Here is a 72,089-nt window from a genome sequence, read left to right as displayed (position 1 = left end):
TACTACAGTACATTTTCACATTCTTCTGACTTAAAAAAACTAAAGCTCACATGATGTGTTTGGCAGGGGGAGGAGTGGAAGTGTTAGTTAATGACATGTGACAGCAGACAGAGCTGACTGTGACTGTGGGGTCCAGATAGGAGCAAATAGATTCCTTCTAAACCTGACTGTTTCCTTCCCTAGTTCAATGGCCTTTGGAACTCAGGGTTGTGTAAAAAATTAATTTGCCCCACCTGCAGGGGGAAAACTTCATAAGTGGTGAAGCAGGGTTGTAAGTGTCTCTCTGTCTCTCTCCCTTTCTGTTTTCCCCTCTCAATTCTTCTCTGTCTCTATCCAATAATAAATAAAGAAAAAAAGAAAAAAAAATAATCTGATCAGGTTGCCTAAGATAATGTATTAACTACCATAGGAGGCTTCTAGTAATTTTAAAAACTTGCCTTAAAAACAGGTAATCAAATGACAATGCTGAACACAGAGACAAGTCAAGACTTCTTTGAGTAAATGTTCTTGAACACTCACATTATCTTATAAATCATTAGTAAGTCGCCAATAAACATTTTTTAAAATGATGCCAGTTTTAAAAGAAATCTTTAGTGTTTCATTTGCTTAAGTGAGAATTTTAAAAAATTATCTTTATTTATTGAGTAGAGACAGCCAGAAATACAGAGGGAAGAGGGTAATGCAGAGAGAGACAGAGAGACAGAGAGACAGAGAGACACCTGCATCCCTGCTTCGCAACTCACAAAGCCTTCTCCCTGCAGGTGGGGACTCAAGGCTCAAACTTGCGTCCTTGCATATAACGTGGGTGCTTAACCAGGTGCACTACCACCTGGTCTCCTTAAGTGAGAAAGTTAATATAAGAATTGCTTGTAACTCATAAGGAATATCTGCCTACCCAACAAGCATTTCCTTTGATAGATAAAAGTGCTGGCATGGCCTCAGTCGTCTTCATAACTTAAATCTGAAGAGGTCAAGATTGGTCATAGGAGTGAGAGGTGAGAGGTGAGAGACAGTGACACTAGAAAGGTGTGATCAGGGGTCAAGATTGTTCAAATACAAAGCTTAAGTTGTGGGTCCAGGTAGAGGTGTGAGCTGGCTGAGTAGGCTCACAAGAACTGAGGCTCTGAAATATGTATCACTGGTTTCTTCCCAGGCAAGAATGCAAGGCAGCTTAAAGAACTCCAGCTTTATGACTTCTGTCCCACTTGGGAACAGACTGTCGTATGTCTAACAGATTGTTAACTGGCAACCATGGCTGTTCCTTGAGTTCCTTGAGGAAGAGTTTTTTAGAAAACTCTTGAAAACTGTTTTACTCAGACAGGGAAAATAGTTCACCTAGATGGTGTGCTTGCTTTGTTTGCCATGTGCAGATATGAACACAGCTTCCCTGCACTGGTGGAAGCTTCAGTTCTGAGGTATCGTTCCCTCTCTCCTTCTGTCTCTTGTCTCTTTCTATCTGAAAGAGTTGACAAAGAGTAATGAAGTCCCCCCTTCCAAAAATGATTTAACTCATCTTGGAGGCACATCATTTTTTACCCTTGTCGATATCTCCTTCTTGTTGCTGGAATAGTAACAATATGGGCTGCAACTGACCAAGTTGTGACTTTAAAGCAGTTTGTAACGGCAGCTAGTTTCTAAGGAAAAGTGAAAAGGGACTGGGTCTCTGATGCCCTATGGAGCTATTTTATCACAGCAGCCTAAAATCTACATTTCTGGATTATTTTCTTTATCAAAGATATAATTTCCAAGGTTCCTGATTATTAAACAAATTGTTCAGCTCTACATCTTAATGCTTTTTCAGCCACCAAGTTGCAGATGCTACCATGACTTCCCTGGGCAGATGACCTCACCAGTGTGTCCTGGAACCCCACCTCCCCAGAGCCTGGCCCCAATAGGGAAAGATAGAAACAGGCTGGGGGTATGGATCAACCTGCCATCACCCATGTCCAGTGGAGAAGCAATTACTGAAGCCAGACCTTCCACCTTCTGCATCCCATAATGATCTTTGGTCTATACTCCTAGACAGATAAAGAATAGGGAAGCTTCTAATGGAGGGAATGGAATGTAGCACTCTGGTGGTGGGAACTGTATGGAATTGTGCCCCTTTTATCTCACAATCTTGTCCACCTTATTAAATCACCATTAGGGTGCTGGGTGATAGCCCAGTGGGTTAAGCTCACAGGGTACGAAGTGCAAGGACTGGTGTAAGGATCCCGGTTCGAGTCCCCGGCCCCCCACCTGCAGGGGAGTCGCTTCACAGGCGGTGAAGCAGGTCTGCAGGTGTCTGTCTTTCTCTCCCCCTCTCTGTCTTTCCCTCATCTCTCCATTTTTCTCTGTCCTATCCAACAACAACGATATCATCAACAATAATAATAATAACTACAACAACAATAAAAAACCAAGGGCAACAAAAGGGAATAATAATAATAATAATAAAAAATGTTAAATGATCATATCACCTTAGAGCTTAAAGGGATATACAAGGAAAACCTGGTTGAGAATGAAGCCCAAAATTAGGAGGTAGGGGAAGGAGATACCTGAATCTTGTGGACCCAGCTTTATGCCACCAGGCAATTGCAGCTCTGGGCTCCCCAGTTACTTGAACCAGTATATTTTCTGCTTCAGTAAATTTATGCTCACTAATACGAGTAAGTTTCTGGGCTCTAAATAATGAGTTTCTTTCTTTCTTTATTTTATTGCCACCAGTGTTATCTCTGGGGCTCAGCGCCAGCACTACGATTCCACTGCTCCCAGCAGCCATTTTTCCTGTTTTCTTTCCTCCTCCTTCTTCTCCCCTTTCCCCTTCTTTTAATTTTATTATCTTTATTTATTGATTGAATAGAGATAGCAGAAATTGAGAGGGAAGATGGTGGTAATGAGAGGGAGAGACAGAGAGACCCCTGCAGCACTACTTCACCACTTGCAAAGCTTTCCTTCTGCAGGTGGGAGACTGGGGGCTTGAACCCAGGTCTTTGTGCATTATAACATGTGCGCCATCACCCAGCCCAGTTTCTTTCTTCTTCTCCTATTATTTTTTTATCTGATAGGACAGAGAGAAATTGAGAGAGGAGGGGGAGAAAGAGAGGGTGAAAGAAAGATAGACATCTGCAGACCTACTTTACTGTTCATAAAGTGTCATCCCCACCCCCACCCCACAGGTTGGGAGCAGGGGCTTGAGACAGGGTCCTTGAGCTGGGTAATATGTGTGTTTAACCAGGTGCACCTGCTCCAAATAGTGAGTCTCTTGCTATTGTCTGTTACTGCTTCCTGCTGCATATAGGAATTGAGATGGAACGCCTCTCTCTCATCAGACTCTTAAACTGGCATAAAGAAGGCTCTCAGTTTTCTGGAAGTCGTTTTACTTAAATTAATGAGTTAAGGACCAACTCATAGTCATTTTCCTTATTCCTGAAACCCCAGAGCCTACCAAGCAGAACTCCCAAAAGATTTGAAAAGGTTGTCTTTTCATAGTTTGTCTCGTTATAGAAACAGAACAGAGTGATAAAAAGATACCAACCCCCTCAGGGAGGCAAAGTCAGCAGACCATTGGAGTTTTGCCTTCCAAGGGAGGCGTATTCAAAGGAATTGGTGATGACAACCACTTGCCCTGGATTTTCTCTTTGGGCCAGGTGATCTCAGACAGAAAAAAAGAAAAACAATGAATATTCGCACTTTATTCCATAGTAGGAGTTCAATATGACTCCATGTTTGTCACACAGGGTAAGAAACTTTTTTTTTTCCAGTTGGGAAAACAATTTTCTTTTTCTTTTTTCCTCTCTCTCTCTATCTCTCTCCTTAATTTTTATTTTTTTATTGCCACCAGGGTTATTACTGGGGCTCAGTGCCAGCATTATGTATAAACACACTGCTCCAGGTGGCTATTTTTTTTAATTTGCTAGGACAGAGAGAAATTGAGAGAGGACGGGGAGATAGAAAAGGAGGAAGAAATACAGACACTTGCAGACCTGCTTCACGATTGAGGCGAACCCCCTGCAGATGGGGAGCGGGGGCTTGAACCACTCCAGTCCTTGGGCTTGGTTATAAGTGCACTTAACCAAGTGTGCCACCACTGGGCCCCCCAAACTAATTTTTTCTACATGTGACATTTACTCTGTGGAGCTGTTAGTATTTAGCCGTAACAAGTTTGCTGGGCCTAATTTCTGCAAAGGCCAAAAAATATCGTCAGATATTTCTGTTTGGCTAGTGATATTGGAAATCTCAAACTCTAAATCATGTGAGTCAGTTTCCCAAAGAGCAGTAGAGATGACACAGCCACAGAGGTAATGCTTCGTTTGAGGGCAAATAAACTCATTAGAAACCAGTGTAAGAAAGCCTCCAATCTCTAATCAGAATCCCTGGGGCATAGTAGCCAGGTTATAATATTGATGTTTGCAGCATCGATGCCTAATATCCTGAAAGCTAATTACAGTGCGAGTAATAACTTAGAGATTATTTGCTTTCCAAGGTTTGAAACCGATTAGCAGTGTCTGTAAACGTGAAACTGCAGCAGTGCCTCGTAGTGATTTCCTCTCTCTCCCTCTTTTATTTCCCTTTTCATTTCCTCCCTGACTCTTAGGTTACTTGATTTTGCTTATTTCATTTAGATATACTCAAGGGAATTCTTTGTGGGAATGATATTTACAAATGACATTAACGTTCTTAATTAATGAGGCAGGGATTTTAGTCTTCTTGGATTAATAGCGTTATTATTTCCATAATATAGGGCAAGAGTCTTAAACTCAAATGTCTATAGGCCCAGGCCAGTAGAGTTAATGAATGAAGTAGATTGCATAATCAATCACTTGGGAATGGAGATGCTATCACACACCAGATTTAACAATTTTAAAAACAGTATTTGGGAGTCGGGCTTAGCTCACTGGGTTAAGTGCAGGGGGCACAAAGCATAAGGACCGGCATAAGGATCCCAGTTCAAGCCCCAGGATCCCCTCCTGCAGGGGAGTCGCTTCACAAGTGGTGAAGCAGGTGTCTTCAGGTCTGTAGGTGTCTATCTTTCTCTCCCCCTCTGTCTTCCCTTCCTCTCTCCATTTCTCTCAGTACTATCCAACAACAACAATAATAACTACAACAATAAAACAAGGGCAACAAAAGGGAATAAAATAAATATTTAAAAAATATTTTTAAAAAACAGTATTCAACCAAAGGCAATGTTTGAATCTACCCTATGAGTCACCCATTTTCTGACTGTGATAAGACAGAAAAACACATTTTTACTATGCTCATTGTACTGTCTTTATTGCGTATGTGTCTGTAAAAACAACTACTGAGTACTAAATGTATCCTGTGTTCCAGGTACTATACTAAAATCTCTCCACATGAAAACCAATTAAATGGCACAACCTGCTGTCAGCTACTGCCAGCCCTGTTTTTAACAGAGGAGGAACCTGAAATTGGGGTAATGAAAAGAACCAAAATTCACATGGCTAAGCATATAGCAGAGCTGGAGAGTGTCATGTCTGGCTGTTCTGAGTGCTGAGCTCCTGAGGGATCTCAGCTGGGAAACTGGTAATGGCAAGTATCTCACGGAGGGAAGCAGTCTCAACAGAGCATTGAAGAAAACACCACCTCCCAAACGCTAGTTACAGGCAGAGAATACATATATATATATATATATATATATATATATATATATATATATATATATCCTTTTTCCTGTGACTCATCTACTCTAACCTACCCTGGGAAAATAAAATAAGGGTGTTAAGTAGTAAATAACAGGCTGGCTCAAAGACAACTCATAAATGGGAGCAAGGAGAACTAGCTCCTCTGTTATAATGAGCCCCTCTAGGATACTGTCCTAGGTTATACTGTTGGTTGAGTTTTCAAAGCAGATTGGTAGCTAATCAATCATGCTCACTGTGTAGGCAACATCTGACTTGGAAGGAATGGCTGCTGACCCAGAATCCACAGTCTTTGATGAATGGGGCTTCATCTAAGAGGTGGTTTCAAACATGTAACTAAGATACAACCACATGGTAACAATCCACTTCTCCACACACTAGAAACGTTGTCTGGTAAATTCTGCCTGACAGATTTTTACAGAAACATATAAAATATATCTGAAAAGTTAAATGTGTAAAAGGACTATTTAACTTTAGGTTGTTGAGGTGTGATCACTCATTTGCTATACTTCTTCAAAGTGGTTTGCAGAACGCTTGAATCCTAGAGTTCTTCAAACATGCCTGTGAGAGACCGGGATGGACACAGAAAATTCTAATTGCATGATGTGTAAATGAATGGTGTTCGGAGTAAGGTATTATGGGACCCCCAAAACTGTATTCTATAAATATTGATGGAGGCATTAATATTTGCTTTTCTACTTTTTTCCCCCTAACATTTGAGGGTTATGAACCCAGTGGTGCTGGGCATGAGAACTACCTTTAAATTGGATGATCATCAGAGCTGCATGGTACTCATGATACAGTTCACTAGCACAAATAATTAATCATTTGACTTATTTGGTACCCTCAAATGTTCATAACTGAGACTGGAAGGAACTTTCAAAGCACATGTTTTCGATACTTCAGATTTAGAGGAGACCAGACCTAGAGCCTCCGTGGGAAATACTTTGGTTTTTAGGTAAAGACCCTTGGGGACAAAAATACCCTATTGTTTTGGTAGTTTCTTTCCACGTGCTAAGGAAATATCTTCTTTCCTTAATTTTATAACACAATAAAGCCAGATTTTAGAAAGAGTAGGAAGGGGGAAGCAATTACAGAAGCCAGACCTTCTACCTTCTGCAACCCTCAACGACCCTGGGTCCATGCTCCCAGAGGGATAGAGAATGGGAAAGCTACCATGGGAGGGGGTGGGTTATGGGGATCGGGTGTTGGGAATTGTGTGGAGTTGTACCCCTCCTACCTTATGCTTTTGTTCACTAATCCTTTCTTAAATAAAAAATTTAAAAAAAAAAAGAGTAGGAAGACAAAAGGGGGAATATTGTACAAGTACTATGTGTCTATGAGGAAGATATTCTCATAGCTGGCTTCCTCTTTGTCCAGTCTGTCCAGTTTAAGACCAGGTGGAGGGTGTGACTTTGTAGATTCTTTAATTCAATTAGTTGTCCCCTAAAAGTTAAGCTATGGGACAAGGTTGTGCACATGGACAGTAGTACTAAATATCCTAAATATATTTTATTCCAGTTTGAAGTACAGTTTTAAAATGGGAATATTAAAAATTTTAATGAAAAATTCCTAATGAGGAACATTAAAAAAAATCTTTCCAATATGGGCAAGTTTTATGTTAGTTTTTTGAGCTTTGGCTTCATACATAAACACTTTCATAGCTTCCAGACCATTTTTTTTTCCGAGATATGGAGAAAGTGCTTCTCCCATGCTGTGGCACTCCCAATAGTAGGGTTTGAACCTGGGTCATATGTATGGCAAGACACGCAGCTTTCCAGTGAGCTATCTCCTGGGCTCAGTATTAACTCAAACATCAGCCATATAAAATCAAATGAGCATCCACATAAAAAGCCCAGCTAGATTTGTTCTGGGAATAAAATTCTAAAGCTTGTGTAGAAAAATAAATGAGACTATCTAAAAATACTGAAAGAGCAATAAGGATAGTGAAACTAAGCTTCTCACTGAAAAATGATCCCCCGTGATACTGATTAGTTTGATGAGGTGTACAAATCAGTAGAATAAAGACTAAACACAGCATTAAGTTGATGAGAATTTTAGAAAGGAGATCTTCACTTATTTATCAGCATCATCGAGGAAATGCTGTTTCATAAGATTGTTGTACAATTTCACAACTCTCTATACACCTCATCCACCACCAAATTGTCCTTTCTCACTCAAAGGAGACCTTTTAAATAATAAGGAAACAGATTATTCAAGAATTGATGGGCAAACTAAGTAACCATATGATTAATCAAAGTTGGATTCTGACCTCACATATTATACCTAACAAAACAAAGTTAACACCAGGTTGGTCAAAGATAAGTGTGAAAACAAAACTATGCAATAAATAACAAATAAAAATATAAAATACTGAAAAGTTTTGAGTCACATTTCTAAAAATCTGCAATAGGAAAATCATTCTATGTATGATGTCAAGTTCCAGAAACCATAAAAGTTATGAATCTGACAACATAAAATTAATGTGCTTCTGTATATAACAAACAAAGTGAAAAGATAAGTGATAGTTCAGGAAGAATATTTATCAGTTTTGCTATTGATGAAGATCTACTTTGGGGCCAGGTGGTGGTGCATCTGGTTGAGTGCACATGTTACAATGGGCAAGGATCAGGGTTCTAGTACCCTGTCCCCACCTATAAGGGGAAAGCTTCACGAGTGGTTAAGTAGTGCTGCAGGTTCTCTTAGTCTCTCTCCCTCTATATCTCCCTGTACCCTCTCAATTTCTGGCTGTCTCTATCAAATAAATAAAGATAATAAAAAACAATGAAAAAGATCTATTTCTAAAATATATAGTGAGTGCCTACAAATCAATATGATTAGCAGTGCACAATAGGAGAGTGAGTAAACAGCTATTTAAAATGGTGAATTCACTTTCTTCACCCCATCGTGGATGAAGCTTAAAGAAATCATGTTAAGTGAGATAAGTCAGAAACAAAAGAATGGGAAGTCAGGCAGTAGCGCAGCGGGTTAAGTGTAAGGATCCCGGTTGGAGCCCCCAGCTCCCCACCTGCAGGGGAGTCGCTTCACAGGTGGTGAAGCAAGTCTGCAGGTGTCTATCTTTCTCTCCCCCCTCTGTCTTCCCCTCCTCTCTCCATTTCTCTCTGTCTTATCCAACAATGACAATAATAATAATAATAACAGTAATAATCACAACAAGAAAACAGCAAGGGCAACAAAAGGGAATAAATAAATAAATGTTTTTAAAAAGTCTAAGAAAAAAAAGAAACAAAAGGATGAATATGGGATGATCTCACTCATAGACAGAAGTTTTAAAACAAGATCAGAAGGGAAAACACAAAGCAGAACTCGGACCGGAGTTGGTGTACTGCACCAAAGTAAGACTCCAGGGTTGGGGGGGTGGTGGAGAGTATAGATCCAAAAAGGATGACAGAGGACCTAGTGGGGGTTGTATTGTTATGTGGAAAACTGGGAAATGTTATGCATGTACAAACTATTGTATTTACTGTCGAATGTAAACATTAATCCCCCAATAAAGAAACAAACAAAAAAGACTCTGGGGTTGGGGTGGGGAATAGGGGCTCAGGTCCTGAAACATGACGGCAGAGGAGGACCTAGAGGGGGTTGAATTGTTATGTGAAAAACTGAGAAATGTTATGCATGTACAAACTATTGTATTTTACTGTCAACTGTAAACCACTAATCCCCCAAAAAAGAAATCAAAAAATAAATAACCAGGGGGAAATAAAAAAGAAAAAAATGAGTAAAAACAGTTTATAGACAAAACATGCAAAGGTATATTAAGTAGATAAATATGTACTAGAGCATGCCTAGACTCATTCATAATATTGAAAAATACAAATTAAAACTACAATGAGACCGATTTTACATCTGTCATTTCGGTGACATCACAGGTACTTAACAGCACATTGTATTGGCAAGGATGTGGAGAAACAGGCATCTCAGACACTGCCAGCAGGAATTTAAATTGGTTCAGATTCTACAGAAACTTGAAGATACCTACTGAGATTTCAAATGTCCACACAGTAAATGCTGAGTAATTCTACTTCTGGGTATTTAACTTACAAATAAAGTATAAATGGATTTACATAACTGCACATGACTTATAGTAACTAATAATTAGGAACAGCATCAGTATCTACAAAATAAATAATTAACCACCGTCTAAATAATTTATTTTTCACCTTTAAAAATCTAATACCCTGAAGCTATCAAATAGTTGCTGTATAGGCACTAAAATGGAATAATCCCGAAGACATATTAAGTGTAAGAAATAAGAGCTGGAGAATGATATACACTACGCATATATATATATGTATATATATATATATACACATACAGGAATATGTGCACACATGCATAAATATGTATAAACACATTGTATAATCCATATATACTATACATGTCTATGTGTAAAACGCAGTGGCTAAACATATATAAAGACACTGTAAAAACACACTGTATGCTTTTGTATTGACTGACTTTAAACATACGCACAAGAAACTGGTTAAGGGTTAATTTGCCCTGAGGGAAAGAAACTGAAGGACGCAACAAGAGCAACAAAAGAGAATAAATAAATAAAATAAATATTTAAAAAAAAAAGAAAGAAACTGAAGGACTGTAGAACAGGAGTGTGAGAGATCACTTTTTTTGTAATTCATTTGTGCTCTTTTTAAAAAAATACTTTATTTATTCCCTTTTGTTGCCTTTGTTTTATTGTTGTAGTTATTATTGTTGTTGTCATTGTTGTTGGATAGGACAGAGAGAAATGGAGAAAGGAGGGGAAGACAGACAGGGGGAAAGAAAGACACCTGCAGACCTGCTTCAACTACCTGTGAAGCGACTCCCCTGCAGGTGGGGAGCCAGGGGCTCGAACCAGGATCCTTACGCCAGTCCTTGTGCTTTGCACCACCTGTGCTTAACCTGCTGTGCTACCGCCCGACTCCCCCTCATTTGTGCTTTTTGAACTTTGTCTACTGGGTGTGTATAAATTATTTAACAGTAAGATATTTAAAGGTTTAACATGAACTGATAAAGGATCTTGCAATCTTGTGCCAGAATTATTTAATAATACATCATCTGATTGCCAAAGATGTGTAAGCTTACAAGGATGAGAGAAACCTTTGTTTCATAAAGGTTAGCATACTTTAGTGTTTTACTACCATAATTAAAAAAATTATTTTAGAACCTAAAGCTATGTTATGGTAATGTTATGTATAAATACTCTTCCTCCACTCACCCACATCACAAATAAGGGCCAACTAACTCATTGATCCTAAACAATTCCTCTGAAAAGCGATCAATGTCCCCTGCCTAGCCAGTAAATAGATTGTGAAAAACTCTCAATCCGTATCAGTCTCATATCCTTATTTAGTTCCTCAGATTTGCCCTCAGTTGGGAATCGGGCCGGCAACCGTGATTCTGTTGTGTTCACCACTCATTTGAAGGGCCCCATCCATCATCATTTCTAGGCCTTTTCTGATGCAATGTAGCTTGTTCTTTGTCTTTCTTAAAAACTGAATGGCTGTTAAATTATCCATTTATCTTCCTTCGAATTTTCTGTTCAGTTTCTCAGGCCCTCTCAGGGCTGTCTTTTCTACCTTGTTTGCTGACTTTTCATTCCATTTCCCTCATTCTTGGAGGCATCTTGGTTCGCCATGCTGTCTTTTAAAACAAACTCCCTGGTTCAATTTGCTTTCTGCCTGTTTGAAATCTGTATCACTACTCATGTAGATTTCCGTTAAAAAACATTGTCCTTTCTGGATCACTTTGTAAAACAAACCCTTGAGATATGTGCTGTAAATCTTTCATGTAGATGGCAGAGCACGCTGGGAAACTCTAGGTTGAAAGTCAAAGGGTCGAGTTCTGTGTAGCTTTGCCACTATCAAGTCACACTGACTTTTCAGGGGGCTCCATTCCACTACCTCCAGCGATCTGTGAGCGCAATGCCAGGCACACAGTTTAGTCTCACAAAGCATGTTGCTTCTATTAAAAGTGTATCAATAAGGACATGAGTTGTTATTAATCTGTCTATTAAAGTATTTTTGAAGATAAAGACAGAGAGCACAGCACCAAAGCTACCTTCAATGTGTCTGGGGCCAGGCTCTAATTTGGGTTGTGCAAAGCAGCACACTAAGTGAACTATTTCATTAGTCCAGAATATGAAGTTTGTATAATGTTAAATCAATCCTGTACATACAGAAGGCAAGAGAGCATATTGGTTAGGAATCCAGATCTGAAGGCAGAAAGTATCTCAACTCTGTCACTTAATATCTCTGTACTTTTGAACAAGTTACAGAAATTCTCTAGCCTCCCTCTCCTCTTCACAAAGAGGGATGGAAGCAGTATCAAAGCTGATATTGCTAGGAGAATTAAATCACATTATTCTTGGTGCTTGGGACATTTCAAGTGCTCAAAAAAATTGTTTTTGTTAGAGACTCAAGGAAGCTTAGGTTTTATTATCCATATAAGCATGAGGCAGGTTTGATTAGAGAAAAAAACACAGAGAAAATATTTTAATGACACATCTAACTCCTGTGCACATGGGAAAGACCAAGAAAATTGAGTATGCTCAACAATTTGTTTGGCTTCGTACGTTAACTCTCTTTTCAGTCACCAGGTTCCAGGTGTCATCAGGATGCCGGCCAGGCTTCCCTGGACTGAAGACCCCACCAATGTGTCCTGGAGCTCCGCTTCCCCAGAGCCCCACCCTACTAGGGAGAGAGAGAGGCAGACTGGGAGTATGGACCGACCAGTCCACGCCCATGTTCAGCGGGGAAGCAATGACAGAAGCCAGACCTTCCACCTTCTGCAACCCACAATGACCCTGGGTCCATGCTCCCAGAGGGCTGGAGAATGGGAAAGCTATCAGGGGAGGGGGTGGGAAATGGAGATGGGGTGGTGGGAATTGTGTGGAATTGTACCCCTCCTACCCTATGGTTTTGTTCATTAATCCTTTCTTAAATAAAAAGAAAGAAAATAAATAAATAAATAAATAAATAAATAAATAAATAACACAAAAAATTGAGTAACTCATTGTGTGAGCCTAGACATGACCTTGGAAAAGCTAAAGAAGAGCAAACTTTGGCAAGAAGTCAGGGAGGCCAGTTCGGAAAGTTGATAAAGGTGAACTATCTCCTGGTGCCTAGCTATATTTTTAAAGGATTATTTAATTTATTTTATCTGAGATAGAGAGTTTCACATAAGAAAGAGAAAGAGAGAAGTAACAAGAGAAGCCAGGCCACCCCTTGTCACACGTGACATGGATGAGTGACCCAGGAGCCTCAGACATGCAAGTCCTGAGTCCTACAAGTTCGAGCCATTTTCCTGGCTGTTAAAAATTTCCTTACTGATTACATTTATGCAATTCTCAGAAGGACGAAGAGATAAACTAGTGCAGCAGTCTGTGAGGAACTGACCATAATAGCTCCTGAAATTTCAAAAAGAAAAAAAAAAGACATTAAGCCACAAAAACAAAACACTTCCTGTTGCACCAACCTCCCTGATCCCCCCCCCAACCACCCTTCACCTGATATTCAAAACTTGCTGGTTTGTGGGAGGCAGGGCCATGCAGTAACAGGGAATAGAAAGGCTCCTTCCCCAAACAACAAATACCTACAATGATAAACTTCCTCAAAGCCAGCAATTACAACTAAGACATCTGCAGCCACAGCAAACCAAGCCCAAATCAGCATTTTCTTCTCACATAGTGATTCTCTTGAAGAAGGAGAAAGAAGTGAGCAATGAAGAGGAGAGATGGCAGTTCCTTTGGGACAGATCTGAGAGGTTTTCGCTATCTGCCACAAGTTTAAGGGCGTGGTTTTAAAGGACCCTGGGAAATGACCACCACGTTGCAGATGCCACCATGATACCAATGTAAATTCCCTGGGCAGATGGTCCCACCAATGTGTCCTGGAGCTCTGCTTCCCCAGAGCCCTGCCCCACTAGGGAAAGACAGAGACAGGCTGGGGGTATGGATTCATCTGCCGGCACCCATGTCCGGTGGAGAAACAATCACAGAGGCCAGACCTTCCACCTTCTGCACCCCATAATGATCCTGGGTCCATACTCCCAGAAGTATAAAGAATAGAGAAGCCGCCAATGAAGGGGATGGGATGCAGAACTCTGGTGGTGGGAATTGTGTGGAATTGTACCCCTCTTATTCAACAGACTTGCCAATCATAATTAAATCAATAAAGCAAACCAACAAACAACCTGCAGGTCTGTGGGATATAGAGCCAGCCTGAACTCTTGTCTGCTGATCCCCAGGTGACTTCCTTGTCTATGCGTGATGTCACCCCCAGATGTTTTCCAATAAACATGCCATGGCTCACAAAGATGCATGTCTCTCTGTCTCTCTTCTTCTGTGTCTTGACCTTCAGAACCTTCTTCTCTCAATCTACTGTCTTTATATTGGCAACATCAGCTTAATGTTAGGTTAAGAACAACTTGACATGATATTTCTGAGAAAAAATTTCTGTAATAACAAGTTAAACAGAACCTATTAACATATCGGAATCTATGCTCAGGTCCCTCTGAAGGATTTGGTTTTTATTTTGTAAATGGAAGGTTTACAAAATTCTGACGTGGCTGTGCAGTAACCGCTTCACTCAGATGAAGTCTATTAACTTCTTCAGGCTGCAGCGTCCTTGCACATAAAGCTTAGGCCATTAGACATTATAGGATCCAGAATGAAACATTTTACTTCTTCACAGAGTAAGGATCAAACTAAATTATGTATGTAAAAGCACTTTATAAGCTTTAAAATTTAAGCCCTTATCTGGCGGCCAATACAGCAGTATTCAACAAATGTCCACTTACTGAAAAGTATGTGTAAAAATTGTTTCAGATCAGTAGGCAGCTTGATGACTGACCCTTTCCTCTCCTCTCCTCTCCTCTCCTCTCCTCTCCTCTCCTCTCCTCTCCTCTCCTCTCCTCTCCTCTCCTCTCCTCTCCTCTCCTCTCCTCTCCTCTCCTCTCCCCTCCCCTCCCCTCCCCTCCCCTCCCCTCCCCTCCCCTCCCCTCCCCTCCCCTCCCCTCCCCTCCCCTCCCCTCCCCTCCCCTCTCCTCTCCTCTGCCCTCCCCTCCCCTCCCCTCTCCTCTCCTCTCCTCTCCTCCCCTTCCCTTTCTTTCTCTGCCCCCCCCCAATCTTTGATAGAAATCACTAACCTCATTTTGGACTCTAGTAGACTCAGCAACAGGACTACCACGTGAGTCGGCACAGGAGATTGGGAGCTTGGCTTTCCCCAACCACACTACCACACAGCATCTTTTTGCTAATGTGAAACAATGTTTTCTTTCATGATTTTTTTTAACCATCTTCATAACATAATTATCATAAGTGATAATTGCAGATCCAGATAGTGCTTCCTTGAATTCTCAGAGGAAATATTTAGAATGGTACAGAAAATTCCATTTTATGTTTGTCTTAGGCCTGACTTTCTAAGAGCTCAAGCAATTTTGATGCTCCAGATGAACATTAAACTGTAGATTATTTGAACAGGCACTTACAGTGGAAAAAAAAGTGCAACCTTTACAAATGGCCTTGATTCATGTTATGGTGAAAAACTGCAAATGTCCCCTTCTTTTTTCCCTTCCCTTTCTTCCTTCCAAGGAGAGTAAAAAAAAAAAAATAAAAATAAAAAAAGGTCATGAAGAAGAGGCAGACCAACTATTAAAACACACATTCTAGGGGGAATAGGCAGCGGTGTACCCAGCTGAGTGCTCACAATACTATGCAGAAAGACCCAAGTTCGAGCCCCAGTTTCCTACCTGTAGGGGATGCTTCACAAGCAGTGAAGCAGGTATGCAGGTGTTTATCTTTCTCTCTTCCTCTGTACCTCCCACTCCCCTCTCAGTTTCTCTGTCCTATCAGATAAAGTAGGAAAAAAAAAGAAAAAAAAAAAGAAAAAATGGCCACAGGATATGAGCAGTGGATTCATAACACTAGTGCCAAACTCCCTGGTGACCATTAAAAATATAATAAAATATACACTTTAGACTGGGGAGTGGTGACCCAGAAGAGCACATGTTCTCCTGCTTGAGAATCTGGGTCAACATTTATAGTTCCCACCTCCAGGGGTAGCTTCATAAGTGGTGGAGCGTTGTTGCAGGTCTCTCTCACACCCCCCCTTTTCTTGCCCTCTCGCCCTCTCCCTTTCTCTGCCTCCAGCTTTATCGCTGAGGCTTGGTGCCAGCATTACAAATTCACTGCTCTTGGTGGCCATTTTTCCCATTTTTTTCTTTCTAATATATATATACTTGACAGGACAGAGAGAAATTGAAGGAAGGGTAGATAGAGAGGGAGAGAGAAAGACACCCGCAGACCTGCTTCACTGCTTATGAAGCATCCTTCCTGCAGGTGGGGTATGGGGCTCGAACCCGGATCTTTACAGATAGTGATATGTGTGCTTAACTGAGTGCCCAGCCCCCACAGGTATCTCTGTATCCTCATTTATTTTTTCTGTCTCTATAAGAAAAATAAAAAGAGAAGAAAAATAATTAGCTGCCTGGCACAGTGGAGCTGTCATGCAGGCATGAGCCCCAGCAATAACCTTGGTGGATAAAATGCTTTCTAGTGTAATTAGAAAATAATTTAAGCAAAGGCAGCATTCCAGGCTGGGGCTACATGAGTTTTAACTTCGCAGAAAGAGTTACTTGTGCTTGTGCTGGCCAGCTGGCTGAGCAGAATTAGTCTTATCTTAAGTTCCATTCTCAGATGTCTTATTATAGAGCATAATTTCCCCCAGATTCCATTTAGCATAGATACACGGTGGCGGTTTTGAGCTCATAAAATATATACGAATAGGAATAGATTAAGTACTACAGTGCATTAAAAAAAAAAGTTGCACGAAATGACACCAATTAAAGTCCATTTTATTATTTATTTATTTATTTAAACTGATAAACTTTTATCAATGACTTAATATTTATTTACAAAATTGTAAAATAGGGGTATAATTCTATACAGTTCCCGCCACCAGAGTTGTATTGCCACCCCTACTGGAAGCTGCAGTAGTTCTCCTAATGCCATCGATATGGGCTGATTCTATAACTCACTCTCTCTCTCTCTATCTATATCCCCCATTTTTCAAGACTGTCTTCACTTCCTTTCCAAGTCACCCCTACACCTATTACTATTTCTGGGTGTCTTTCCTGTTTCTCCTCTTCTCTCTCAGATAAAAGAGAAAATGTATCTGGCTTCCTCTGGTGTTTTCCAAATTCACTTCTGTGAAAGTCCACTTTACTTACAAAAAATATGCAATCTTTGAATTGCTTTATCAATTCAAAATTATTTTTGAAGGTTAAAAATATCTCTACAAAATCAAACTTCATGGCATGCCAAGTGTTTAGGAAGAACTCTGAAATGTAGCCAAGGGTATGAGATCCCTTTTCTTACTGAGTACCACGCTTGCTGTAGGGAGTGACATCTTCTGTTAAAGACTCCTCAGCATTCCAGCCTATACAGCACATTATTATTTGATGTTTGCTCTAATAACTATTAGGCACTGAAGGATCTGAAAAGTTTTCTAAGGGAGAAAGAAAAAAAGAAGATGAAGGGCTTAGTCAAGGTGAGTGAGTTGTGTTTTATTACACTATAGTTTCTTGAAGTCATGTCTATAGTAACACATGACACAGCTTAAAAGCTATGCATATGTGCTAGCTCTATGAAGTCAAAAATGAAAATCACTAGAAGACTTTTTCTGGTAGCATTGAGTAAAAGAAAAATTCAAGTCTTCCCTGGTTGAAAAGCTAAAGTTCTGAAAAATCCACAGCTATAAAATCATCTTTTACATCAGAATTAAGGGCCGTTTTAACCATGATAAAAACTAAACCGTTTTCTACACAGCTCTCATAGACCATATACTTCAGATTATGGGCAGGAATAGAACAGTACCTATGATGATGAAAGATTTTATGTATTTGTAGATGATAATTTAATATGACATAACCTTACTTGATACATTCTGCTGCTTATAATTAAGTCTGTGGTACTGCATGTCATCATTCACTCTTCAGTTTCTTCATGTTCAACAAACATTTGATGAGCAGCTGGCATGAGCTAGGTACTATGCTAGGTACCAAGAAACTGGCCCAGTGGGGAAGAAAGACAGACAGACAGAAAGATAATCGCAGTACAGAGCATTACATGTGATTATGAAGTGATGCGCAGAGTGTTAGAGCAATGTTGTAGGAAAGTAAAGGTTGTGCAGAGAAGGTGGAAGTTTGGACAGAAAGTAGAGAGAACAAGGCCAAGGAAACTGGACAGAAGGGCTAGATTCTGTGTTTGGGACAAAAAGTGAGGAAATGTACATGGGACTAAAAGATGGGGCCAAGACCTGATGGAGAGAGAGAACCTAAAATACCACTCCATCATATGCAATGCTGGCGATCAAACCCAGGCTTCACATAAGTGAGGCAAGCTACCTGTTGGGTACCTCCCTGAGGTTTTTAAAGCAGGGATATGATGTGAATGGATATATCTTTTAAAGAAGAGAATTTTGGCAAAAGCTTGGAAGACAAATTATAGTGGAGGTGTCTATAAACATAAAGCTTAATCTTTAAAAAAAATATTTATTCCCCTTTGTTGCCCTTGTTGTTTTATTGTTGTAGTTATTATTGTTGTTGTTATTAATGTCATTGTTGTTGGATAGGACAGAAAGAAATGGAGAGAGGAGGGGAAGATAGACACCTGCAGACCTGCTTCACCACTGGTGAAGTGACCTCCCTGCAGGTGGGGAGCTGGAGACTCAAACTGGGATCCTTAAGCCGGTCCTTGTGCTTTGCACCATGTGCACATAACCCGCTGTGCTACCGCCCGACTCCCAAAATCTTAATCTTTTATATGGTGCCATAAGAGGTGGACCTCTCACTTCTCTACCCCAATTTATTTTTTTTATAAGAGAGGGAGAAGGATGGAGGGGGGGTGTTTGTGGTTGCAGGGGGTTGGGGGGTAGATGATAAAGCACTGACACACCATTTATGATATTCCACTTGCTTTGTAAAGACATATACCTTCCCATCATGCACTTCAGGCACACAACACCAGCACTCTTTCTTTTCTGCTAAGTCAATCCCCTAGCTCCCAAATTGATACTTTCAAATATTTCAAATTGATCTTGATTAACAAACATTTGATAGAACTGCTTTGTCCTTTAATTCCCTCCCTTATTTGCTTTGTTGTTCTTTCTTATTTTTTGTGTTCCTAGTCTAGTCTATTGCTGTTCATCTTGCTTAGGGTGTTTATTCCCTTACTTCTTTCTTTCTTGTGGGACTCCATTCAGTAATTCTTATAAGGTATGGCTGATTGTGGCAAATTCCTTTAGTTTTTTGATTGAGAAGACCTTTATTTCTCCTTCATATTTGAAGAATAATTTTGGAGGACACAAAATTCGTGCTGGAATTCCCTCTCTTTTAGTACTTTGAAAGAGAGGAAATCTCTTCTTGCCTCTAGGGTTTTTCAAGAGAAGTCTATTGAAAGCCTAATAGCTCTACCTTTGTATGTAATTTCTTTCCTTTCCCTAGCAGCCTGCAATTTTTTCCCATCATTGAAATTTGATAGTTTATAATAATGTGCCTTGCTGTGGCATTTACCTTGAATAAGTATGTTCTCTGTCAGCTGAGGTAAAGAACAAACACCTCATCACAGACCCCTGCAAGCGTCAACCCGGCTTTGACCTAGCACGTTATGATTGGGCCCTCCTCAATCGCTATTGAACAGGCCATAGCCGGTGCGCCGCTATGTTCCATCGCTGGGGAGCCAGAGACGACCCGAACTGCCCCTGCAGCTCCAGACAGACTATGACCCACAGAGTCAATGACTGCCACCTCTCCAGATTCAAAGGTGGTCTCGAAACTTTACATCAGGCTCAACCTGACGCTGTTGACTGGCTACGGAAGAAGGACAAACGCTAGAAGAAGAAGAAGTATGTTCTAAGGATTGCCTAAGTGAGGAGAATTCTCAGCTAAAATTTCTCTGAAAATGGTCTCTGGTCCTTTGACCCTGTCGTTAGTTTCAGATATGCCTATCAGTCTTGCATTTAACCTTTTGATGGAGTTTGCGATTTCACAGATAGCTGTTTCATTCACTCTAAACCTTTACTCTCATACTTAAATTGAAAGAGTGGATTAACCGTATCTTCTGGATTGGAAATTCTTTCTTCTGCATGAATGAATCTACTTCCTAAACCTTTTACTTGAGCTTGCACTGCACTCAGAGTGTCTTTCACTCCCTGCGGTTCTGTCTGAAGTTTTTCTTTCATGCTTCCTAACTGCTTAGTGATTTCTGATTGAAGTTCCTGCTTCATGCTTTTTAGCTTCTTGGAGAATGTTGTTCTGAGATGTTCTTTTGTATTTAAAAAAATATTTATTTATTTATTCCCTTTTGTTGCCCCCTTTTTTATTGTTGTAGTTATTATTGTCGTCGCTGTTGGATAGGACAGAGAGAAATGGAGAGAGGAGGCAAAGACAGAGAGGGGGAGAGAAAGATAGACACCTGCAGATCTGTTTTATTGCCTGTCAAGTGACTCCCCTACAGTGGGGAGCCGGGGCTTGAACTGGGATCCTTCTGCTGGTCCCTGCACTTTGCACCACGTGCGCTTAACCCGCTGTGCTACCGCCTGACTCTCTTCTTTTGTATTTTTTAATTCCTTAGTGAAAAATTCCTTCAACTCTTGAGTATGTTTCTTGATAACATGTTTAGATTCTTGGAGAGTCTTCATAATGAGCTTTCCGTGGTCTTTCTCTGATACTCTCCCTACATCTGTAATTTCTTGGAGTCCCACTGTTTCATTTCTATCTGATTGACAAGGCATGGTTAACTGTTTAGTTTTGCTATTTTGCTTACACATTTAATGTGCTAGTTATTGCTGGCCAGCAGGTGGTGCAATTATTGTGATCCCTAGAGTTCTCTTTAAATATTTCACAATGGAGGGGTGGGGACTGGGTTTGGGCTATTTTATGGCTGCAAAGGCTCCCTGTTTTTTGGTGTGCCCTTGCCTGAAATTCAGAAGGCTAAAATCCCTGAATCAGAGATTGAGAGGTCAGAGGCTTCCTTCTCTTTCTCCAGCACTGGGAGCTACCTTCACTGATTGCTGCACATTGAGGCAGAATGTACCGTGCTGCCCAGAGCTCTAATTTCCTGTGTTCAACTTTAATCTGTGCAATTTTCTCACCCCAACCTTTTGCAAGCACCCATCTGAGGCTGTGATAAATCAGCTGTAGTTGGTATATTCTGTGTAGGTCTATTTATTTGTTCTTTTGGGAAGATATCTGATCCAATCCCTGTTACTTCATGGCCACACCTCCCAGAGGTCCTGATTTCAAATATTATTTCACCTTTATTCTTATTTTAGGATAGTACACAGAAAATTTTGATGTGAACAAGTTATAATATCATCAGTCAAATTTTGTAGTGTCTAATAAGAAGAATACTATGAAAAGATAAATATTAAGCCAGTGAATTTTGATTCTATTTGAATCCTGAGGTCCATGGCTTGTGTCTCACCCATTAATTCAGCAGACATCCCACTTTCAGGCAAGTGATGGTTCCCAGCTACTTATCATGCAATTTGGGAGAGAAAAGTCCACCATACCAGCTTCATGTGCTGAAATAGGGGATGTTTACATTCTTTAACATTACTCTGCCTACTAAGAGCCAGACCTGGCAGACCATCAAGTTTCACTACAGTGATCTAACACAAAGAACACAGGGGAATCCATTGAGGTGTGGTAAAATTATTCCACTATGGGTATTAGGAAACAGGTGTGAGAGAGAAGAGATTGAGAGAGAGAGAGAGAGAGAGAGAGATTGAGAAAGAAGGAGATATAAGGGCTCTGGCTCCATGTTTCTGGATGGAGGTTAAACTCTTTGGATGAGGATGAGATTTTTTTTCAAATATCAAGTTCAACTGAGGAGAATGACTAGATTTTACTAGAATACATTGGTATTACCCAGACAGCACATTAGAAAAGATCAAGGAAATTGTGTGGACAACAGGGTGAAGGGGCAGTGACTGGGAACTCATATCCCATGGGCTGAACAAAAACAAGAGATTAAACTGTTGAGAAGTGACCATGCATCTGGGGCGTGATGATGGGGCTGCTAGAGGGGTGTTACACAGACCACGGACTTCAGCATCTGGGGCTAACTCATGACAGCCACACAAGACCCAACTTCTTATGGAAGTCAATAAAACCCAACAAGGAGGATAAGGATGTTTATTGAGTCCTTATCACCCACAGTCATCAGAGACAGGCCACAAGGACAGGAGGGCTCCTCAGGCATTTATGTGACAGCAAGGGAGAGGAAATAGCTCAGTTATATAACAGTTCACACTTCAGTGCCTTGCAAGAAGGTTTTCACAAGAAAAAAAAAAACTGAGCTATTTTAGTTGTCCAGTTCCAGTCTAGCCACCTAATACATACCCTGCCTCCCCTCTCACCCAACTGCCAACCTAATTACCAGGAAAAGGTGGGACCAGATAGGTAAACTATAGAGAATATAGAAAGTAACTTCTTCCCTGACTACTTCCTTTTGTCTCTCTCCACAGAGTTTTTGTATGTTTGTTTGAGTTATATAGTTCCCCTTGTAGAGGACTGATGGGTGATATTCTGTCACCACCAGTAATAGTTGACAAAAATCTCCCACCTTCTCTCTCTGGATAGAGACAAAGAGGGAAAGGGAGGGAGAGGAGGAGGAGGAAGATGAGGGGGGGAGGAGGAGGAGGAGGAGGAGGAGGGGAAGAGGAGGAGGGGGAGGAGGAGGAGGGGGAGGAGGAGGAGGAGGAGGAGGAGGAGGAGGAGGAGGAGGAGGAGGAGGAGGAGGAGGAGGAGGAGGAGGAGGAGGAGGAGGAGGAGGAGGAGGAGGAGGAGGAGGGGGAAGCAGCTGAATTTAGTGTGTTGGAAGCCAGGTTCAAACTTGGGTTGTATTCATGGGAAAGCAGCTCATTATCCAATTGAGCTCATTTGCAGGCCAGATTTTTCCTCTCTTTCCCCACATTGAATTCCACCTCTTTTAAAATGAAATGATGTTTTACTCCAAGTGGTATTTCTGTAGTTCATTACTTTTTCTTTTTACTAGGACACAAGATACGACCCACCTGAAGAAAACTACATTTTTTTCAAAGTATGAAATACTTTTTTAAAAGTATCAATGAAAATTACTTGGATTAGCACCTCACATGTTCAGCTTATCAATTTTCCCAGTCTATAGTATTTCAAGTATGTTTTAATTTTTTTTGCTCCTTTCTTTCCAGAAAACATATTAATAATTTTACTAGGTGGGACACATTTTCCAAAATGACTACTACAATTGAATTAAAAAAAAAAGTCAAAAGTCACAGTAATATCTGAAGTCCCTCCTTTTGATAAAAAAAAAAATCCTATGACATTTTTACACATCTTCCTTCTTGGGTAGCCTTGGAATGGGGATGGAATGCGAGCCTGACTAGTTCCTATGTAAGTCAAACCCTTTCGCAATATTTGTGGAAAAAAAAAATCACTCTAAAATCACTGTCAGTTTAGGATGAGTTAAAAATCTGATGATGCTCATAATAAAAATTAAATCCCTCAATCCTTAACAAATATAAGATTTATAATGTCTCTGTACAGCACTGAAATTCTAGGTGCACAGAGGTTTGATTAAGTGAGAATGAAAATAAAGGGCAAAAACTTTGCTTGCTATTGCAAAGAGAAAACACAGTGTGATTCTGTGACACCAAGTTCTCTGTTTACCCCTAAGGCTGGTGCAGCAGCCACTTCAAAGTTTGATGTTATCTTTTTTTTCTTCTTTCCCTTCCTTTCTCCTTTCTTTTTATTATTATTTTCTAACTTTTTATTTTTTTTTACTCCCTCCAAAGATGTTGAACAGCAGGCTAATGGATCCCCAGCAGGGTGCAGAGACAGCAGAAGCTCAGGAATCAGATGTCAATGCATTCCTTCCAGATACCCTGCTAGGACAGAGCTGACTAACCAGGGCTTTAGTCTTCTCTGGGGGGACACGCTTTGATTCCCTCCCCGCTCTGGCTTCCTATATGCTTCCTGATTAAAATGCTGTCAGAGAAAAATCATGACTTCTGCCTGTTAGAGCCGTTTTCTTTCTTTTCAAATGAAAAGTTAGATCTGTAAGATTAAAAACATGAGCGAATTCCAGAGACTGCTACACTCAAATGTAAATATATGCATAGAAACAGGTCAGAGATAGTCAGGTCTACTCCTGACTATCACTGTCCATAGACTTGTGATTCTTTTCTGCATGTTCCTTCCCTACCCACTGATTTATTTATATGAATTTATGGATTTTCAGTCAGTTGCTTACAATCACTGGACGACTTAGATAACTTGCTAACGGATGATTTTTTTCTTTTGGGGGAGGGAGGAGGGCAGAAAAGTTCTGTTTTCCTTCAACAGAGACACAAATTGACTGGAAATGAAGTTGTCTCAGCGATGGGTTTCAATTTCTATTATAGTGTAAAGGATATAGAGTAGTACATGTGAAACAAAGACAGGCCCTTCTAATCACCAGGGACCCAACTTCAGGCTGGCAAGAACCTCTTGCGAACCTGTGTTTACTCGTAATATTAATATACTGGTGCACTTTATTTTTTGTGAGCAGAGTTGTGCGAGTAGAGAGAATCTTTTCCTTTTGCTTGCAGGAGAGAGATAAGACCTAATCAACTAGTGTGCAAATGGAAAGCGCTTGATCTATTTTGATATTTGATAAGTACAATCCTTTCAAAATCACGCAGTGAAACTGAATCACCCAATAAATGTCAGTGAAGTGAAGAGGCTGCACTGAAACCCTATTTGTATCTACTGTTCGGCTGCATAGCCGCCCTAGTCTACCTACCTCCAATTCTTTCCTGTTCCCTTGGACCACAGACTCTAGATGTGGACGGTCTGTGTTACCTTCCACCCTCTCCAGATTCCACCCCTCCAAAATGTCCCACCTGCCAAGGGGACTCCAGCTCCCTACACAAGTAAACACAGGTTCTGCAAGAGGTCTCTGTCAGCCTGAAGTTGGTCCCCGGGGATCAGAAGGGACTGCCTTTGTTTCACATGTACTACTCTATACCTTTACCCTATTTCCAGATAGACTTAGCAAGACTGTATTAGATGCTTCAGCTTCATAATTCAGACCCTGTCATTTCAACTGCTTTTGGGATCCCTGCCATCTATATTCTTTCTCATTTGTTTTCTACCCCAGATTGCTTCTTTGTATGACTAATAGTGATTTAATATTGATTTACAGAATTACAAGAAAACAGTGGTACAACTCCGCACTGTTCCCACCACCCAAGTTCTGGATCCTCAATCACTCCATTGGAAGCTACAGTAGCAGCTCTCCTAAGGTTGCAGATAGGGGTTAACTATTATTTGGACAACTGTCTGTCTATATTTGTATAAGTTAGTCCCCCTCTTTAATGTCCCAACGTCTCCTTTCCAAGTCACACATACACCTATTACTGCATCCAAATATCCTTCCCTTCTCCCTCCTCTCTGGTTCCTGGTGGAGTTGGAGTTCAGAGCCCGCTGGTCATCTTCTCCCTATCATTTCTCCCCCACTGGGAGTATGGATCAAATTTATTTTTGGGGTGCAAAAGATGGGAGTTCTGACTTCTGTAATTGCTTCTTCACTGGACTGGGCATTGGCAGGTCAATCCACACCCCCAGTCTGTTTCTGTCTTCCCCTAGTGGGATAGGACTTTGGGGAGGTGAGGTTTTAAGACACTTCCAGGAAAGTTAGGATGCAATCATGTTAGTGCCTGCAATTTAGTGGCTGAAAGGTGGCAAGGTAGAAATTACTACCCCAGATTTCTTACTATTGCACTTTTAGGTTCAAAATATCACTCTGATCCTTCAGCAACAACCTGAATTTCTGCAGGCATTTTGCCTGGTGATCAGTGTCACACAGATGACCTTGTGTGATGAGTCATTTCCTCAAGATTTTGTATTTTCCCACTAACAGTGTTTCCTGCCCACTAATTGATCTCATTTCACTTCTGGAGAAGCAACAGTTACTGTTAAATTACCTAGTCAAAGAGCAGGAAAAAACCCAACTGCATGAGGCGAACAAAATAGGGGCTGGGCCCTCAGAGAAGATGTGTAAAATCACTACAAAGTTTCAATTTATGGCCTTGCTGAAAGCCTTGTAAAGAAATTTGCAAATGAAATCCATGAGATTAAAAAAAAAGTGGCAAAAACAGGTTGGGTTGTGGTGTACTCAGTTGGTACATACATGTTACAAAGTGTTAAGGACCTGGGTTCAAACACCAGGTCCCCACCTGCAGAGGAAAAGCCTTGTGAGTGAAATGTTTGTCACCGTGATTCTTTTTAAATTTTATTTTATTTTAAGTTTTTATATTTATTTATTTATTCCCTTTGATTGCCCTTGTTGTTTTATTGTTGTAGTTATTATTGATGTCACTGTTGTTGGATAGGACAGAGAGAAATGGAGAGAGGAGGGGAAGACAGAGAGAAGGAGATAAAGGAGAGACACCTGCAGACCTACTTCACCGGCTGTGAAGGGACTCCCCTGCAGGTGGGGAGCCGGGGGCTCGAACCCGGATCCTTACACCGGTCCTTGCGCTTTTGCGCCACCTGCGCTTAACCCGCCGCGCTACCGCCCAACTCCCTGATTCTTTGTTTTTATACCATCACTATAAAGGAAGCAAATCTGGAAAATGCCACAGGAAGTCAGCCACTGTTTCGCTTACCTGAGAAAGAAGGGGAAAATGGACGGACACTTGGAAGTAGTAATAGCTGTAGGTGTAACTTAGAAAGGAAGTGAAGGCAGGAATGTAGGAATATATATATATTCAACCCATAGCTGTGGCCTTGGGAGAACTACTGATGCTTTTGCTGTAGATGGGGGTGGGGACACAGAACTCTGGTGGTAGGAACAGTGTGGAATTATACCCCTATTTTTGTATACTTTTGTAAATCATTTTTTTAAAAGTAGAATAGGAAACTAGAAAAGTCAAAATCCAAAACCACAGTCTTATAAACAGAACAACTACAACTGGTGGGAGTCTCACTGAACTTTGTTACATGCTAATTTCCTGAGCCTGAAAACAGCAGGTGTGTTTAACCTCACAGATGAGTAGTAGTGTAAAATAGATATGAAAAAAACCATTCATGAATTCATGATAGATAGCTGGAGAAATATCATATTGTGGTAGTATTACTTCCTAAATTCTGGAAAATTTAACTGCTTTTCTTTTTAATTAATTTATTTTTTTGCCTCCAGGGCTATTGCCATGGCTCAGTGTTGGCACCATGAATTCACAGCTCCTGGCGACCATCCCCCCCCCCATTTTATTGGCTAGGACAGAGAGAAACTGAAAGGGAAGGGGGAGATAGAGAGGGACAGAGGAAGACAGACACCTACACACCTTCTTCACTGCTTGTGAAGCATCCCCTCTGCAGGTGGAGAACCAGGGGCTAGAACCCGGACCCTTGCACAGGTCCCCAAGCTTAGCACTATGTGCGCTTAACTGGGTGCACCACTGCCCGTCCCCAGAATATATTAATTTTGATAGGACAGAGAGAAATTGAGAGGAGGGGGGAGAGTGGAAAAGAGAAAGAGAGACATCTGCAGACTTGCTTCTGAAACTTACCCACTGCAAGCAGGGATGGGGGTTTGAACTGGGGTCCATGTTCATGGTAATGTGTATGGTCAAAGAGATTTGTTTATTTTTATGAGAATAAAAGATTTCAGAGTACTGGTGTCAAGGACTGAACCTGGAACCTCTGGTCTCTGGGGGTCTCTGGCATGCAAGCTGGGTGTGCTACCTATGTGCCGTCGTCTCTCTTGGTCTACCATGAACACTTCAAAAATATTTAGTAGAAAATATAAAACCACATGATTGTCATCAATAATGAAGCAACTAGATCAACACTGAAAAGAACATGTTACCACCCCACACTCCACCAGCATTCCCTAACTAATCTCAGAGGAAGTCCATAGATTTTGCCGTCATTCTAAAGTAGCTTATAAACTGATGCCAAAAATTGATCAGCCCCACAAACACATTGTTATTCATCAAAACTCTGTTTATAGTTAAAGAAGTTTATTCATTGTAACAATAACTTATTTAGTCATCCCATGTATTACCTAAGCATGCACAGGAAACTGAATAACATAGAAATTCACCATGAATAGCCAAGGGCAATTCAAAGCAAAACAGACCTGAGCTAACAGTTTTTTTTTTTTATTATTAATGTCAATTCTTAAAACAGAGTCTATTTATTTATTTACTAATGAGAAAGAAGAGGAGAGTGAGAGAGAGAGAAAGAACCAGACATCATTCTGGCACATGTGCTGCCAGGGATTGAGCTCAGGACTTCGTGCTTGAGAGCCCAATGCCTTATCCACTGTGCCACCTCCCCCGACCAGCAGTCATGGTTTTTATACAGGGTACCCAGATTACTTAGATATCAATGGAACAAAGATGGTAGAAGCAGACAGGAAGAAGACAGAATTGAATATCTCCTCATAATAAAGAGTACCTCCTCCCTGATTTATTGTTACAGGATTGTTTAATGGAAAGAAAAGAGCATGAGGCAAGACCAGAGCACTGTCAGCTCCAGCACAGGCAGTGCTGGGAGCCGAAGGGGGTTTTGGAGCCTGCGAGTCCTGCGGTCATCTCGCCCATCCAATTCTTAGTTTCTAGTCCAAGATCGCGCCAGTAAATAAAAGAATACTGTATTCAATTTATAACAGATACAATCTAGATTATTTTAAAACTCCTTTCATGAATTTATATGGACAACAGAAAACAAAACTGAATTTCTTTTGTTATTCACGGTTATTGAAAGTTGTCCTTTCATCTTCAAGATAGTAGTTCAGAGTTTTCTTTTCTTTTCTTTGTTTTTAGGGTAATGTGTCAGGGCTTGGTAGTGCCTAAAAGTGCTGAAAACAAAGTGGCAGCTAAGCCTGAATGGTTGTGAGGCCCTTAAGAAACAATTCTGTGCTTCTTAATGGAGTTACACAGAGTGAGAACTACGGCAGGTTTGCCGCCCTGCATGTGTTCTCTTACTTTGAACTGAGAAAACAAGCTCAGTCTGACTGAGCTGGGTAGGGGGTAAAGAACTCGACAGGTTTTAAGCATGAAAGCAAATACTTGGAAATAGAATTAAAAGCCAATGTACACTAATTGTAGTGCCATCTAACCCATAACCAAAAAGTAGAATGGGAACATTAAAAATGCATAACACTTGTCTCCTTGCCAGGAGTAAAGTCCCCAAAACTAGGCATCAGAAACAGAAACCAGTAACGCAACTTGCTCACTATTCAGTGGTCAGCGTCTGTCACACACATCTTAGAGGCAGAATTTTTATTTTATTTTATTATTATTTTTTTAATGGAAAGTACTTTATGAAGGCTTCTAGTCCAGATTATGGGGCCAGGGCAGACAATTACGTTTCATGGAACCCTTATGTCATAAGAGATTAAAAAAAAAAAAGTCAAAGGGGCTGGGGAGATAGCATAATGGTTATGCAAAAGACATTTTTATGCTAGAGGCTCTGAGGTCAATCCCCAGCACCACTATATGCCAGAAATGAACAGTGCTCTCGAATCTCTCCCTGTTTTTCTTTCTCTAAATATATAAAGATCTAAAAAAAAAAAAAGTAAAAGGGGAATTGTTTAAAAAAAATGAAAGAGAGAATGAAGAAAATGAAAAACAAGATAAAGAAAGAAGATTTTGATCAAATGTCTGAGGCATTCGGAATTAATCAATGATATTCACCCCCCCACCTCTTCTTTAAGTTTTTAATATTTTAATGTTCAGGGGAGGTTTCTAGCTATTGGACCTGAGAGCTGTTGAAGAGATATTATCTATTAGGCTGTGGTTGGGTCTCTGTGTTCCATAATTTGGGAAATACTGAAATAAAATACTATATCCCTAATTTATAGCTGGAGTTGAGGTTCATGGTAACTATGTCTTAGGAGGCAGGGGAGAGAACTCAGGGCTCAAGCCTCCTAGTACCTACTTTTTCCAAGAAAGAGCTGAAAATTCCAGAAAAGATAAGTAACAACTTGAAGTTCTTGGCAACATAGGTACCCGGACTAACTTCCTAAAACTAGAGCTTCCTAAAGCACAGTGAGACACTCTTCTGTTCTGGGTCAGTCAGGACAATGGGGAGCTCCCAAGTCATGATTACCTGATACAAAGGCATACAGATGCTGTCAATCCACTCCAGCTGCAGTCCAGGAAGTTCATCTTTCCGGTTCCGGTCAAAAATAGCCTACAACAGAGGAAGAAAACTCCCCTTTGTTACACTGGAGTATCTTACAGGAACTTCGTCAAACACTTTATTATGATGAGCTAATTTTTACCAATGGCACACTTCACAAATCACAATCATTACATGAATTTCCTTTTTCCTTTATCTATGAAGACAAGTAAAATACTTTCACAACTTTTATGAAATCTGTAAGCAAATTTAGTTGAACTTTATAGCATGCAACTCACTGGGGCCAAAAAAAAAAAAAAATCTGTCTTCAGATGTAGGCCACTGCTACTGATTGCCTCTGAGTCAAGGGAGAGATGTTTTAACTTTTCAGAAGATGCCTCTGAAAGTTTTTATATGGAAAGGTTTTTCTTTAAAAAAATTAATTAATTAATTAATTTGGATAGAGACAGAGAAATTGAGAGGGGAGCGGGGAGATAGTGAGGGAGAGAGACAGAGAGACACCTGCAGCACTGCTTCACCACTTGTGAAGCTTTTCCCCGCAAGTGGGGACTGTGGGATTGAACAGAGATCCTGATGGACTGTAGCATTGTGCTTAACCAGGTGCACCACCAAAGGGTGGGGGAAGTTTGTGTGTGTGGTTGTCTTTTTTGTTTGTTCGTTTTAAATAGATAAGTAACTGAGAGAACTTCGAATGTATTTCATTTCATATATTAACTATGTATGCCAACAAATTTGATATCACCAAAAAAAGAATAAAGACATCATGTGAAGGGGGTCGGGCGGTGGCGCAGTGGGTTAAGCGCATGTGGCGCAAAGCGCAGGGACCAGCGTAAGGATCCCGGTTCGAGCCCCCACCTGCAGGGGAGTCGCTTCACAGGCGGTGAAGCAGGTCTGCAGGTGTCTATCTTTCTCTCCCCTTCTCTGTCTTCCCCTCCTCTCTCCGTTTCTCTCTGTCCTATCCAACAACGAATTGCGTCAACAAGGGCAATAATAATAACCACAACGAAGCTACAACAAGGGCAACAAAAGGGGGAAAAAATGGCCTCCAGGAGCGGTGGATTCATGGTGCAGGCACCGAGCCCAGCAATAACCCTGGAGGAGGAAAAAGAAAAAAAAAAAAAAAGAAAGAAAGAAATCATGTGAAAACAGTATAAATGTTACTTATAATATTTATAATTTATATTTATGTTTATAAATATAAATATTATTATGGAAACTGAAATGATTGATGAGTTTTCAAAGTCTCTTTACTGGAAGAAATCATGATTTACAAGATGGTTGTCACATGTGTATAGTTTCTTATGACTGGTGAACATTTAAACCCATTTAATGTTCAGATCTTTTACAGATAAGAAACAAATAAAAGGGGAGTTGGGCGGTAGTGCAGCCGGTTAAGCGCATGTGGCACAAAGCACAAGGACCGGTGTGAGGATCCCAGTTCGAGCCTCGGCTCCCACCGCAGGGGAGTCACTTCACAAGAGGTGAAGCAGGTCTGCAGGTGTCTCTCTTTCTCTCTCCCTCTCTGTCTTCCTCTCCTCTCTCCATTTCTCTCTGTCCTATCCAACTACGACGACATCAATAACAACAACAACAACAAAAACCCAAAGGCAACAAAATGGAAATAAATAAATAATTAAAAAAAGAAACAAATAAAAGGGAAAAAAAGCAGTACGACTGGGCTTTTATTTAAAACATGAAAAACTATTTAAGTTAAGTTGTTCTGCTGCTTCCCATTGTATTTAAGTGATCAAAAAAGAAAAATGTCTCAAAACCTGATGCCTTCAAGTGGTCAAAACTCAGTCGATTTCAATCTGTCTGGGCTGACACTCTGGACAACTGACTATGTATGCCAACAAATTTGATGTTATCACCAAAAAAGAATAAATAAGTGACACATTCTCTGGGTCTCTCTGAATCCACTGCGCTATGTCTGACTCGATATACTCTCAGCCATTCTCAGAGCTGCTGGGTCATATTCTGTCAGACCATTTGTTCAGAGTAAAGGGGCAGCCCTCCTCTGGAGGGCAGTGCCGGGAGCATTCTTATTTTTTTATAGCCTGATAAGTGGAAAGAAACAGCAACAGCCTGAGTCACCTGTAAGTATTCTCAGATAAAGACTGAGCGGGTTCATTCAATGCACATCATATTTCAGCCAGCAGGACCTGGTTCCACAGGTGAAAATGTTCACTCTGCAAGCAAAGAATGGAACGAAGACTCAAGAGGATTTGCTTTGGGAGCTTTGGAAAGCTCAAAAATCAGGACGTCAAATATCAAATGCCTATTATTTAAAGCAGCTGTTTTTCTTTTTCTCTTCAAGACTGAACAGTTTGCCTTTCTCTCTTTTGTCAATATATTTAAAAATTTTTTTAAATATTTATTTATTTTCCCTTTTGTTGCCCTTTTTTTTGTTGTTGTAGTTATTGTTGTTGTTATTGATGTCATCGTTGTTGGATAGGACAGAGAGAAATGGAGAGAGGTGGGGAAGACAGAGAAGGGGAGAGAAAGATAGACACCTGCAGACCTGTTTCACCGCTTATGAAGTGACTCCCCTGCAGGTGGGGAGCTGGGGGTTCGAACCTGGATCCTTATGCCGGTCCTTGCACTTTACACCCCATGTGCTTAACCTCCTGCGCTACCGCCCGACTCCCTGTCAGTACTTCTACTCCAGAGTGTCTACTGATCATATATGCAATGCCGGCACTAGGCTTGGAGCTGCTGCAGTCCCACTCTGCACAGTCGACCTTGCGCTGATTTCCTCCACTTAGTGTTGAGGAAAGGCTTGTTCTGTGGTTCAAGCAGTCTTAATCAAAACCTGGGAATGAGTGGTTAGCATTTAATTCAAGTTTAAAACTTTCAGGAGTGATTCCCTAAATATATTCTCAGTCTTTGCCATTTACTAGTTGTGATTTTTGAAAATGTCATCGAAGAGGGTAAATACATGACAATAAAGCAAAAAGGAAAAAAAAGGACTTACTGAAGGGGTCAGTTTGAGTTCCGATCTTTCCCGATCTCCTTGTTCAAAGAACTCACTGGTGACAAGTTCAGCCACCTGAAATATAATAAATATTTTGATTTATGATTGTGTTCGATCTATCATGTGACTCAGAAATTACTTCTAGCTTATATGTGCAGTGCTTACCTTCAAAACAATCATTTAAAAAAACTGATAAGAAAGTATATTGATATTTTGTGCTTGAAGGTATTAGAGAACCTACTCTCTGTGCTTGAAGGTATTAGAGAACCTACTCTCTGTGATGAGAACCTCATCACAGACCCTTGCAAGCGTCAACCCGGCTTTGACCTGGCACGTTATGATTGGGCCCTCCTCAATCGCTATCGAACAGGCCATGGCCGGTGCGCCGCTATGTTCCATCGCTGGGGAGCCAGAGACGACCCGAACTGCCCCTGCGGCTCCAGACAGACTATGACCCACATAGTCAACTACTGCCACCTCTCCAGATTTAAAGGAGGTCTCAAAACTTTACATCAGGCTCAACCTGATGCTGTTGACTGGCTACGGAAGAAGGGCAAATGCTAGAAGAAGAAGAGAACCTACTCAGTAAAGCCATGCCTTTAGTTAGGACAGTTGTGCCATGTACTTATGGACCCATCTCTGCATGCCCTCTCACAGCATAGCCTTCAGATCGGGACATGGCATGAGGCTGTCATCTTCCAAGTCTGAATTATTTTTACATAGAAAAATAAAGCAAGCAGTAATTTAATAACTTTTGTTACTATTATACATAGTAATAGTTCAGAGAACTTTGGGCTTTGGGTTTGATGTTGATTCTTTGCTGATATAATTTTATTTTATTTATTCCCTTTGGTTGCCCTTGTTGTTTTATTGTAGTTATTATTGTCGTTGTTGTTGGATAGGACAGATGGAAATTTAGAGAGGAGGGGAGGACAGAGATGGGGAGAGAAAGACAGACACCTGCAGACCTGCTTCACCTCCAAAGTGAGACATGTCGGGGTGGCCCTGGCTGCACTGATTTGGTTGAGATCAGCAGATGCAGCATCAAATGGTCTGGCTCAAGAGAAGCGTGAAGGAGAATGAGCAAAGCCCCAGAGGTTCCCGGACTGGGAGAAATTTGGTTTTATAGAGAATGAGGAAGGCTCCTTGCAGTCTTAGAGTTTAAGAAAGAAACAGAAGTTTTTATTATTACTATCAAGTTATTTGGGAACTTGGTTTACTTTGAAAATCCCATGGTGGGAGCTGGGCAGTGGCGCACCGGCTTAAGCACACATAGTGAGAAGCACAAGGACCCTCAGAAGGCTCATGAGTTTGAGCCCCCAGCTCCCCACCTATGGGGAGTGGGTGTCGCCCCAAGTGATGAAGCAGGTCTGCAGGTATCTATTTTTCTCTCGCTTTCTTATCTCCACCTCTTTTCTCGTTTTCTCTCCGTCCTATCCAAAAAGTTAAAAAAAAAAAATGGCCACAGGAGCAATGGATTCATAGTGCAGGCACTGAGCCCCACTGATAACCCTGGAGGCAAAAAAGAAAAGAAAATCCCATGGTCAGAATTTGCTGTACCATAGGAGACCTTACCATGACTTATGCCATTTAATGCTATTTACAAATAACTATTATCTTATATACTTCTGGACTCCCTGGTCTAAGATTATAGGTGATTGAATATTTTTCTAAAAAAGTTATTATTAGCAATGCATTAACAATTTAAGGCCAGTGTTAAAATTCAATCAGTTTACTAATTTGAAACCTTAAGTGTTTAGATTGAAGGAATATATACTGTCCTGGTTGTTCTTCCTTTTTATAACTTCTTTTCTAAGATTTTTTTGAACTGGTATCTATTCTACTTTTCCTTCTTCACAAACTTGACTCCAAACATGTTTCCCCAGTGATTCCCTCAGGGCCTGATCAACATCTCAATTTCCTTCTTTAATAATAATAGTAATAAATCAGTCAGGAATCACTTCATGTTCCTGACTGAGTTTTTTTTTATGTACAAATAAAGTAGTGGTACAAATTGAACTATGAAAGCAACTTGGGAGATACCTGACAACAGTTTAGAAAGATCTACGACGGGATTTTATTTTAATTTCTTTGCTTTCCATGGGCTACAGAGCTATGCAAAACTCTCACCTTGGGGTGCCATGATATTTAGAGCAGTCCAAGGGAGAGTTCTAGAAGCCTGATAAATGAGGCCAGACCCTGACAGGACCATATCTCCCTAAAATGGAGGCCAGAGACAGGTGAGATGTCTCAAGTGTCAGGGCAAAGGCAGTGGCAGACATTAGAGAGAGAGGTCAATCAAGTCTGGGGAGAAAATTGAGTCCGTTCCAATTGGTCTTACGCTGTTGAGACTTTTAAAAGTACTCAAGATTCTTATTAAACTTGTTTAAAATCTGAACTACTTTATTTATGAGTAACTACATACTTGCTACTCTCAGATGTCTGTTGTTTTAAGTATTATCAATGGTTATGACTTGTAGTTGATTAAAATTTCTAGTTGTGTGACAGGTTAGTATGTGGTACTTATAAAAATCTCGTTAAGGGGGACTGGAAAAACTGCTTACCTGGGGGTGGGGGGCTGCTTAGCCATGTGCACAGGTCAGGTTCTACCCAGTACCCTCTGCACTGGGGTGATATCTTTCCTGTTCTTCACACATCTCTTTCTCCATGTATATGTGTATGTGTATATGTATATATATATGCAGAGCTATGAAGCCAAAAAAATAAAAAGTGGAACCAAGCTAAGATAAAAGTATACAACTTAAGGAGTTGGGCAGTAGCGCAGTGGGTTAAGCACAGGTGGCGCAAAGCGCAATGACTGGCGGAAGGATCCCAGTTCGAGCCCCCAGCTCCCCACCTGCAGGGGAGTCGCTTCACAGGCGGTGAAGCAGGTTTGCAGGTGTCTATCTTTCTCTCCCCCTCTGTCTTCCCCTCCTCTCTCCATTTCTCTCTGTTCTATGCAACAACGACGACAACAATAATAACTACAACAATAGAAAACAACAAGGGCAACAAAAGGGAATAAATATTAAAAACAAACAAACAAACAAACAAAAACCTGTGGTAGAAATTGCCCCTCTCTCCAGAGAGTGGATGGGTCAACATACTCTGCCACTCCAGGAAGACGGGTCCTGAAATGAGTGCAGCCTAGGATATTCCTAGATATGACCATGGCACGTGAGCTCGAACTGACAGGGAAGCAGAGGTTACACAGGCTCTTGTGCTGAATATGAATAGACATAGGCCCTAGGTTAATGTCTTAACCTATTCAATTTGGAGGCAAACACAAATGAGATCAACAGAGTTGCTACAAGAGTTTAGTGGAAATGTGGAAAGCAGAAATGTTTTTGTGTGTTCTTCCCCCTGAATTCTTGAATTTTTACCATTATCAGCAGAACTACACATTGAAGTAGAATTTCAAGTATTAAAAAGAAAGTGATATTTATAGTAGTGACTAAGAACATGACCTACAAGTGGCCATTGGGGATCTTTGGTCTAAAAGATTAATGTAGAAATGTTTTCCTTTCAATTCTATAGGCTGTCTCTCTTCTAGTTGTTGATGTGCATTTCACTGGGGTTTCTGAAGGTCCTGGCGCATCACACCTCGCCTTTTCCCCTTTGTAGTCACCTTTCCGCAGCCCCTCTCTCCCACTCTCCACCCCATGTCCCACTCCTCATCTCCATCAGAGACACCATACTGGACGTGACACTTTCCCTCAGTGGGCAGAAGTGTTCTCTGTATAGGGGAGACCTTTCAACACTGGGGAAGTGAAGGGTGAGCAGGGATGCAAAAATAAACTTTTCGAAATTATTTTATTATTTTTATTTATTTGATAAAGACAGCCAGAAATCAAGAGGAAAAAGGGTAGTAGAGAAGGGGAGAGGGAGAGAGAGACAGAGAAATACCTGCAACACCGCTTCACCACTTGCAATTTCCCCCTGAAGGTGGGGACTGGGGGCTTGAACCTGGGTCCTTACGCACTGTAACATGTGTGCTCAACCCAGTGTGCCACCACCCGGCCCTGAAATAACTTATTAACAACACACATTCCTCATAATTATCCTGCCTTATGTAACTTCAAACACGTCACAATAAAATGAAAATTAAAATTGACTTGGAGAGTAGCGATTGAAGGAGATCTTTATAGTTAAACTGACAATTATTGGACTATGCTGTGGCTGTGATATAAGCAAGAAAGAAATTAACACAAAATGATATGGAAATGAGGTACTACTATAAGAAAAAAGGAGAGCATAAGAAAGAAGTATAGGAGGAGGCGGGTAGAGGAGAAAGAAAAAGACTAAAGATTTTTCTTTTTAATGTGACATCAGCTTGTGGACCATGCATAAAACTGAGAATGAATGATGGTCCATATTACCAAATGGCAAAATACTTTGTACAGTTCTCACTGAACTAAAACAAATAATATAGTCAATAAACTCACAGCCTTGAGGAAAACTGTAAAACAAAATGTTAGCAATGATTGCTCCTGTTTCTGTTTTGCTGCCTATTGTGAGTGAGCTCTGAAAGGGATAGTAGGCTTATAACCAGGCAAGAACAGGATAGAAAAAGTCACAAATTCAAGGTCTTGTAGAAATGGAAGGTAAAGCTGCTTCTTAACTCTTAACTCTGAAGTATGAAAATGGAAAATGAGAATGTTTTAAATGGCAAACGCCAATCAAGACTGAGCCTTGCAACAAGAAGGTAGCCAAAGGCATGACTACAGTGAAAAGTTCTAAATAATTTAGGTGGTACACAAAATACCCTTAACATTTTTTTATTATTATCTTTCTTTATTTATTGTATAGAGACGGCCAGAAATCGAGAGGGAAGGTAGTGCTAGAGAGGGAGAGAGACAGAGAGACAACTGCAGACCTGCTTTGCTTCACCACTCATCAAGTTTCTCCACTGCATGTGGGGACCAGGGGCTTGAACCTAGGTCCTTGTGCACTGTAACATGTGTGCTCAACTAGATGCACTACCACCTGGCCCCCACATACCCTTTTAATTGAACTAGATGACTCCAGAAAAATTACTATGCAACGTTTTTTCCCACTGGTCCTTCTAATACTAGGAGTTAAGTTATAAGAGAGACAGAAATAGAGATATATGTTGTATTTCTTTGCACCTGATAATAAAGCAAATAAATACAGCAGACAAATTTTCATATGCAAGAAGATGGGGAATATACTTCTTGCTCAATGAAAATGACTAGAATCGAAGACATAAGAAATCGACTAAATGAGAGGGTTGTGCCCAGACCACAAACCTGTGACTACTTGAAGTGTAAAAATAAAGCCCGAACCTCTGACTTTTATGAGGTGAAAAGAAGACTGAGGAAGCTTTTTGGCCTTCAGACATAATCAAGGAAGACTATGAAAAAGGCATAATTTTCTAGAGTAGATGCAAAGGCCATTGAGAATGATAAACGGGCAATCACCTCCCAGAGATTTTGGCTTCCCCACAGAAAAGAGGGCTGCAGTGAATGCCCAGCAGGATTTTGGAATTGCTATGATCTACTAAGCCAAATGTTGCCAACTCTGTGATTTCTGAATGGGACTCTTATAACAACAGTTTTGTGGTTCAGTTATATATTATATGCTGCATCTTGGATGTGTGTAGACATTTAATTTGCATTCAGATAGGATGTAGAAAACAGCACAGATCATGTAGGTCTCCTGAACTTATGGTGCCATAGCTAATGGAACATTTAAATTATCTCTTGGGGAGAGGCTAAGTGTACTTTTTTCTTATTTACTTATTTATTTGCCTCCAGGGTTATTGTTGGGGCTCGGTGTCTGCACTATGAATCCACTGCTTCTGGAGGCCAGTTTCCCCCCATTTTTGTTGCCCTTGTTGTTATTATTATTATTGTTATTGCTGTTGTTGTTGTTGGATAGGATAGAGAGAAATAGAGGAGGGGAAGACAGAAAAGGGGAGAGAAAGATAAGACACCTGCAGACCTGCTTCATTGCTTGTGAAGTGACCCTCCCCTGCAGGTGGGGAGCTGGGGGGCTGGAACCAGGATCCTTACACTGGTCCTTGTGCTTCATGCACGCTTAGCCTACTGTGCCCCCCCATACTTTTTTTTTCTATAAGAAGTAGAATCAGTTACAGTTTTGGTGGATAAAAGAGAAAACCATCATAGTAGGCTTCCTAAGACTGTTTCTGGTTGTTTACTTTCAAGGCACACAAGAGGATTATACTTCCTGGTTGAATAGGATCTTGTGGCAAATTCTGACCAATGAGTGGTTGGGGCTGAGGCTTTTAATTGCTAGTGTGAGACTCCAGGGTCTTTGCAGGAATTACTGAATCAGTGGCTGCCCCTTCAACCTCACTCTGAAATGAGGACAAGAGGGGTCAGCTCACTCTGGATACTTGTGTTCATGAGTGATTTGCTGGCTTAAGACACTGAGATTTAGGGTTCAGGGTTAACACATCCTATTCTACTAAAATACTTCTAGTCATTAAAGAAAATGTTGATTGATTCTTGTACTCAGTGTAAGAAAGCATAATGCACTGCTAAGAATGAAAGCTTTGAAGCAAAATCTGCTAAGATGTGAATATATATAGGTGTACCACCTACTGAAGCTACTGGTCACCTCAGGTTACTTACTTTTCCTAAGCCTTATTTAAAATTTTTTTTCCTCATCTGTGAAATAGGAATAATTGCACTTGTTTCACAGGGTGGCCATAAATTGCCACAAGCTTGATGGTTTACAACAGTAAGAATTTGTCCTCTCTCAGCTCTGAACATATGGGGCTCAACATCAGATCTCTGAGCAGCACTTCAGGTTTTGATTCACTGCGCAGCCTCAGGAGACGAGACTCCAGGTGAGAATCTGTTCTTTGCTTTGTCCAGTTTGCGGTGGCTGCCAGCATCCTTTTGCTTGTGATTCCATCACTCCAATGTGTCTTGTCTTCATATCACCTGTACCTCTTCAGGATGTGCAGACTCCCTTAATCTCTCCTAAACCCATTTTGAGTGGGTTTAGGGCCCACTTCAAAAATCTAGGATAGTGGTAGTGGTGATGATGATGATAATGGTGAACCTTAATTTAATCACATTTGCAAAAATCCTTTCCCTTCCAAAGACTAGGATGTGTTGTTCCTGGGTTTCCATGATGTAGCTAGTTAGCACTTGCCTCAATGGGGGCCTTACAAACTAAATGAGAGAACACATGTAAAGCATTCACGTAGTGTTATTTACCAAATATACTAGCTATTCATTGTTAGCTGAATGCACTTTATCTAACCATTAAATTATTGGGTTTTGAGGGTCAGGTAGCACAGTGGGCTAAGTGCATATGGCATGAAGTGCAAGGACCAGCTTAAGGATCCCGGTTCGAACCCCTGGCTCCCCACCTCAGGTGTCTATCTTTGAAAAGTAGTGGGGAGTCGGGCTGTAGTGCAGCGGGTTAAGCGCAGGTGGCGCAAAGCACAAGGACCGGCACAAGGATCCCGGTTCGAACCCCGGCTCCCCACCTGCAGGGGAGTCGCTTCACAGGTGGTGAAGCAAGTCTGCAGGTGTCTGTCTTTCTCTCCCCCTCTCTGTCTTCCCCTCCTCTCTCCATTTCTATCCAACAACAACAACAACAATAATAACTGCAACAATAAAACAAGGGCAACAAAAGGGAATAAAAAAATTAAATAAATATTAAAAAAATAAAATAAAAATAAAAAAGAAAAGTAGTGAAGCAGGTCTGCAGGTGTCTGTCTTTCTCTCCCCCTCTCAGTCTTCCCCTCCTCTTTCCATTTCTCTCTGTCCTATCCAACAACAACCACAGCAATAATAACAATAAGGGCTACAGCAGGGGCAACAAAATGGGGAAAATGACCTCCAGGAGCAGTGGATTCGTAGTGGAGGCACCAAACCCCAGAGATAATCCTGGAGGAAAAAAAATATTGGGTTTTAAGATGACAAGTTGCTACAGCAGACCCCACAGTGTACCGAGTAGGAGCTTCACAAAATTTAAAGCATGATTTAACGTCCAGATGCTGTCAGTGACCGACAGCCTTAAGGGCGCTAGTCACAGAAATCAAAGCAATCCTTCCTCTGTGACCGCTGCTTTTTGGTAGCAAAACCAGGAAACAGAAGGGCACATCTTTTTCCTTTTTTGGTAGAAATTAAATTGGAAAATGCATACTCTGGCTAAAGAGATTTTTGACCTTTAGTTTCTTTTTTAAAAAAACAGAATTAATTTTTTTCACACTTTTTTTTTCCAGATGTGCAAACCTAAATTTTGTGCTAAGACAAGATTGCCTATTCAAAAAAGCAATTTTTGGAAGCCTTGCCTTGAGAAATCATCAGTGTTAAAGATTTTGTTAACAGGTTTTAGTCCCCCAGTCCTGGAACCCTTGGATAAGGCCCACTTTCCCGTATGCGTCTCCCAATCCATACCAAATAATATTGCATCTGCCTATCACAACCTAACCAACGCAACGATTGCCACCTCAACATACTTCACCTCAGACTGTGTCCAGAGACTTCACGTGTGGAATGACAACCCTTCAGCTTCATTACTCGGGTGAGACCTTTCCTTTTATAGTACACTCTAATTCTATCTCAGGTGGTTCACTTTCTAACAAAGTCCCATAAGCTAGATATACACCAGTTTCTGTGAGAGAGAGCTTATGTTCACACGTATCCATAAACTACTGCAAAATATATACCTGAAAGCAGAAGTACACTAGAGTTTGCAGTGAGTATCCCCCTAACACTTCCTCTCCACTATTCCAAGCTTTGGGTCCATGATTGCTCAACAATTTGTTTGGCTTCATATGTTAACTCTCTTTTCAGTCACCAGGTTCCAGATGCCACCAGGATACCGGCCAGGCTTCCCTGGATTGAAGACCCCACCAATGTGTCCTGGAGCTCAGCTTCCCCAGAGACCCACCCTACTAGGGAAAGAGAGAGGCAGACTGGGAGTATGGACCGACCAGTCAACGCCCATGTTCAGCGGGGAAGCAATTACAGAAGCCAGACCTTCTACCTTCTGCAACCCTCAATGACCCTGGGTCCATGCTCCCAGAGGGATAGAGAATGGGAAAGCTATCAGGGGAGGGGGTGGGATATGGAGATTGGGTGTTGGGAATTGTGTGGAGTTGTACCCCTCCTACCTTATGGTTTTGTTAATTAATCCTTTCTTAAATTAAAAAAAAAAAGGTTTTAGGGTCAGAAATATTGGGTTGTCAGAAAAATTGTACCACATTTTTGCATAGGAAACACAAAAACGATGTCACAACTTTTCTGATAACCCAATATTATTACTCAGTGAAAACATGATGAAGAAAAACTGTGCGACGAACTATTCATTATGCCTCACCTAAGCCTCTTGCTATTTTTTGCACCATGCTAATACTGATGCAAATTGACTAGAGTTTCAGAGTCTGGTAGCCAGGGCTCTGGGAATACTGTCCCCTTTCTGCTGAGCTCTGCCATTAATCACCACTTGCCTGTCTCGAGATCTCCCACGGTTTGGTCACAGCTCCAAGGTCACAGGCTGTCATTAACATTGATCTGAAAAACAGAACCAAACACAACAGCCTGAATAATCTTTTGTTGCATTCCTAAACAAACCTGTCCTAGATACATAAATAAATAAAATGGGAATAAGGCCAACTCACATCTTTTCCTCAACAAGGGGAGCTCAGTTTACAGACTCGCTTTTGCCGTTCTCTATGTGACCACACTGCTGAGTGAGGAAGAGCTCTCATCCACCTGGGTGGCCCCTGTGTTTTGTCTGCAGCAGGTCAAGGAAAGCAAAGCACGATTCCCCCTGCACCTGAGCTAAAGCACATTTTGCTGAAAATAACTAGGAATGGACATGCTTTTGATTTGCTACTATCAGCACGTGAAATTAGTATCTCCTGTGTGTATAGAACTGATGGATCTATTTGCCGACTCCTCACTGAGGAAAACTTCTACCAAACAGGCAAAAACGCATGCCGCACGAGGGGCTTTTTATCTGCTCAACACAGGCACGATTTACTGAGAGAGCCACACTTTCACTCCAATCTCCTGCTCAGCTACCACCATGCTTTATGCTCATTCTGAAGAAGAGACAGCTCCAGCTACAGTCCTCATTAATATGGGCACAGAAGAAACCACAGGGAAGATCCAAATCCAGTTTTTGAGGGGCAGGTTTCTACTGGGTTTACTAGGATTCATACTGAACTATGAATATAAAAACAAGAAAAATTCACAATGCAGATGGCTCTGGGGCTTAGTTTGATGTGATAGGAAGGGGGCGGGGGTGGGGCAGAAGCAAGGCGCCATGCAGAATTGCTTTCTTTGTACTACAGCAAGCAGTCTGTGGTGAAGGTTCTGAGTGAGGGAAGCATATTTTGATTCCTTCTTTTGGAAGAAGGGGTGGGGGGGGGCTGTTAAAGGTCAGAGGGTTGTTCGACGTCAGGTATTAACCTTTTATACCCTGTCAGATTTGAATGTCTTGGAAACATGTCTGCTTCCCAGATCGTAGAGCAGGCATGGATGATGGCGGGTTGGTGCAGGCTCGGACACCCCTCCAGGGAACAAGGGGGAGCAGCAGATAACAATAAGTCATTCAAAGCACAACCAGGCACACCAGCATCGGCAGCTATCTCTCCAGAATCTGGCAGCATGGAATCCCCAAAGCCTCGGGCTATGCTTGCATAATGGAGAGACTGGGTCTATTTTTTATATGTAATCTTGTATAACAAGGTCTCTTGAGTGCTCACTGTAAGCCGGCCTCTGTACTCAAAGCCTTACCAATTATCTACTGATTCTATCTCAATAACTCGTCACAGTCCTCAGAGCGGGTTATTCCTATTCCACAGAGAGGTAAATAGAAGCAAGGTGAGATTAAGAAACAGCACTAAGGAGAGTTGAGGATTCAGGAGTCTCTGCTTACACAAACCACATTCAAACAAAGAAGGGCAGTGTTTGTAAGGCAAAGACGGGGAGGAATTTACAAATAGAAAACTGGTGGAGACAAACTAACAATTTTATCTGTTTTTAGACCAAGAGCATCTTTTCAAAAGACATCTATTTCTTTTTAGACCAAGACTGCAAGAGTGGGGAAGATCTTTTCTAGAGTAAGAGCATAGGGAAGGAGCTTGTAGCCCCTGTGTTAGTTTTGAGATTCACATAATTCTAGTCTAATTTATTGCTAAGTGGTGTCAATCTGCTCAGGGCAATGGAAGGAAAGAATGATCAGGATTTAGGAAGGGACGATAGTTCTCTCCTCAGCTGGGATGTGTGCTCTTCAATTATCTGATCGCTTTTATCCTATCACTCCTCTAGATGTCAAAATTATGTCTACAGTAGTTTTTAGGTTTAAAGTAATTAGCAACTTAAAAGGGAATAAATTCTACTTCTGAAAATACATTCTTTGAACACAGTAAAATATTTTATGTATAAGGTGAATTTTGTACTTATCAAACAAAAATATACCTTGCAGGCTGCATTCTGCTTTATTTGTTTTGCTTTGCATTCTCTTTTAATTATTAAACACATAAATAAACTAAAAAAAAACAAACCCCAAATTGCTAAATAAAAGAACAAACTTAAAATAAGTAGTATTTCTTCATTTCAATCATTGCTGTGTTACTGTTGTTTACTCTGAACAGACTGTTTAAAAGCAGGAATGTGAATAACATTCAACAGGGCTAGAGACTTAATCTATACCCAGAGCAAGTATAAAAGATGCTTTCCTGAACTTTTGGGAATCTACTCGAGGAAGAACGTACTGCATTCACCTATCAGAGGCTGACCAGATAAATGGATGTTCCTGGAATTAACCTACATGCATGACACAGGTACAAGTAAAGTGCTAAGTTGAAGCTTTCATATCATTTCTTTTTTTTTTTTTAAAGTAACTAAATTGTAATTTAATCAGGACTTTTCTAATACCTATCACAAGCAATTAGGCAAATTTGGGTGTTCTGGTAACCAACATATTAGGAAATAACAGCTATCAAGTCTAAAATTTAGGAAATTAAATACATTTAAAAATGACTGAAGTCTGAGTATAATAGGAATTGCTAAGAAGCTATCACCACTGACGCTTTACTTGGAAATATTGTAAAATTACAATGAAGACAAACAGGGTGGTCGGAACATGCACAACAACAAAACAAATGCAGCGACGAGTTACAGCAGCGAAGGGAATGCATTTTGTGATCCACAGGATCAGATCTGCAGCTCTATGCAGCTGCCAAACATTTGCGTGTGCTTCCTATGATGTCAACTTTAAAAGCAGAAGAGTCACAGCAGTGTCACCAGTAAAATCAACAGCTGACAAAAGCAAATTAAAAGAGCCTTAGTCTTTCGCTAGGTAAGATTTGATGCAGCCATCTGACCCAACCCATTTCTTCATCCTTAGAGTCAAAACAAGATGAGTATTAGCCTATTTTAATACTTTCCTAAGTTGAAATGGAAGTCACACTATATAGATTCTGATTTGAGGAGCTAGCACAAAGTAAAAAATAGTTCAACTAGTATGGACTTATTCCTTAAATTTACGTACACAATTTTATTGGCAGCTATGAATGCTAGGTGAAGAATGACTGACTTACCTGCTGCCTTAGTCAATTGCAATCGTGTCGTATCTCCCTCTGTTTTATGTTTGAAATTGAAATATTTCATATCATTTGTTTGGAAACTCAGTAGTAACTTCGTCAATTGCTTAGAAACTATACCAACACAACATTTTTCCCAGAGAGGATTATCTTACCACTGACATTATTTAGGTAGCTAACACTTGGAGATGCCAAAAAGCAGACTGATTTCTAGGGGATTGTATTACTGTTTAAAGTTCCCTAAGACAATGCTCCCCAGGGGCCTCCATCTCCCCCATGTACATGGTTAGGATCTAACCACCTTGTACCATTTCTTTCTTTCTTTTTTCTTTTTTTTTTTGCCACGAGGGTTATTGCTGGGCGCAGTGTCTGCAGACTCCATCATTCCCAGCAGTCATTTATTAACAGAGGCTGAGAGTCAGAGAGAGAGAGAAGGGGAAAGGCACTGCTCCACCACTCATGAAGCTTCTCTTCTGCAGGTAAGGGGTTGGGGTTTGAACTAACTTAGCACTCTACCAGGTATGCCCTAAAAATTAAAAAAAAAAAAAAGATACAAGTTTACCGAAGATAAAAGGAGTGTAAGTGAAATATAGCATTGAGAGAGGAGAAAACAAAAACAGGGGAAGTGGTGGTGGTGGAGGTGCATGGGTGGTGGCGCACCGGGCTAAGCACACACATCACCAAGTGCAAGGATCTGGGTTTGAGCCCAGCTCCTCACCTGTGGGGGGCACTTCACGAGCAGTGAAGCACTTCTGCAGGTATATACCTTTCCCTCTCCTCCCCCTTAAACATTTTTTTTTAATTTCCCCTTCCCTCTTAATTTCTCTGTCAAGTAAAAATAAAATAGAAAGAAAACAACAACAAAAGACAAACAACAACAACAACAACAGGAAGAATGGCCACCAGTTGCCCTGGATTCCTAAAGCCCCAATGATATCCCTGGTGGGGAAAAAAGGTCAAGCCTGGACGGAGGAGCCGGACAATGACGCGTTATGATGCGCAAAGGCCTGGGCTCAATGAGACCTCTGGTCTCTACTGCAGGGGGAAGCTTTAGGAGTGGTGAAACAGCACTACAGCTCTCTCTCTCGCTCTCTCTCTCTGGTCTCTACTGCAGGGGAAAGCTTCAGGAGTGGTGAAACAGCACTACAGCTCTCTCTCTCTCTCTCTCTCTCTGATCTCTACTGCAGGGGGAAGCTTTAGGAGTGGTGAAACAGCACTACAGCTCTCTCTCTCTCTCTCTCTCTCTCTGGTCTCTACTGCAGGGGGAAGCTTTAGGAGTGGTGAAACAGCACTACAGCTCTCTCTCTCTCTGGTCTCTACTGCAGGGGGAAAGCTTTAGGAGCGGTGAAACAGCACTACAGCTCTCTCTCTCTCTCTCTCTCTGGTCTCTACTGCAGGGGGAAGCTTTAGGAGCGGTGAAACAGCACTACAGCTCTCTCTCTCTCTCTCTCTCTCTCTCGCTCTCTGGTCTCTACTGCAGGGGGAAAGCTTTAGGAGCGGTGAAACAGCACTACAGCTCTCTCTCTCTCTCTCTCTCTCGCTCTCTGGTCTCTACTGCAGGGGGAAGCTTTAGGAGCGGTGAAACAGCACTACAGCTCTCTCTCTCTCTCTCTCTCTCTCGCTCTCTGGTCTCTACTGCAGGGGGAAAGCTTTAGGAGTGGTGAAACAGCACTACAGCTCTCTCTCTCTCTCTCTCTCTCTCTGGTCTCTACTGCAGGGGGAAGCTTTAGGAGTGGTGAAACAGCACTACAGCTCTCTCTCTCTCTGGTCTCTACTGCAGGGGGAAAGCTTTAGGAGCGGTGAAACAGCACTACAGCTCTCTCTCTCTCTCTCTCTCTGGTCTCTACTGCAGGGGGAAGCTTTAGGAGCGGTGAAACAGCACTACAGCTCTCTCTCTCTCTCTCTCTCTCTCTCGCTCTCTGGTCTCTACTGCAGGGGGAAAGCTTTAGGAGCGGTGAAACAGCACTACAGCTCTCTCTCTCTCTCTCTCTCTGGTCTCTACTGCAGGGGTAGCTTCAGGAGTGGTGAAACAGCACTACAGCTCTCGCTCGCTCTCTCTCCACTTCTGTTTCCACCTTCCCCCTCAATTTCTTTCTGTTTCTGTCTAATAACTGAATAGATAAACTATTTTAAAAGGTCTTGGACTGGGTGTGGTGTATTGCACCAAAGCAAAGGACTCTATGGGGGGTGGGGGTGGGGGAGAGAAGTGAGGGTCCTGGTGCGCAATGGCGGAAAAGGCTCCAGGGAGGGGTGAGAGTGTTTTGAAGACACCTGCCATGGTGAGATGAGGAATTTTACCCATGTTCCAATAACTGTACTGTAAGCCGCTAACTCCAAATTAAAAAATAATAAAAATAATTTTAAAAAAGAAAGGAAAGAGAAAGGTGAGAGGAGAAAAGAAAATAAAGGCAAAGAAGGAAACTGTGATTGAACTTGTGGTAGATTTTAGGGCTATTTTGACTTAGGAGAAAGAAGCTTATTATCAGGCCTAGAAAGGTCATTATGCAAACAAAAAAAATCCATCCAAAACTGATTTTAAAATCCAAGTCACGGGAGTATAGTTGGTACAGTAGGGTTGGGGGTGTGGGTGGAGGTGGAGTAAGGTGGAGTAAGCACAAATAGAGATGCCAATTTTGAAGAGAGAGAGAGAGAGAGAGATCTCCCCACATAGATGCCAGAAAGAACAAAGAAAAAGGCTCTGTAGAGATGAGACAGGAACATATTAATGCAGAGAGGGTGGAAATTGAAGGCCTTGTCCACAGCAGTCATGTCAGCAGGCAGAGTTATACTCTGAAGGTGGTGGTAGGGGGTTTGTTTGCTAACCAAATGGATAGAGGAACAGTGTGGGGTGGTTGCCTGGTCACAGAGCAGACACAGGGCACCCATATTTCGAGCTTCACAAACATTCCCAGAAATAAGTAACAGCTTTGGGACAAGAATAAATAAGATAGTAGGGGGTCTGAGGATGGGGAAAGGGGGTAGTGCAAGGTCTTGATGTGAGACAATGGGACATACAGCAGGTCACTGACTAATTTTTCTTTAAGTTGAACATTAATTTAATTTAATTTAATTGAGGGGAGGGTTAATGGTTTATAGTATAGTCTTTAACACATCTGGATAGTTGTCTAGGTTCCTTCATCCTGTCCCAAAGACCTTTGCTTTGGTGCAATATACCTCACCCAGACCAAGTTTTACCTTATTTTTTCCCTTACTGTCCTTTATTCTTAAGTTCCATCCATAAGTGAGATCCTTTGGTACTGGCCTCTTTCTGACTTATCTCACTCAACATGATACCTCCAAGTTTTGACCAAGTTTTGACCATACTGTAAGAGATGACCTCATCATTTTTAACAGCTACATATTACTCCATTGTGTATATGTACCACAACTTTCTTAGCCACTCATCTGTCATTGAACATCTGGGTTGCTTCTAGTTTGGGCTATTACAAATCTGTGCTGCTATAAACATAGGTGTGAATAAGTCTTTTTGGATAGGTGTTTTTAATTTCCCTGGGTAAATCCCTAGGAGGATTTTTGGGGCATAAGGTAGGTCCATTTCTAGTCTTCCGATGAATTTCCAGACTGTTTTCAACAGGGGTTGGACCAACTTACATTCCCACCAGCAATGTAGGAGAGTCCCTTTCCCCCCACAGCCTCTTCAATAGTTGGTGCTCCTGCCTCTTCTAATGTATGACATTCTCACAGTTATAAAATGGCATCTCATTGCTTTTATTTGCATTTCCCTGATCATCCGACTTTGAGCACTTTTCATGTCTGTTGCCCTTTGGATATGATCTTTGGTGAAAATTCTGCTCCTGTCTCCCCCCTATTTTTCAATGGAGTTGTTTGTGTTTATATTGCTGAGTTTTGTAAGTTCTTCGTGTATGTTCGTTTTCAGTCTTCAGATGTATGACACAAAGGCTGATTCTCATCCTGTGCCCTGGTTTGCCAGTATTGGTAGATTCTGGCCACCTAAGATTCTGAATTACAATAACAGGGTTGGAAAATGAATGAATTTGTGGGTACACACGACTTTCTAATACTTCAAGCTTTTTTTTTTTGGGGGGGAGGGTATATTTATTTAAGAAATTTATTGATGTTTTGTAACCAGAAATGTACCATAGGCACTTAGCAACTTAGCTCTTGTTTATATCAGTTAGTTTATGTTAAAACTAGTTTTGTTACATGTTGGTTTGCTTGGGGTTTCCAAGAATCTGTCAACAGTACTTAGGATTTATTGGAGTGCCTGGCCGGCTGCAGGGGGTGCACAAGTGAAGTTAAAATAGGCTGCATGAAAATGAAGCTCTCTGGCTGACTTTTTTTTTTTTTTTCTTAACTGAGAAATCTTGTGAAAAGTCTAGAACAGTGTCTTCACTTCTAACAGGACTATTTGGATTGCTTTTCTATCTACAATGTCTTCTGTCTCTCAGAGGAAAAATAAACATGAACTCTCCTTTCTTTGTTCAACTTGTCTTCTGAGCTTCATAAATTCCCTCCCTGTCCTACAAGCATCCCTCTGCCCCTCAGGAAGCAGAGAAAATCATAGCTTGCTGGAACTGAACCAGTTTGAAGACCTTTTTCTAATTTGAAAGCAAATTTATGGAGAGGTGGTAAAAATATAATAAATTAGAACTAAAAAGAGACACATTATCTTTTCTCTAACTACTCAACTTGTCTATGAATGTTTTGAAGATGAGCTATGATTTCCTATTTTGAAAAGCACTCCTGTACATGGAAAATTTTCAAATAATGAAAGAATACATGAGCAAAAGGGCTTTTTCTTACCGAAATATATCACGATGGTTTTTGATGTTCCAGTCATATTCTCCTTTACTGACAAGTTCAAAGAATTCAGTTCTCCTCCTGCATGAAATCAAATGAAAGAGAGAGAGAGAGAGAAAAAAAAAACCAACAACTTGGAATGAAATTTCTCAGTCTGTAGGCTGACATAAACACATTTATGTGAAAATATAAGACAACCTGAATCAAATAACTTAATATCTGAAATCACTAGGCTAAAGCACTATCAAAATAAATCATTTTTGTTATATAAAAAAAGTCAAGTTTCAAAAAAAAAAAAAAAGCCCCAATCATTTCTGAATGTATTTACAGCGGTGGATATTATCGAGCCATAAAACAGACACAATGTGGTGCTATACTCGCCCCTACAGCACACACTCAAAGTCAGAGCAGGAAGACAAGGACAGATAAAGAGTGGGGGCAATTCTGGAACATTCTTTTATCATACAACATAGAGCTGATGAGCCAAGATAAAATAAACTCACCGGCAGTAAATTCAGAAGAACTTTTTTTTTTCTAGTTTAGCAAATAACTACTTCACCCTTCTAGTGTTTAAACACACAGGCTTTGGAGGCAGAAATAACTGTGCTTAAACAGCGGCTCTGTCACCATTTGGGGAATGGCTTTAAGAAGTTCCATACACCCCCTGCCTCCAATTCTTAACCTCTAACATACTGGCTAACTCATATGACTGTCGAATGAGATGACACTTCAAAGCCTATAGCACAATGTTTGCTCACTGCATATACTCAGTGCGCTGGAGATGTTCACGGAAAAGACAAGAAGAAACTATTCTACTGCTTAAAAAAAATAAAGATATCCTTATTGTTATTATTTTCTCATTTTTTAGATAGAGAAAGGCGGTGGGAGTAAAAAAGACCACAGCTCTGAAGTTTTCTTAATGTGGTGTGGTGGTGGCTGGGTTCAGATCTGAGCTGTACACACGGCAAAGCAGCACGCTATCCAAGTGAGCAATTTCACTGGCCCAGGGGTCTCTCTCTCTCTCTCTCTCTCTTTCTTTCTGTTTTTTCTTTTTTCTTTAATTTGCAAGAGAGAAAAAAGGAGAGGGAGGAGAAGAGGGAGGAGGAGCAGAGGAAGGAAAAGAAGAGAGAGGAGCAGAGGGAGAAGAGGAAGGAGGAGGGGAGAGAAGAGGAAAGAGGAGGAGAGAGAGGAGAAGCAGAGGGAGGAGAAGAGAGAGGAGAGTTTCTTTCTTTTTAAATTTTATTTATTTACTACTGGATAGAGACAGAAATTGAGGGGGGTGGGGGAGACAGAGAGGGAGAGAGAGAGACAGAGACACCTGCAGTTTCACTTCACCACTCGTGAAGCTTTCCCCCTGCAGGTGGGGACCAGGGGCTTGGACCTGGGTGCTTGTGCGCTGTAGTGTGTGCACTTAACCAGGTGTGCTACCTCCTGAACCCAAGGGTTATTTCTATTTTCAAAAGTTTTTATTATTTTATTTAGTTTAATGCTGTGCCAGGGAATGAACTTAGGACTTCACATACACATGATAGAGCTGAGGAGCCTCCACAGATCAAATTTTATTTTATGGAGAGAGAGAGACAGAGAGAGAGAGAGAGAGAATACTTCACCATCAATAGAATTCTCTTGGTGCTTCCATGTGGTACCAGGGGTGAATGCAGGACCCTCACATGGTAATGCAGGCTCTTTACCTGCTGAGCTAGCTCTCAACCCCTCAACACTTTTTTTTTTAAGAATGTGTTTTGTTTTTTTAAATTAGTGGTTAGGTAGTCTTTTAATATATATATATTTATTTATTTGTTTACTCCCTTTTGTTGCCCTTGTGGTTTTTTATTGTAGTTATTATTGTTGTTGATGTCGATGTTGTTGGATAGGACAGAGAGAAATGGAGATAGGAGGGGAAGACAGAGAGGGAGAAAGACACCTGCACACCGGCTTCACCACCTGTGAAGCGACTCCCCTCCAGGTGCGATGTGGGCGCTCCAACTGAGATTCTTCCGCCAGTCCTTGCGCTTTGCGCCACCTGTGCTTAACCCGCTACGCTACTGCCCGACTCTCAACACTTTAATCTATCTATACACTTCTTGTTTTTATGGTAAGAAAGGATAAAAAGAGAACATCTCCATTTTTTTTAATGCAGTGCTAGAAAATGAGCCTAGAGTCTTGAGCCTGTGGCCTCTACAGATAAACTTCTTTTGATTTAACACATATTTAATGAGTACCTACTCTGAACCAACTCTTTATGAGGCTTAACGGACACAAGACATGGGCGCCATCTTTAAATGTCTCTGAATTTAGCAGGGATAATCAACAGCGGGGATTCCCCTTCGAATCTGATACTAATTAACACTAATGATTCTGGGACCCAGTGAGGGAAGGCAGGTAGAAAATTCAACTTTGTGCTTAAAATCTCAGTAGTCAAGGCAGGTAGTGACGTATTTTTAAAATATAAAATAAATGCAGAATTATCAAAATCTTAACTAAATATAGAATCTGACACTGCACCTGCATGACTCACCTCACTCACCTTTGCCTGAGCTCCACTCTACTGAGATTGATATTGACCAGGTTCTTTATTTTACACAGATTTCATGCATTCTGCCACTCACACCCAAATAAGCTGTTACCTTGTGGGGCTTTGGTCAGTAAAAGCCAACAATAGTGGAGTCTACCATGTAGGGCTCATAAGAAAATTAAGTAAGATGACTTACATATAATTCTAAGGATAACGCAAGGATCAGCAGAGTCAGCTGCTGTGTTGATGAAACTGGCTCAAGCTTTCATAGCTGGTGAACAGCAGAGCTGAAACACAAATGCAACCCAATTCGATAGCTGGCCCAGCAGCTAAGCTATGCCCACGGTATCCTGGGAGCCCCGAGGGGGGCATTTAGCTCAGCCCGAGGGTGTGGTGGGTCATGGAAGACCATGAAAGGGTTTCTGAAAGAGCTCTCCACTCATCAAATCCGTTATCACATGCACTTGGGTGTCTTTTCAATCCTATGGGGCCTCTATGAGGAGAAAGAATTGACTAATTTTATTTTTAATTCCTACATTCTCAGTACCTACAAGAGTGCCTGACAAATTCTTTGTTGTTGCACTGATGAATGAATAAAATGATTATCCCAGAAACCTATTCATTTAAAAAACTCTTCAGTTACCAGTTTTGGTTTTTATTATTTTATTTTATTTTATTTTATTTAATGCTGTGCCAGGGAATGAACCTAGGGCCTTACATATATATATATATATATATATATATATATATATATATATATATACACACACACAATACTGCTGAGGAGCCTCCACACATCAGTTTTTTTTTTTTGAGAGAGAGAGAGACAGAGACACTCTATTGTTCAGGAGTCTTAGTAGTCACCATTAAAAGGAATTGAGACAGAAAACTACATAAAACCTATCTCAGGAAAGCCCTAGCAGATTCTCAAGATTAGATTCTAACTTCAACTAAGTGGAAAGCATAACAACTCATGGAAATTTAAGAAAATTTCCCCTATACAACACTGTGAGAGTATGGACAATAGTGGATGACAATCTTCGAAAGATGTGATGACAGTTGTGCCAAGGAAGGTTCCAGTGGTGCCCAACAGGGTCCTTAGTTACCACAAAGGAGACCAGCTACAGGTGGACCAGGAGAGATTGGTGGCTCATGGTCCCAGGTGGTAGTGTATTTTTTTTCTTTTCCTGTTCATTTTCATCTTTTTCCCCCTCCCACTTTATTAAAGGAAGAGCTTACTGGTTTATAGTACAATGGTTGAAACATAGGTTCAACCTCTCATCTCCTCATGACAGGTGTCTGCAAAACACTCTCTCCCTCAACCCAGGTTCCTTTCCATCATCATACACCAGGGCCTCAACATTACAAAGCAACAATGCAAAATTCACTTCTTTTCAGAAATAAGTTTGTTGCTATGTTTTGCAGCTGCTCTTTTAAGCAATGTGCACAGCTGTATAGATTACATAGACTTAACACCACAAGCGTATGCGAAACTTCTAAGAATTGGAGCATTTAAGGAAGTCTGTGGCTGCTAAAATGAACATCTGAAAAACCACAAAATTATTTGATGCTCCCTGGCTTCCGACTTCTCTGGCATGAGGAGCTTTCTCAAGCAGATCACTGGGAACCTTGGTTTTCAAGGACAATGGCAAATATTTCAGCTAGTGAAAAGCAACTTACTGGAAAATCTCATTTATAATCAGATATGTTTTTATTAGGCTTTTATCCTGTTCTCCTGACATATGTTTCACTCAGAAAAATAGCAGTCTTTAAAAAAAAAGGATCATTTGAGAAGAACTGCTAAAATGAGTCCCCAAAATAATTCTCAAGATTGGTTAGCAGTCAGCCATCACAAGCACTGAAAATCTTTTGGTATCTAATTTGTCCACAGAGCACCTTTTATTTGTAAAGCAAAATATTGTCACTTCTGGGTCTATTTTATCGTCATTTGGGCGTAAATTTATATATCATAAAATGCATATTATGCACATATTCTTTATTTATAGTATGTTCAGAATCTAAAAAAGCCATGAATGTTAGGAAGGTTTTAGGGCTGAGATGGCAAGTCATCATTGTGACTCTCCTACAGTTTTAATTCTAGGATTACCAGGCATGGATGACAAGAGTGTGGATGCCTTGAGTAGGTGCTGGTTGTCCTTTCAGGTAATTTAATGAGCAAATCAGACTATCTCCAGGCGATTATTAAATACAGATTCTGAGGTGATTTCTGGATTTTAGCATCCAGGCACCAGAGAAGAATAGAAAATTAGTGTCTGGTTACTTCATAAGTAGTGATTATGACTAGATAGTGCTCATAACTTATGGAAAAAGTCACATTTAAAAAAAATGAGAGTTAATCTGTCTCCTTGCATGGTATTTATGACAACACAGAGGCCAACTGGATGGCCTGGATGAGACAATCTAGTGTTGTGCTGTCGTTGCAGGAATAAAATGGGCAAAAGTAGAAAATGAGATGACTGGAATAGCTCTACATGTTGAAAACGATAGAGAGACAGATGACAGAAGGCCTTGTAAGTCAAGCCAGATAAAGAAACTGCTTAAGACTTTTCCGGCTCCCCACCTGCAGGGGAGTCGCTTCACAGGCGGTGAAGCAGGTCTGCAGGTGTCTATCTTTCTCTCCCCTTCTTTGTCTTCCCCTCCTCTCTCTATTTCTCTCTGTCCTATCCAACAATGATGACATCAATAACAACAACAATAATAACTATTACAAGAAACAACAAAGGTAACAAAAAGGGAAAAAAAAAAGCCTCCAGGAGCAGTGGATTTGTAGTGCAGGCACTGAGCCCCAGCAATAACCCTGGAGGCAAAAAGAAACACTTTGCTAGACTGTGAATGGCCTAGTTATCCTTCCACTTACTTGGGCAGAAACACTCCTCACACTGCAAGATTACTGTTTTTTTCTCTCTTGTTTACCTTGCCCATCGTCCCTTAAGGTAAGAGCCAGTCCTTGTCTGCCTAAGCCTTCACAGCTACTAAGTGCAGTATCTAGCATAAAAAAAGTGTTAGTGCATGAATTTCTCATGCTTTCAGCAGGTGTAATATCATATGGATAAGGATATGTGGATGAGTATATATAAAAACACAAATACACTCATGAAGTACCAAAAGGGGCCAGGTGGTGACGCACGTGGTTGAGTGCACATGTTACAGTGCACAAGGACCCAGGTTCAAGCCCCTGCTTCCCACCTGCAGAGGTAAAGCTTCATGAGTGGTGAAGCAGTGTTGCAGGTGTCTCTCTGTCTCTCTCCCTCGCTATTATCCCCTTCCTTCTCGATTTCTGGCTGTTTCTATAGAATAAATATAAATAAAGATAATAAAACATAATAAAAAGGAAGTACCAAAATATTTCTTCTTTCTATCAGTCTGCCACAGGATCTGTCATTCTAACAGAAGAATCATTTCAGTAGATTAATTCCTCAGGCTATGTTAATATGCAGCAGTGTTTAAAAAAGAGTATTGGTTTTAGTGCTATAAACCATTATATCCCTTTCATTTTTCATCTGACAGCTGGTTGAGTGTAGGCCACAGTGGATATTTTATTTAAAGTACTGGACTATGGTGGACCCTTTTTTTAAAAAAAAATATTTTAATGAGAGAGAGAGAGAAAGACTAGAGCACTGCTCAGCTCGGCTTATGGTGGTGCTGGGGACTGAACCTCGGGTTTCAGAGCATCAAGCAAAAGACTCTTGCATAACCATTATGCTGTCTCTCCAGCCCCTTAATGGACTCTTTATAAACATTTGCTGAAGGATGAAAGAATGAATATCCCTATCTTCATAGCAGTAGAAACATTTAGGTTCCTATTTTATTATTAAAAATAAATAGTCTTAGATACTAATTTAAATTGTTTAAAGATGGTCAGTCTATAGTTTCTAACTCCTAATATAAGATAATTTAGTACATTTTGATGTCATCATTAGATGGATGGTTTTGAGAAATGCCACTAATTATATCCCTTTAGAAAGACAAAGACAAACCATTAGACTGAACATTTTCCACGACTGCTGATGAATGCTTGTAGAGCACAAAGGGAAATGGAAAGTTTTCAACTGGAAGTGGTTTGATTCATTTAGAAAGTCAGTCAGAAAAGCGCTGCACATCTAAATGGATGCGTGAAACCTGAATTATGGAGTTTAAACTGAGGTAATGTGGCATGGAGATACAGCACAGACAGCACAGTGACGGAGTACCTTCACCTTTACGGTGGCTGACAAGACCTGTCTTTGTAGGTTGGTAGGCGAATTTAGTATCAAAAACTTAATATTTGGAAAACTTGCTACGTCTTCACTGCTCATGGAGTGTTCCCGCAGCCAGTGGTGAGAGGGGGCTCGAACCTGCATCCTTGTGTGGTTCCTTGCACATAGTACTATGTGTACTGTGTGTGCTAACCAGGTATACCACTGCCTGTCCCCTTAACTTCTCCTTTCTAGGGGGAGAAAGCAGTGAGTGAACCTCCTTTCTGGTTGACCTTGACTGTATAAAGGCTTTTGATTTCAGCAGTGAAGGCAGAAGGACAAACACTAACCCAGACTTTCTCCAGGTGTTTGTATGGAGCTGAGTCACACGTTCCAGCATCCCAGCCCATTCCTTGGCTGCTCTGCGCCTCAGTTACATTCTTCCCTGGTACTGCTATCATTCTGTGTGGGGAACATGGGAGATTGTAGGAATCCCTTCCTCCTCTAGCATACACTTTCTCCAAGTGTGTGGGAACTAATACTCACAGGATAACCTTGGCTGGTGAAGGGTGAAGACCTGGGATGATTTTGAGGTGCCATTTACAAGACTCTCCAGACATTCCTTGTAGGATCCATGCTGGTTGGCCATAGTGGTCATGACCAACAAGGAAATGTATCCTTACAAGAGCTTCCCTATACTCTTGTTCCAGTGCTCCACTCCCCACTCAGATTCATGATACACTCCCCAAAGTAAACTACCTGCAACAATTCATTGCCCTGACTCTGTTTTGGGACAGGGTGTGTGTGCAGATCCCCAGATTAAAAGATAAACGTGTGTCCAGGGAGGTCAGTATAACCATGGGAATTCCCAATTCTGTTCCCCAAACTATTTCTTCATTCTCCCATGAAAGGAACACGGTAACTGCAGGAAAAGTCCCCTGACGAGACATTTCAGGTTAACCACTAATTAGTTACATACTATTTAGCCTTTTCAAGTTCAGGACCTGATCTACAAAATAAAGGACAAGGGTTGTATTACATCATCTCTAATAGCCTTTCCTGTTCTCAGCTCCACCACTATATATTTGTGAAATAAAAGCATCTTCTAGATGACTTTGTATAGTAGCTGGCTTTTCTGCCTCATTAACCCTCAGGATTGTTTTAGCTAAAAACATGGCAACACTTTAATGCAACTTTAGACAGGCAAGTGAATCAACCTCCTGAAGGTCTAGATTAGAGAAAGAACAGCTATTCAGATCTCTAAAAACAATAATGCTGATGAAAAGAGAACAGGCCAGCTTCTCTGGGAGTCAGCAAACATTAGCAGAGGCTGCAGCATTAAGATAAGAACAGAATAATGAGAAAGCGGAGTTGCAACCAACTTCCTTGACTGCATTCCAGCGGTCACTTCAGCCATTCGTCACATCCTTAACAGGACTTGATAAATGAACTCCAATGGTTGAGATATTTTCCCCGTTAGAAGTTACTTGAAAACTTGGCTTGGGGAAAAAAGTGCTTCTACTTTGGGAAAAATAATGTAAAACCCTGCAAGTGTCACAGACGTGAAATAAAACCAATAAAGAGCTTGCAAACAACTGACGTCAAGGAGCAAAAATTCTATAAAGGTGGATAATCATGCTAGTTAAGTCCAGGTCTATAAGACATGACCATTACCAAAATAAATAGGTTATAAAGCAAATGAGGCTGCAGAAACCACCCCTTATAAGATACTCAAGACAGTAACATGGATTCTGTCATCTCTGTTTCATACACAACAAGGTAGCGGCAGATAAGGATTACTTTTTAATATTTAAACACTACAATTAGTATTCACCAAAGTAATACACACACATGTTAATGAGCCGGACTAGTAGGAAGCAGTGTCTGCCATGTTGCTATCTTTTTTGTCCTTTGACTTTATTTCTCAATACTTTCCTTTAACTTTTCATTTTGGTCTTTCTTTCTTTTTTAAATTTCAAAGAGCACCTTCTACTTCTACAGTTGCTCCTATTATTTTTCAAGCCCATCTATTCTTGTTTTATGCATTCGATGTCTTAGCTTTCTAAGGATACTAAGAATTTTGGAGTTTCATATTTGATGTCACTTCAGTGGAGTTTATGGAGGGAGAAGACATGCATTTAACCTTAATTAGCTAAAAATTAATTTAACTAGAATGCCAGAATGAGATTTAAACTCAGACCAGCATAACTCCAAAGCCTTTACCCCTTTCACTCAACTGTAACATAACTCAATCAGCAGAGTCTAGCAATAAGCAGAGTCTAGCAATAAGCAGAGTCCAGCAATAAATAGTTGAGGCACACTGCTGGTTGACTATCCCTCTACCCTTTATTAGTAATGGTCCACTGAAGGATTATGAGGCAGAAGTTAGAAATGACCAAGTAACTACATTCTGACCAATGAAATGTAAATGAAAGTCCTATGTAATTCATATAGAAAAAAAATCTCTTGAAAATAAGACAGCTCTTCTGAAAAAGAGAAAAGAAGAGACCTCTTGGCTTGTATTTTCAACAAATCTTTGTCATCAGCATCATCATTTCCATTACAGATACTTCCAGAAAGAAACAGTCTAAAAGAGCGGTCTTAGCCAATATCTAAAATAAAAAATGCCATCACTGAGTGTCAGAGTCAAGAGTCCCAAACAAGGTTTGCAAAACAAAAGATATAAACCTCATGACCTTAGCCCTGATTCTCTTATCTTTTTAAAATAGTTTTTTAAATATTTATTTATTTATTTATTCCCTTTTGTTGTCCTTGTTGTTTTCTTGTTGTGGTTATTATTGCTGTTATTGATGTCATCGTTGTTGGATAGGACAGAGAGAAATGGAGAGAGGAGGGGAAGACAGAGAGGGGGAGAGAAAGACAGACACCTGCAGACCTGCTTCACTGCCTGTGAAGCGACTCCCCGGCAGGTGGGGAGCCAGGGGCTCGAACCGGGATCCTTATGCTGGTCCTTACGCTCCGCACCATGTGCGCTTAACCTGCTGTGCTACTGCCCGACTTCCCCTGATTCTCTTATCTTATAATAGACACTGCCTTAAGGATTAATGGCTAGATGATTTCACAATATGTGAAATACAGAAAATGGAAACAAATGAACTTGTGAAAATAGTCAAACTGCAAACTGTTCCTAAAACTTCCTGAAAGTGGTTATCGCTGTGTATGTGTGTTTACACAAACCCCTTTGGTAGTGGGTACGATGTGGACTATATCCCCATAATCCCACTTTATAATCTTGTAAACCACTAGTGAAAAATAAAACAGACACCACTTTACTGAAATTCATTTGGCTGAATAAAACATTGAGCTCACTTACATATTAATATCAGTGTTAGAATAATATACAAATCTCAGTATGGATCTGAAAATTAATTAGAGGATAGAACTTTAGATGTCCATTTGCCCAAATGTCAATACATACTCAAAGTACAGCGTGAGGTCTGTTGCCAATATTGACTGCTTCAAAAGCTGCATAAGGTCACTATATTCCTTGGAGGACAAATTAGCAAAGATGTTGTGACCCTGAAAGGAGAAAGTAAAAAGTCACAAAAGACATTAAATTTCAGCTGGTTGACTATGTGCTTTTCATATATATATATATATATATATATGTATTTTTAAAAAGGTCAGGAAACACAATAAAAGCACTTCAAAAAAGCTTAATGAAATGTTATATACAGATACAAATAGATTCCCTAGCGAACAAAGCAAAGGCAGATTTTTTTTTTTTAGGGAGATTACCACAGGGCACTTTATTATGTTTCGTCTTCCAGAGAAAACTCAGAAAAAAATGTGTCTGAATTTGTCTTAGGATGGATTTATTTATGCAAAAAAAATTCCATTCGACTGCCTATTTTCTGTGGAATTACTGAGTGAAAAAGGTGACAAAACATTTGGGAATCTTTCTGGCCTTGACATAAATACTAGTTTCACTTGTAGAGACTTCAGTTAATATTTTGGAAGGACTTTGCCATGGCAACAAATGAGTTCAAGGGATGGAGAAGACATTAGATCAGTGGTTCTCACCTGGGGGTGCTTTCAGTAATGGGGACTGCTGGCGATTTGTCTAGACATTTTTATTTTCACACTGGTGGGGGGTACGACTGGCATCATGGGGATAATGATGAGGAAAGTTGTGAAACATCCTACAATGCAGCACCAGCACAACCAAGGTTTACCAACATATCAGTACTTCTGAAGTCGTGAAACCTGGTGTTAAACCTTGAAGATACATCTTAACGATGTATGTGGCAAACTCAGTACAGTGAATAGTTACTGAGTAGCAAGAATGCATAAAATTATTTTACTTTATACAGTTCTTAGGACTCTTGAGATGAAACCTAAACTAGGATAACTTGAAAATCTACATGTATCTCCATAAATGTGAAAAGCATATTCTTGTCATCAACATTTTCACTGTTCTAGATAGCTCCATAAAGTTTTCAGTAAAGTGGAAACTTTACTGAAAGTAGTTGCTTTTCTTTTACCAGCTTTTCTTAGCAAGAAATACAAGTATGTGGTCCCCAGAACTGGGACAGTTCTAAACTTAGTGCAGAGGAGAAAAAAGATGGCTCAGAAGAAAGGGGGTGGGATGACTATGTGGGAATAAACTGTTCTCAAGTTAGAAGTAAATTAATTCTTTCAGGGACAGGAGTATCAATTAGTAAATTACCTCTTTCCAGGCACCAGATGGGAATCTGCTCCCTTGAGTTAGTTTATCTCACTGATGAACCAGCCACTCCTTAAAGAGGAGGATATTGGTTCCACCTGGGACACGTTCCAATATTAATAATAATTTTCAAATAAACTCTTCCAGATCTTAATTCAGCCATTAGGAAGAAGACAAATAACCAAGGAATGCCACGCCATAATTCTGCCCAGGTTTCCCTGCCTGAACATTGTTCTGTGGATCAATTTCAGCCTGGTATATGGGTGGGTGTCTGCGAGGATGTGATGGGAAGGTATGGAAAAGCAGTCACCCTGACCTGAGCCACATACCTGAATTTCTCAATGGATGAAATATACTAATGGGAACAAGGTAGAGTAAAAACTATCGTAAAGACAGGGGAAAAAACTGCTGTGATTTTGAGGCCCTTGATTATTTTGTAAAGGAGTGCATCTGACTAGGACATATTGAAAAGGACATATGAGGGGGCCAGGCAGTGGCACACCTGGTTAAGTACACACACTCCCGTGCACAAGGACCAGGGTTCAAGCCCCTGGTCCCCACCTACATGGGGAAAGCTTCACAAGTGGTGAAGCAGGGCTGCGGGTGTCTCTCTGTCTCCTTCCTTCTCTATCTCCCCTCTTCTCTCAATTTCTGTCTCAATCCAATAGTAAAGAAAATTTATATATACATATAAAAAGGAAATATGATACAAACACAATTTACCGCTAACAGAGTGAGGCGCTAATCAGGTCAATTTAATACTGAAAAGTTAACTTGTAGTCAGCGTGTTACTATAAACTAGCCTTCTAGAATTTAGTTGTTGGTGGGAGTGATGTGAGGGGACTCCTTGTGCGGAGGTAAGAGATTGTACTCATGTGACTACTCCTGCAAATCATTATTTCCCCCTGTAAAGTGATCTGGAAAAGAAAACAGACAGACAAACAAACAAATTAGCCTTCTACAGGGCACCAGGGATTTGGTCCCTGAAAGGAGACTGGCTTCCTTCAAATACTATTTTTATTCTTTGTTTAGGAAGGAGGAAGTGTAGTGTGGTGTTGATGAAGCAAAGTCATCTGTGGCAGGAGGAAGGTCTAGGATACCTTTTGCCAGACCAACAAAGCACTTTGTTCAGTGCTTCTGTGTCACTCGGCAAGGGGAAAGAAGAGGCACCTGAATGCTTGCCTTTCTGGTGGGCAGGGCAGGAGCGAGAGTGGGGAGGTGCCACGCTGGGGTCTGTCCACACCAGCTGTTCAGTATAAGGTCCATTATTACTATAATTTGTATCTGATAGCGAACTCTGAGAGAAGGAGAGCCCTGTGTGTTGCTTCTGTACAAACAGATTCTGAACCAGTGAGGTAAATAACCTTCTGAGAAAACCATGATGCTCTGTTCATAATCCCTGTTATTATCAACATGGGAATTTCTGAGATCAGAATCCAAATCCTTCAGATATGGTAACCCATCATAGTATGGAAAAGGTAGTGTGAGCCCAGTTTTCTCTTACCCCTATATCCCTCTTCTGTAACTTAAAATATGTCTTTCATAGGAAACTTTCAGAGTCACAGATGCTGAGAGGCTGGTTTCTGTTAGAGTCCACGAGAGCCTAACCCTCTGTGTTTTATTCCCAGCTGAAAGCGTATCACTCCCAGTGGGCTTGCCCTCTGCAGCCACATTCCGGATCCAGAATGCTGACTCTCTCTCTTAGGGGTCGAGGGAGGCTTTCAAGACATGACAAAAGACATGCTTTCTCAAGATAGGCTGAAGGAAAAACCCTCCATATTTAATGATGCTATTCCAGTGAAGCAGGGCCTTAATAATGATAATCATTAATGACACAGCCAGAGAAGTGACAAATAATGAGGGGCAGATGGTCCCTTCCTGGCCTCAGAAAAAGAAAAGTCTGTATGCTTGCAGAAAATCAGATCAAACAGATCCTTTCCTGGCAATTTCAAATCCAGAGATGCTTTAGCCAGAGGCAGTTAGAAGTTGTTCTTCTTCTCCACGGAGAACTAAAAGTACAAAGTCCAAGTCCTTTTAGCTCTTGCAGTGCCATATGAAAAAAAGTCGCCATGGGGTTTTAGCTTGGCCTCAGGTTTAGTTGCAGTTCTTACATTCAAGCCTGTATCACCAACATTTTGAAGTTCTTTTAATCGTCTAATAGGTTCCCCAATTGTGCTAATAAAGCTTAAGTTGCTCATTCGATTTCTGCTTCCACCATCTTTAAAAATGGTTTTGAGTTTCACCAAGTGGGAAGATTGAATCACTCATTACACAGTCAGGTCACTTTGATAGTGAGCTTCTGTAGCCCTTATAGCAGCTAAGACCACGTTCAGGCAACAGATTGTAGGTGACTTCCTCTGCTGAGTGAGGCTGAAGCCTAAATGAATATTCTTAGGAAGCATTTGAACAGGGTATTTGGCCAGATGTCTGAAAGAATTTTTTGATTTTTTAAAATTTTATTTACACACAGAGAGTCGCCGCACTTCTCAGCTCTGGCTTTTGGCAGTACCAAAGACTGAATCTTGGACTTCTGAGAATTTGCCATGCCACCACTCTGTTATCTGCCTGGCCTGAAAGAATTTTTAAAAGCCACAAAGAAAAGATCCAATATAGGGCTAGGCAGATAGTTCAATATCACCACACATGTCTGAAACCCTAAAGGCCCCAGGTTCAATGCCCAGCATCGCCATAAGCCAAAGCTGAGCAGTGCTCTGGTTTCTCTCATTCATTCACTCTACATCTTAAATGACTAAATAAATAAATACAGCTTTAAAAAAGAAGAGAAAAATACCAACAGTTTTGCTTTGAATACCCAAAGAAATATAAGTCTTTAAAAAAGAAAGAAAGAATAAAAGAGGGCAGGGGAGCTAGTATAATAGTTATGCAAACAGACTCTCTTTCCTGAGGCTCCCAGGTCCCAGGTTCAGTCCCCTGCACCACCATAATCCAGAGCTGAGCAGGGCTCTGGTAAACAAAAACAACAACAAAGAAACAAAAAATAGTTTGGCTTAAAAAACTGTCACATTTCTTTGTGTCAGTTTGTGACAATACAGAGAGAGAGAGAGAAATACAGGAACTATCATTTCATTTGTTTTCTGTTGAGGGAAGAAGCAGACATTAGATTTGTACCTCACTTTTAAAAAAATTTACTTATAAAAAGGAAACACTGACAAAACCATAGGATAAGATGGGCACAACTCCACACAATTCCCACCACCAGAACTCTGTATCCCATCCCCTCCCCTGATAGCTTTCCTATTCTTTATCCCTCTGGGAGTATGGACCCAGGGTCATTGTGGGGTGCAGAAGGTGGAAGGTCTGGCTTCTGTAATTGCTTCCCTGCTGAACATGGGCTTTGACAGGTCGATTCATACTCCCAGTCTGCCTCTCTCTTTCCCTAGTGGGGAAGGGCTCTGGAGAATCGGAGCTCCAGGACTCATTGGTGGGGTGTCTGTCTAGGGAAGTCTGGTAGGCATCATGCTAGCATCTGGAACCTGGTGGCTGAAAAGAGAGTTAACATATAAAGTTAAACAAATTGTTAACTAATCATGAACCTAAAGGCTGGAATAGTGCAGATGACGAGTTGGTCTCCATTTTATAGATAGCTAGTAGGCATATTTTAGTTCTATTCCAAAGGGCCTGTGGCTATACAATTTTTTTTTTTTCCTTGAACCTGAAATCTCATATGCAAGTGGATCCAAGTTATTGTCTGGGGAGATGATGTCATGGCTGGAAAAAGGAGCAGAAAGCTGGATCAGGGAAAAGAGTAGCTCCCAAATATGGGAAAGGTGTATAAATATTGTTGACTGTAAACCCCATCAATTTGATGTGATCTGGGGCCCGTATTCAGCTTAGGAGCCTATGTGACCTCTGCATCCCTGTAGATCTGAGCTCACATTCTGTGGTCATCAGTAGGAACGTTCCAAGCTGCCTCAATATCAGGGCCCATCTTCCTCAGGTGTAGCATAGAGTATGTTGTCCATCCTCTCTATGGAGGATGGAACATTCTCTACCTTTGTTGATCCCAAGTTGAGGGCAAGGTGCTATGGGGTCTCACAAAGGGGGTCTATTTTTATTTATTTATTTATTTATTTATTTTTATTTTTATCTTTATTTATTTTATAGAGGTAGTGAGAAATTGAGAGGAAAGAGAATATGTAGAGAGAGACAGAGAGACACCTGCAGCCCTGCTTCACCACTTGTGAAGCTTTCCCACTGCAGGTGGGGACCAGGGGCTTGAACCTGGGTCCTTGCACATTGCGACATGTGCGTTCAACCAGGTGTGCCACCACACGGCCCCAAAGGAGTCTATTTTGTTGTTCCTGATAGAGATGACCAGTAACAATGGAGAGAGATATTTATTTGATTGTACCTCACTTTGAAGAATCATTACAGCATGGTTGAAATGGTGATGCTCTAAAGTAGCCGATGTTCCATAGAGTTGTGCCAGGGCAGAGCCACTCCTGGAAGCGAAAGAGAACAGTGAGTGATCGGGGACCTTCAGCTACCGGTGAGTCCTATGCACCTGCGCTTTGGCCCAGAATGCTCTGGCTGCATTGGCCCCATACCAGGTACAGATACATTCTCAGGAAACGGCTCATGTAGTTCACTCACACATGAAGTAAACCTTCTAGAGGTTAGGCTAGATGGTGTGGATGAATCAACAACATATATGCCATAGTCCAAGGGCTGGGAAGATAGCACAATGATGATGCAAAAAGACTTTCATGCCTGAGGTACCAAAGGTCTTAGGTTGAGTTCCTGGCACCACCATAAGCCAGAGTTGAGCAGTACATACAGTCTGTGACAACAAGAAATTTACAGACCAGTACAGGAGATGAGATGTAGTCACAGGGAAAATAATGCACACAGCACACAATAAAAAACACCACAGCCAGTGTCTGGGTTCAGTCAGAGTGCTTGAGATGATCTGAGAACAAAGAACATAATTTTTGGCTTTGGGTAGGCTTCAATGACTAGCTGTTCCATAGCTTCCAAGCATCTAGAATACCCATTAGAAATGTATTTGACTTTCCATGGGAAAAGATCTGTGATTATCATGCAGAGTCCACTTAATCTACTTTACACATAAGGCTGACCAGTTTCTATGATGGTTTCTCAGTTCACAGTTACACTATACCTCATAGAATTCTGGCCCTTTTTCTTTTTTTGTTTTAATTTCTTTATTGGGTAATTAATGTTTTACATTCAACAGTAAGTACAGTAGTTTGTACATGCATAACATTTCCCAGTTTTCCATATAACAATACAACCCCCACTAGGTCCTCTGTCATCCTTTTTGGACCTGTATTCTCCCCACCTTGTTGTCTAAGTCACACCCCCCCCAGGCACTGCATTTTCACTTCAAATGAATAAAATAGTAATTTGGACTCTAAATGATTTTCTGAATCATTTGTACATTTTATTTATGCAGAACAATCCATTCCTAACAGTGTCAGTTCATAAATGTTCATTTAAAATGTCCAAGTGTGCTCATTTCCAGTTTTTTTTTCTTTTTGAGTGGCATTTAGAACATTTGAAGTATTGAAAACGGGCCCTGAGAATCCTGTGGTCGAATGGATCTCCCTCCACGGGACTCAGGCAAAGCCACATCTAGGTGCTTGTGCGTCTTCCTGCACCTTGTAGGGAGCTCAAACATTGAAAAGACAATTTAGCCTTAACTTGGAAGGACTGGAGATTGACAGAACACTGCCTGACCTGCTAGGAAGAAGAGCAAAGGTTGCTTCTAAATGTAATGTGAAGGATTCCAGTTATTGGCTACCCTCAACATCTCTAGTATAAAGCAGCCCAAGGGCATGGACAGACTGGGGCCCCAGTGGATCTATAACCCATGGAGAATCTCATACGTGAGCCCATGTTGGGAGAAAATAGTTTAGTAAGGATGATGATGAATAGGGTTAGTAAGGGAAAAACTGGATTTTAATCAGGTATGTGTTATTTCTTTAAATTTGGTTTAACCTATATTATTTTATAGGCAAAATTTGTTAGGCTAATCTTATCTTTCTTTACATTTTTTTATTATCTTTATTTATTTATTAGATAGAGACAGCCAGAAGTCAAGAGGGAGGGGGGATAGAGAGGAAGAGAGACGGGGAGACACCTGTAACACTGCTTCACCACTCATGAAGCTTTTCCCTGCAGGTGGGGACCAGGGACTCAAACCTGGGTCCTTGCGCATTGTAACATGTGCGCTCAATCAGGTGTGCCACCATCCGGATGTTTCCCCCATCAGTCAGGGGACAAGCTATCACAAATATGCTGGTGTGTCCTGTGCCGCATCCCTGCACCCCTCCCCACACTCCAGACTCCCATTGCTTCTTCCCTGCCATGTGTCACCAGGATTCTCAGCACATCTGTGCAAACACAGTCAGCTGACTTATCTGGTGACTCTCTCCTTGGTCTTTGTTATTCTGTTCTGCATTCCTCCCCCTCACACACTGCTGACTTAATCATACAATATGCAAATTTTGCAACAGAAGCAGACAGAAACTAAGGATGTGCAGAAAGACACCGATTTAGATTTAGTCATGAATTCAGCTAATAAGTAGGTAACGATTGCTCTTACCCCATGCCTTAGACATGTGGGATACAAAGGTAAATAATACCGTTTCTGCCTTCAGGAAGCTTCCAGTCTCCTACAATTCCGTGGGAGATTTTCTCTAACTCTCCTTGGACTAATAGTGCCCCCTACTAATAGCAAGCAAGCTGCTGGCTTAGCTTTATACAACGGAGCATGGTACCACCTCTATGTTGAGATTTTAATGTAAGATCACCCAAGCAAGAATGTTTCTATTTCCCAGTGTATCTCTTATTTAGACTAGCAGATTCGGATTTTTCTAGGACTGCAAGATTCTCACTTCCCCCCTAGGCTGATACAGTTGAGAGAGAAAAAAGTATTTGTAAGGATAAGATTTATCAAGAAATATTCAAAAGAATAGCAGTTCTTTAGCACCAAAAAAGCAAATGACCCCATCCAAAAATGGGTAGAGGATATGAACAAAACATTCAACTCAAAGGAGATCCAAAAGGCTAACAAACATATGAAAAACTGCTCCAAGTCACTGATTGTCAGAGAAATGCAAATTAAGATAACATTGAGATACCACCTCACTCCTGTGAGAATGGCATACATCAAAAAGGACAGCAGCAACAAATGCTGGAGAGGCTGTGGGGACAGAGGAACCCTTTTGCATTGCTGGTGGGAATGTAAATTGGTCCAGCCTCTGTGGAGAGCAGTCTGGAGAACTCTCACAAGGCTAGACATGGACCTTCCATATGACCCAGTAGTTCCTCTCCTGGGGTTATACCCCAAGGACTCCATAACACCCAACCAAAAAGAGGTGTGTACTCCTATGTTCATAGCAGCACAATTCATAATAGCTAAAACCTGGAAGCAACCCAGGTGCCCAACAACAGATGAGTAGCTGAGAAAGCTATAGTATATATACACAATGGAATACTATATAGCTATCAAGAACAATGAACCCACCTTCTCTGACCCATCTTGGACAGAGCTAGAAGGAATTATGCTAAGTGAGCTAAGTCAGAAAGATAAAGATGAGTATGGAATGATCCCACTCATCAAGAGAAGTTGAGAAAGAAGATCTGAAAGGGAAACTAAAAGCAGGATCTGACTAAATTGAAAGCAGGGCACCAAAGTAAAAACCCTGTGGTGAGGGTTAGACATGCGGCTTTCTGGGCTGGTGAGGGGTGGTGGTGGGTGGGTGGGATGGGTCACAGTCTTTTGGTGGTGGGAATGGTGTTTATGTACACTCCTAGTAAAGTGTAGTCATATAAATCAGTAGTTAATTACTATGAGAGGGGAAAAATTAATTGTATGTCTCAAAGTTTTTAAAACACAGACTGAGTCTTTTTAATATACGGGCTGTGTATTTGATATGTGGACTCTCTCAAAAGCCTAGACCAAGTAGATCAGAAGCAACCAGTGGCACAGCTATATACAAGATACTGGGTACTATACAGCAAACCCTAACAAAAGGACTTTTCAAAGTTAACCCAATTACCAAATAATGTGATGATAACATTAACTATCCATTGTCTTTTTGAACCCTAAGACAGCAGGAACCTCACATCTCCACTAGATTTCCCCCAGTCCTAGAACCTTAGGATAGGGCCCACTTTCCCGCATGCCTCTCCCAATACATATCAAATAATATTGCATCAGCCGACTGCAACCTAATCAACACAACGATTGCCACCTCAACATGCTTCAGCTCAGACTGTGTCCAGAGACTTCAGGTGTGGAATGACAACCCTTCAGCTTCATTATTCGGGTGAGACCTTTCCTTTCATAGTATTCTCTAATTCCATCCCAGGTGGATCACTTTCTAACAAAGTCCCAAAACCTGTGAGAGAGAGCATATGTTCACACATATTCATAAACTAGTGCAAAATATATACCTGAAAGCAGAAGTACACTAGAGTTTGCAGTGAGTACCCCCCTAACACTTCCTCTCCACTATTCCAACCTTTGGGTCCATGATTGCTCAACAATTTGTTTGGCTTCGTATGTTAACTCTCTTTTCAGCTACCAGGTTCCAGATGCCATCAGGATGCCGGCCAGGCTTCCCTAGACTGAAGACCCCACCAATGTGTCCTGGAGCTCTGCTTCCCCAGAGACCCACCCTATTAGGGAAAGAGAGAGGCAGACTGGGAGTATGGACCGACCAGTCAACGCCCATGTTCAGCAGGGAAGCAGTTACAGAAGCCAGACCTTCTACCTTCTGCAACCCACAATGACCCTGGGTCCATGCTCCCAGAGGGATGGAGAATGGGAAAGCTATCAGGGGAGGGGCTGGGTTATGGAGATTGGGTGGTGGGAATTGTGTGGAGTTGTACCCCTCCTACCCTATGGTTTTGTTAATTTATCCTTTTTAAAATAAAAAATAAATTAAAAAAAAGAACAGCAGTTCTTTGGAATTCCTAAATTGCACTATGGACAGAAATAAACAGGTCCTCACGGTCAAATTCATTTGGGAAATTCTGGGCTTAAAAGGTGGAATTCTTTCTTTCTTGTAGGATTCCCCAGTGATAGTCAAATTCGTGAAAGTACTTAGTGTGGAGGAGTGTATGATGTTAGCCAATCTTACTCGATCACAAACCATTTTCTAAAATGAGGTTATGTCATTCATGAACAAAATTTTATAAAGATGTACTTCTACTTTTCCATGCAAGGTATGCAAAAACAATCAAAATCAATCACAAATGGAAAAACACAGCCTTTCTACCACAACGTATTTTAGTTGCCTATGTAAATGTATTCATCATTTAGACCTGGGGTACACATGCCATAATTGTGGAATGTGGTTGTATACAAGAAGGACTAGAGAGGGAGGGGAGAAAAGAAGAGGAGCGAGCTGAATTCTGTCAGCACAGTAATATTTATGCGTGTGATTGTTCTTGCACATATGACAATGCGTGCGGAAGTCTTACTGATTAGGTCACTCCTAAAACACTGAAGCATTTCATTTTTTGGACAGGAAGCACCTCAAGAAGAAACTCAGCAAAAAAGCAAAGTCAGAGGAAAACTTCAGTCTTTATAAGCGTTCAGCACTTTGCACAACCACATGAATTAGTATGCACAGTACCTTTCCAGCTTCCCCAGATATGCACATTCTCTGAAAAAGAGGCTTAATAGAAGTGTGCAGCCGTGGATTACAGGAAAATTTTAAAAGGGAAAACTATGAAAGGTAATTAGAAAGTTGAGAATTGTTGGGAGGTGGCGAGGAATGGGATTAGGCTGTCACGGCAGATTAATGTGCCTCAGTATTTCACTTCTGGGACCTGGCCGAAAGCGACAAGATGGGTTTTCATTCCCAAGAAATGAATATAAGAGATTATGCTAGCAATGAATAGAAGGAGTCTCCTAGGAGAATATACCACAAAGCTGCTCGGTACTGATATTTAATCATCAGGGGGGCAGATGTAATAGAGAAGGGGTTGAGTGGGAATTGCTGTCTCTGGAGAAAATCCGAGAGAAGTGTTGACAGAGCAATTTCAAAGCACTGTGGTATCGCTACTCTCTCTACCTATTGATCATTCGGTGCACACACTCCAATGTTTAAAAATTAAAAAGAAAGTATGAAAAGACAAAGGTTCATTTAACAGAAAGGTTAAGAGAATAAATCATACTGTGCTATAATCAAACACACAACTTTTTATTGTAGAGGCATTTTGCATTTTTATAGTAATTTTTCCCTTGCTAGATGTCTCTTGTTTATTTATAGCCTTATATATGAAAAAAAAATAAAGGCAGCATATGCCTTGCCACATAATAATTGGTGTATTTAAATCCTACTTCTAAATGATCTGAAAGGTTGGAATTAGATTGTGAATACTTTAAGGGGTGGCACTATTGGTGATGTTCCTTTATCTCTCCTACAATACCTAGCACAGTGCCTTACACATAGAAGGCACTCAGTGACTGGGAAATGAAAAAGGAAACACACACACACACACACACACCTCAGACAAAAGAAAGGACAGTCCCTTTGC

At 40.9% G+C, this 72,089-nt stretch overlaps 1 protein-coding gene across 1 annotated transcript; it reads right to left on the bottom strand.

Annotated features, from left to right (window-relative positions):
- Window positions 1-29,723: 29,723 nt before the first annotated feature.
- LOC103114973 (dual 3',5'-cyclic-AMP and -GMP phosphodiesterase 11A) lies at window positions 29,724-70,702 on the bottom strand (the record flags this gene model as incomplete). The annotated part of the gene is made up of 7 exons (XM_060184150.1): window positions 29,724-29,888; window positions 32,812-32,886; window positions 42,269-42,332; window positions 50,159-50,236; window positions 60,306-60,406; window positions 65,926-66,057; window positions 70,556-70,702. Coding segments are annotated over 7 exons (762 nt in total), but the record flags the coding sequence as incomplete, so codon positions are not given.
- Between the last annotated feature and the right edge of the window lie 1,387 nt (window positions 70,703-72,089).

This window comes from Erinaceus europaeus, unplaced genomic scaffold (assembly GCF_950295315.1).
Source record: "Erinaceus europaeus unplaced genomic scaffold, mEriEur2.1 scaffold_598, whole genome shotgun sequence".
Lineage (NCBI taxonomy): Eukaryota > Metazoa > Chordata > Mammalia > Eulipotyphla > Erinaceidae > Erinaceus > Erinaceus europaeus.
The sequence above is the reverse complement of the archived record's forward strand: the minus strand, read 5'-3'. Positions and strand labels throughout refer to the sequence as shown.